This window comes from Artibeus jamaicensis, unplaced genomic scaffold (genome assembly GCF_021234435.1).
Source record: "Artibeus jamaicensis isolate MK-2021 breed Jamaican fruit bat unplaced genomic scaffold, CSHL_Jam_final contig_3214, whole genome shotgun sequence".
Classification (NCBI taxonomy): domain Eukaryota; kingdom Metazoa; phylum Chordata; class Mammalia; order Chiroptera; family Phyllostomidae; genus Artibeus; species Artibeus jamaicensis.
The window spans coordinates 5,790,630-5,862,718 of NW_026521760.1; the positions used below are offsets into that span (position 1 = coordinate 5,790,630).

Below are 72,089 nucleotides of genomic sequence, written 5' to 3' on the forward strand. Positions count from 1 at the left end.
CAGACACTGTTGGTAGTATTTTATATACATTCACTAATTTTATCTTTCCAATAACCCAGAACAATTATACCTTCAATATATGCATACAGATTAGTGCAAGAAGACAAAATTATTTGGAGAAAGAACAATAAACATGCCTCATTGCATAATGTAAATATTTACAGTTTTTTGTAGACATTGTCCTTAACTTCAGTGCCTGCCATGTATCCTAGACACCATGAACTAAATGAGATTGGTAAAAGTCTGAAATCAAAATAGAATCTTTTGTTTTAAATGTCCTACATGCAAAAGATCATGGTTTCTGAAAGGGCAAGGTTCTATCTAGTAATAACTTCATAAAGTGAAAGTATTTTTTATATCTCCTGTTTTTTCCTAATTCTGTAAAATCAACTTCAGGGCTCTGATTTATACCAAACCGAGAAACTTCTGCACAGCAAAAGAAACAATTAATGGAGCGAAAGGCACCAACGGACTGGGAGAAAATATTTGCAAATCATGTATCCAGTATGAGGTTAATCTCCTAATTATATGTGCAACTCCTACAACTCAATAACAATAAGAACAACAACAAAAAGAAATCCTAATGATATGGTTAAAAATAGGCTAAAAATGGAATAGACATTTTTCCAAAGAAGATATACAAATGGCCAACACATATATGAAAAAAAAGCTCATTGTAACTAATCATCAGGGAAATGCCAATTAACACCACAGTGAGATACCACCTTATACCTGTCAGGGTGGCTATGGAAAAGATAAAAGGTAAGCGTTGGTAAGAATGTTGAGAAATTAGAGCCCCGGTACGATGTTGGTCAGAATGCGAAATGGTGCGGCCACAATGAAAAACAGGAGGATGCTCTTCAATTTTTTTAAGTGAATTACCATAGGACATAGCAACCCTACTTCTGGGTATATAAACAAAAGAAATCGGGATCTCAAAGAGATATTAGTACTCCCATGTCTATTACAGCACCAGTTGCAATAGTTAAGATGTGGAAACCACCTAAATAATCACGGACAATGAATGGATAAGAGAGATGTGACATACGCATTAAATGGAATATTATTCAGCCTTTAAAACAAAAAATGTCTGCAGTATGTGGATGGTGTGAGTGGACTTTGAGGACTTTGCGGTGAGATAAGCCAGACACAGAAAGTTGAAAGATTTATGATCCTACTTTTACGAGTTATATAATAGTCAAGTTCATAAAAATCAAAGACTGGAATGGTAGTAGCCAGGCATTGGGGTCAGCAGGAAATGGGGAGTAATTAGTCCATCTCCAAATCAAGCACTTTCATTTGCTATCTCTTCAAAAATTGACCATAATGTTTAGGAAATATCTGTATTGCTTTCACAGGGCACTATTTTCTTTCAAGAGCTCACTCCATAAATGCAGCAATTTCCAAATCAGACTATACATTATAGTAACCTGGCATGCTTTACAAAATATGCCTGAGCCCCAGCCTTAGAGAAGCTCACTTACTTGGTTGGAGTGGTAGCCCTGGTATCAGAAATGTTTTAAAGTCCCCCAGATGATTCTAATATATAGCCAAGATTGAAAGTAGTTTTACAATCAGAAGATTTGATTTACAGAGAACAACTATTCCTGTCAATGGGTTTCAATCTTTTCCTAGTAGCAATACCAGACTGCAGCTGTTCTTACACTGCAGTGAGCTTCCAGGCCACATATTGAACCTGTAAAATCACAGACTGTCCAGCCCAAACTTTTGGATTCCCTAGTTTGGAGTAACACCTGGAAAACATAAGAGCACAGTATTTTAAAGAAAATATTGGTGTGAAAGTACCAGACCTTGGAAAATTCCAGAATTGGAAAATAAATGCTATTCATTGTGAAAACAACAGAACAAAATGAACCAAAGCAAACAAACATATAATTACTACCCACTCCTCATCTCTGTTACTCTCTATCATTTTTTCATTGTTGTTATAAATTTTGGCTACACCCTCGCCCACACGGCAGACAACTTGGCTGAGTTTTTACATTTTAACCATTCAATGAACATTCTCAGGTCTGAGTCGAATCTTAGTTTCAGCTCTAAATTCATTGTGACGGGCTCTGAATGGCCCATCTGGGGTCAGGAGCCCACCTGCTTTGCCAGATGTGGCCTGAAAGTGGAGTCAGACTGCTCGTAGCCACCAAATGTGACAGAAGAGCAGCTCCCGGCAAGGGTATGGAGATGTCCCTGCAGATGTCCCTGCAGTGCTCACACAGGTTTGATAAAAAGACCAATAAACCAGTGACTCACACTAAAGCATAAAATCTAGTTCAAAAAATTTTATAAATAAGCTTTGATACATCCTCAGAAAGAAAAGTATTTTTCCCCTGGTGACAAGTAAAACAGTAATTAAAGCAATTTATTTTGATTCACATTATTTTGGATACTTGATTCCCATCCTTTGCCCTCTGCTGTACTTGTGTTGACTTCATATTGGAAAGAAAACCTTTAAACAAATACAGAACTGGCTTTACATTTATTTCTTCTCTTGTAAGAAAATATATAGTTTCCACATAACAGGATATTCAGTGTATGTTTTAAGAACTGTTTTATTTATCAGTATCCTCTAATGATTCACGTTGAACAAAAATGTTTGTTCACAAAACATAGGAACAGTGCTGACACTAAAGACTGGAGTTCCCAGTTTCTACTTCCCTTAACTTCCTCTACCTAACTTAGTGATGTTTTCTCACTAAGACTCTATAAGACATAGTAGAATTTCATTAATAGTTCTATGAACACTGTAATTTTTCAAAGCCCTTTCTTGAGGTTGAAATGTGCTAAGCCAGGATGTAGGCCAAGTGCAGGGTTAAGTGTCTTCAGTAGCAACATAAGTAAAACAAAACCAAGAAGCATGCCAAGAAATGAGGGACCAGCAGAAGGCAGAGTGCAGACTCAGGAGAGTGATGCTGGGTAAGTATCTGAACTGCATCATGAGCTTGTGGCCTATGATTATTTATCTGATGTGCCAAGTTATATGAGCAGATCACCTGGTTCCATTTAAAGTTTTAGTCTCAGGCTAACTTCTTCTTTCCTCCACCTTTAGGGTTTACACAACAGATTTATAAACACTCTGGGGCATTCCTAAAGTTACAGGGAAGTTGGCATCAGGTTTTATTTTACCCTTTCTACAAAATCAAAATTAGGAGCTTGCAACAGTGTTTGTGAGAGGGAAGTACTTTGATAACCTAACCAGATTCCCCTTCTTGCTACAACAGTGCTGATCGTGGAGGTGATAGCGCTCAGGGAAGCCTGAATCTTATTAGGACTGTGGGAAAAAAAATTACATAAAACATAGATTTAATACAGAATTTTAAAAGAAACATTCTTAACTTGTAAACCAGATTATTTACATATTCGTCTATGATCCTAGTCATCCTTTGAGATGAACTTTATAGGTTTGCTACATAATTTTCAACTTTAAAAATGGGTTTACTTGATAAAATGGAAGAATCTTTATTGCTGCTGATTAATTATGCCAAAGTGGTCTTCAGACCACAATTACAAATTTCATTATGGCTTAAATGATTTCAATAGTATATATAAAAAATTAAATTTTGTTGCATATAGTTAAGTTATATTACTTCCATTTAGAACATGGAAAAAGAGTTAATTTAACTTCTAAAGTTTTTTCTTAATAAAAGAAGATTCAATTAAAAAATCCAAACCCTTAATGGATATTAGAGAGTGAACCCTTATAATGCAATTGTTTTCTCCATTGTAGTACTATTGATTATTAGAAAATATTATGTAAAGGGGTCCCATTTTAAAAATCAGATTTGCATTTAGTCTTGGCTTTCAGTCATATTTTGTATGCTAAAAAAATTGTACAATAGATCTAGACATTCCTTTCTTTGTCTACAAAATTGAAGGTATTAAATTTATTTCTACAGTCCATTATAGCTCTAAGATTCTACAAAATATGGAAATCTACTTAGTGCTGTTTTTTTCTTTCAAATAATAGCAGTTGATTAACCTGAAGAATTTGCATTGTATCTTTTTTTATTATTATTTCCAGGAGACTTTGTGGTACATGAATTAAAAAAACATCATGAGCATTCTCCAAATTATAAATTTCACTTTCTTATTCATTCTATAAATTAAGCAATATTTATTGCTTGCCAACCATGTGAAGGCTTTGCTGTTAAATATCAAGGTCGCTGCAAATTCTTGCCCTTAAAGGGCTTTCTCAGAAGTTTCATAGTGCTGTCCAATGAGTTGTATATCTTACATACATTGATTAGGTCTGCAGTGCTGACTGCATGGTATTTGTGATTTTTACGAGATTTTTGAAAACATTTTATTTGCTCATGGAAGAGTAATTTTACATAAATATATCCATTTTTGGTTTATTTTTTAAGACCAACTTATATCTTTTATTCTTTCATGACAAAACTGACTGAAGATACTAATTTCCACTTTAGATAAGGCCAGTCTCTGGTCAATTATATATGCAATTACCTACCCCTCTGGCCCCATTCAATTTTAATACCTGGTCTGCAAGCACACAAGTGGTTGGGGAAATACATCATGGAGAGAAGACAGGCTGAGCTAATTCAGCTCTAGAAATTGGCTAAGATACTCAACACATGTCCCTAAGAGACAATGTTGTCAAAATGGGTACAAAGAACAGGATAAAGAGAAAGACAGAATACAGTTGTTGAGCCTTGTGAGATTCGAAGATATAAGACAATTTAATAATTTAGGGTATAAGACATTCTACATCTTGTGGATTAATTTTTATGTTAGGTTATTTATCTAGGCATTGAACCTGAGGAAATTCTATGCAGGTATTTTTCAAATATTAATAAAATTGGAGTAAATTCAAGCCTTTTCCTCATCTTTTGATTTTACCAGTGTTTAAATAAGCCTTTACAAAAAGCTTCAAAAATCAACAGGAATCAAGAAGTGTAAAGAGAATAGTGATATTTACCTGAGGGAAAGGAGGAGGATAAAAGAAGAAAATGGTGCATGAAGAGAGGAAAAGAAAAGAAAAATAATGAAAGAGCTATCAAGTTCTCCAATACACCCACAGCTAGCAATAGGTAGCTCTTTGGTTTGCTACCAGCCTGAAAAATGCAGAAAAAGAAAATAATAATTTTAATTTAAAAAGTAGTACCATTCTAAATGAGCATGTAAATACTATTTGGTTGCATCTTTTTGTTTAACTTATGGGTATGCAAACTCCATTTACTGTTCAAAAGACATCAGGAAGTTTGTAAACAGAATCCATTAATGGAAAGTTAATTTAAAATAATGCCTTTATTTATTTATTTATAGACAGAGAGGAAGGGAGGGAGAAAGAGAGGGACACAAACATCAGTGTGTGGTTGCCTCTCCTGTACCCTCACTGGGACCTGGCCCATAACCTAGGCATGTGCCCTGACTAGGAATTGAACCAGTGACACTTTGGTTCACAGGCCTGTGCTCAATCCACTGAGCCAAACCAGCTAGGGCACTAATGCCCTTATTACAGAAAACTTTGCAGTAATAAAACCAGAGCTGAATTTCCTTTCAATTAGTCAAAATGGACATAGTGCTCAAGTCCCACAATATTTTAGGGAACCATGAGAATTTATTAATTTAAATTTTCTCTAAAATCAAATCTGGCAAAAGAAATATAGTAATAATAAATAATAATGAATCCAGCCCAATTTATATTCATTTTATACCAACATCATCACTATAACTTTAATTTTTTTAATGAAGAAGGGAGCCAAAGAAGACAAAAGTGCCTTGGGCTAACAAAAATTATAGAGCAGGCATAAATAAAATAATATAACAAATTTCACAATATATGGAATGATATCCTAAAAATAACAACAAAAATACTGTATATAGTAAAATGTTTTATATAACTTGTGTATGTACTATACAGAAATATATCTGCAAAATACACAAGAAACTGAAAATATTGTTAGGCTTTGAGAAAGGAGCTGTATATCAGTGAGTAGGGACAAAAAGGAGTTTTTCAGTAAATTTGCTTTTGCACATGTTGAATTTTTGAAACATGTGCATTTAATATCAATTAAAAATAGTTTTTTTTAGGGTAAGCTTTCATAATATGGAGGCAATTCATCATTAGGAAGCATTTTTCCTTTTTGTGGCATCAAGTATATCCTTCCAAATTAATGAGCCATTTAAAATACAATGATTACTATCCAGACATGATACGCTCTTTTTAGAATTGAAACACAAGTGCGGTATCTCTAAAAGATTTCATATTTTGAGTAAACACATCATAAGTGTGTCCATATTATTCTGAAAGTCATTAACTTTCTTTTTAAAAAATTAGCAGATAAAAATAGGTTTATGTATATACACATTGATTTTCCATTTGTTTGCTATTCCCTTCTTCCTGTAAATTGAAATTTCCATCTTGTATCATTTTCATTCAGCCTGAAAAATATCCTTTTGTTTTCCCTGGAGTACAGTCTGTTTGAATAAGTTTCCTCAGCTTTCATTTGTCTGAAAATATCTTTATTTTGTCACATTAAAACAATTTTACTGGATAAAGAATTCAAGATTGATGGCTTCTTTATTTCTTGTAGCAGCTTAAAAATAGTACTGTATGGTCTTCTGGTCTCCCTCTTTTCTGATGAAAAATATGCTTTCATTTGTATTATTGTTTTTCTGTATGTAATGTATCCTTTTTTTGTGGTTTCTGTCAAGATTTTGTATTTTGGACTCTGATATTTGTGACCCTTGTATGACTCTAATATGCCTAAATATGGTTTTCTTTGCATTTATCTTACTTACTGCTCACTGATGTTCTTGGAACTATAGGTCAAAGTTTTCCAATTATCATTAAGAAAATATTTCATTGCCATATTATAGTCTGATTTTTCTTTGGGGGGTCCAATCCGTATATATTACATTGTATAATATTGTCTTATAAGTTCATAGGGGTTCTGTTCATTTTCTTTAATATTTTTTTTATTTTTGGTCTTCAGATTGCATAATTTCTTTGTTTCCCAAGCCACTCTAAATTGACAAGATTCAATCTCCTAACTCTGACTCTTCCAAGATTCTGGTTAGAACTTGATTTTAAGTTTTGTTAAAGTGCTACAAGAGTGTGCCTTTCTCTGGGTATGGCCTTTATCATAGAGCAGTGATTCAGCTTGACTCACATGTTGTTGGGAAGTGTTACGGAGGTGTATTCAGTATGTCTGCACATGTTTAACGCCTCTGTTTGGCTCTCACCTCTGAGAATCAGCATGCCTTGCATGGCCATGCCTGTGGTTGCTCGGTTCCAGCTCTCAGGCAAGGACTTGGGGTAACCCCCGACATGAACTTGATGACCTCTAAACACTCCTTGTTTTAATGCCCTGCCACACAGTTTCCAACCACCTCAAAAGTCCAGAAATCTAACCTCTGTCTCTTTATATAAGAGACTTCCATATTCTGACTGAACGCTAAGTCAGTGCACTGCAGCTGGAAATTTTGCCAGAGGCAGAGATCCAGAGAAATGGGGTCTGACTTTCATTCAATAGCCACAGAGCAAGTATGGGTTTTTCTTTTACATATTTAATCCTAACCTTTATTCATGTTCCTGCTTGATTATGCAGTGCCTATCTCAACAACACTGCTCTTTTCTTATTCTTGCTCTTTAGTTGTCTCTTTGACACTCCAATTCTGCCTTCACCTTCTAGCTTTTAGTATTCCTGGCTTCCTGGTTTTGTGATCCAAGGATTAACCTTTGGACCTCAGGGTATAGACTTCCCTACATGGAACTTTCCTGCCACTTGAACTGTAAGAGATTTCTTCTGCCAAATGTGACCGTGATAGTTAAGTCAACCTCCTACCTTGGACAAATAAGGGAATTCTGAAACCAAGAAATACTTATTAAGCCTTGTTTCCCATGAAAATGAAAAGAAAATGAAATGCTTATCAATGCAAATTTTATCTTATTTTAAGGCTACATAAATATAATTTGGCTGGAGAACAAAAATATTCCTCTAAATATAAAAATTCGCAGATTTGTAAGCTAGAGTGGCCATGTGCCATACCTGTCCACCAATGAGATTCACATCAGGGGAATGAGGTGGGGCTTTTAGCTAACCATCGGTTTTCACTATTTGTTTGTTTGTTTAAAAAATGACACACATGACTCCTCACTTCTTTTTATGCTTGACCCCCACTCCCCTTCCACTTACCCACTCTGCACCAGGAAGTTCTTATCTTAGACTTGATGTGCGTGACCCAGATAGAGTTGTGTGACCCCAGAAGAATGAGAGGTACATGGAGTAAACCTGAACTAAACCTGTGGCCTGGAACTAAGTCTATACAGCTTCAGTTCAAATCAGTCAATCCCAACTTGACTAAAGACATCTGAGAAATAAATGCTTATTTGCTATATGACACTGGAATCTTTTGGGTTATTTTTTATACAACATTTTTTCTATCAATAATTGACTGAGACAATAAGCTAGACTCAAATCAAGAAAACCCTTCATTAGGAGAAGAGAAAATGTAGCAAGAACTAGCTCACCTCTGCTCCTAGACCGTCTGATTCACTGTCCAACTCTATTGTTTCTACTCATGTGGATTTTCATGTGTCTCAAATTGATTACCATGTGTCTCACTTCCCTTAACTGTAAAGCAGAAATAATAATGTGGGGCTTCTGTTTGTTTTTGGTGAGGATGAACAATTGTTTACTACTTCATAACACTATATCTAGTACACGATGCTTAATTAATTTTCAAAATTATCATTCAATACCACTGTGGAATTTAGATTTTACTCAGCAGGCCAGTGGCTTTTAGCTATACTTTCATGAAAGACTGGTATGTTTCCTGTTAAATTAGAATAATGGTGGTCTTTTTCCAGTGTGCAAATTAATATAAGTAAATTGATATAAACTATAAGATTAGTTTATATATTATGGTTTATAAAGGAAAAATAAGAATTTTTCTTCCCTATATTTTTACACCTTTAGTGCTTGATACAATGTTTTAAAAGCCAACTGAAAACAAGTAAATACAGAAGTATTATTATTATTAATTGAAAAAATCAGAAACAATTATATTTAGTTTGAAAGCTTGTCTTTAAGTAGACATATGTAGCAAAAATTGTCATTTTATATTACACAAGCAAAATACATTTTCTCCCAGGAAACTTGCTGATATTCCTGTGATGGAATTGAAAATATGTTTCATGATGCTTTACAAATAATATGGTATTCTGAGAAAAGAACAATAATTTGCACCCTGGCCAGTGTGGCTCTATTTGTGGAGCCATAAAGTGAAAGGTTGCAGGTTCGGTGCTTGGTCGGGACACATAACATAGGTTGTTGGTGCAGTTCCTGTTCCAGCGCCTCCTGGAGGCCATCAAGTGATGTTTCTCTCTCACTTAAAGTTTCTCTATCTCCCTCTGTCTCTTAAACCGATGCAAAAATGTCCTTGGGTGAGGATAAAATAATTTGCAGTAGCTTTCCCTGTTTTTGAGGACTTAGAATCTTTGGGAGGAAATCTATTTATTTGTTCTTTGTTATTTTAAGAGAAATTTGAGCTTGAAAGTTTACCCTAATTGTAATGTATAGAGTTTAATTGAAGGTATATAGGGCTAGAAACTAACAGGCTAGTGGATAGCCCTAGACATATAAAAATGATTTCTTTTTGTCAAATGCAGGGAACAGAAAAGAGGTAACTAATAAAAGGACACTAGGGAAGTTAAAAAGATTGACAACAGCTAAATGTAGTTGGTGAGGAAAAGAGAATCTTAAACTGTAGTGCAAATGAAAATTACCCTGAGAGCTTACGAAAAATGCATACATAGTCCATGTTCCCATTCCCCAAAATTCTGACTCAGACCTAGAAACTGTATTTTTAACACATCTCATTTCTGATTTTGGTTCAGGAGGCTGAGAATCATACTTGGAGAAACTTAGAACATGGTATACTCTAATCATTTGAAACCATTAGTTTGACTCTGCTATTTCAGAATTACTTAGCACTTTGCATATTCCAGTTACTGGCAAGGGTTGCTGTAGATGTGAAGCCCACAGGAAAAGGGTGATGTCAAGATTTTAGGCCTGAGAACCTTAGAGAAGAATAATGGTAGTAACCAAGATAAGGAACATAACAGTAAGATGTGATACGGTAAGGAATGAAAGATGATACAATTTTTTGATGTGTTGTAGATTGCACTTTTTTAAAGGGTGGAGGAGAATGGCATAAAATACCAACCCTGGGTCATGTATGGCTCTGAATAAGCCTGTGTATGAGGGAGATGAGAAATCTGAAGAGCCACCTATTATTAATAAATACTAGAAAGCTAAAATTAGGGTGTGTCATCAATGGTCTTCCTCGCACTGGAATCCAGCATTAAGATGACTAGTACCTGCAATTCTGCCACACAGGGGCTACTGTTAATCTGTTACCCCTAAGAAGCTCACGCTACTATTCTGTCCACCCTACCTACAACAGTCCTTTAAAAACAATTTTACTGTAGATCCCACACTTGTTATTTATAACACTCACTTCAGCATTCAGAATGCGTCCAATTGTTTATTTTGTTATCTCTATTTGAACCTAAGTGAAGCAAAGATCATATCTTATTTGTATATTCTCCAATAGTCATAATTTAGCACAGTATTAAGTAAGTAGAAATTCTAAACAATTTGGTAAGTTTTTTTTTTAAAGAACAAATATTAAGTTTGGCCACTGGTCAGGTTTTGTTGTTTGTTAGTAACTGCTCGAGCCAAAATTCCATTTTAGTGATGTCAAAGTTAAGCAGGTGAGAAAGTCATTATTCAAGATTATCATAGGAACAGAAGCCAGAAGTCGGAGCTCCACTACCCAGAAACAAACTCGAAGAGACTTAAAGAGGAAGTAGGGAGCATCATAGGACACTTGTATTTACAAATTGAACATATTAAAAAGAAGAGTTAATTGTTTTCTCTTAGCTGCATGACAGAAGGTAGTTCTACAACTTGGAACAAGGTGCCTCCCACTGAAAGTGGAAATAGGGGTACTATTGCCTTTGTTGATTGAATTTCAAAACGATGGCTCCCTGGTCCTGAAGAGAGTCCTGGATTGTAAAACTGACAAAAACTTTTTAAACGTTTATATCTCAAAAGGGCAGAGCATGAGTTTATGATGATAAGTTTTCTAAAATTAATGATAGCAGGGAAGGAAGGTCAAGCCCTAGAAACCGCGAAGAAACGTCTAACACTCCTAACCTGAGCTGAGAGGAATGTCAAGCGAGCCTTAATCATTGATTGGCTGTGTTTCTGCAGTTCTGCACCAAGGAACTCAAATTATAAGCTTGTGATTTCTCACAGTTTCCTTGTGCAGAGAGTTGCTGAACATTTCACACTACCCTTTTTGTTGTTGTTGTTTACTTTTTTTGCTTTTGACCTACCCATAGTCCTCGACCTCACTCCCGGCTGGGCACGTGCACGGAGGGCACTGCGCCCTGACGTCACTGCACGCGCCTGCCCTGCAAGTTAGCAACCGAAAGCGTCCGTAGTGGCACTGGCTACAGAGATGTACGAACTTCCGGTTTCTCAGCCGCTGCCGCCCGTGCAAACTGCTGTCGTCTCTGCCACCTGCCGCGGCCGGGTTTCTTCCCGGTAGTTGGTCACTTCTTCCTCGTTCCCCATCGCGCCCATGGTCCCTCCTGAAGCCAGGTCGGGGGGCCGGGCGGCTCCAGCGTGGTGAGAGGCTGGCCCAGGGACGATGAAGGGCCTGCATTGCCGCTGCTGCCCCCGCCGCCTTCTGGCCTCCGCCCTCCTGCTGTTGCTGCTCCTACCAGGGCTAAGAGGGCCCTTGGCGGTGTTGCTGCAGGCAGCAGAGGCCGCCGCGGACTCCGGCCCTCGCGACCGTGGACCGCGGACTCTGTCCCCCTTGCCGCCTGGCCCCACTGCTGCCCACTCCCCGGGCGGCGCCCGGGCAGAGGCCGCGGCGCCGCGGAGCGCAGAGGGTGGCAATGGCAGCAGCCCCAGGGCGGCGCCTGCGGCAAATGACCTAGCAGGGAAGGCGGGGGGAGAAGGCTTGGTGGGTGGCGCCGCTTCTGGCTCCGACCCCGAGATGGAGAAGTCCACGACCCAGCGGGCCCTGACCGTGTTGATGGTGGTGAGCGGTGTGGTGCTGGTGTACTTCGTCGTCAGGACTGTCAGGTGAGGCGAAGCCTCGATGGGCCGCCTGGTGACCTTCTAGCGTGGCAGCATACTGGGACCTGGCGTTGACCTCTGCTCCCACTTTCAGAGGTGCCTACCTGAGTGAGAGATGTGACGACGTCTTAAAGGCCCTTGGTGTCTTTGGGAGAATTTAAACCACCAAGTTGCTCCCTTTCATTGATAAATTATAAATTAGTAGCCCCCACCAAATCACTTTACTTTGCCTCAAAGGGCAGACTTCCCTTGAAGAACTAGTAATCTTGTATTCAACTCCAATAGCTTGTAATGCTTCTCTTTTTCTACTCTATATACTTTGTCATTTTGCCTATTAGAATGCAAACTTCGGAAGGGCAGGATTCCTATTTAGTAACATAAGTCCTAGAGTTCTTTGTACAATGTCAATACTTAATTGGAAATTAATATTTAAGTGGATTAATAGTACGTATTGCAGAAGAAGTTTATGGTTATTTTATGTAATGTACTTTGTACAATATCTCCACTTAATAGGAAATCAATACTTATTTGAATCAATACTTATTTGAGTAATATTACAGAAGGATCTTATGGTTACTTTATAAAATATCAAGGAAGAAAATTTCTTCCTTAACCGTGGTTTCTTAGCATTCGCCTTTAATCTACCCTCTAAGTAATTAGATTGTACGTTCCTATGTTCCACCAGTTTTGACCTGGAAAACTGACAATTTTGTATGGTTCAATCTGTGTCATACTCCTTATTAATCAGAAACATTTAGCATTTACCTTTCATGGCACAAAGTATTTCAGTGCATAGTGTTACCAACTGCATGGTAAGATGGAAACCTGATAACCTCTGCAGCAAAGGAAGCAAATGTTATAAATATGAACCAGTTTTAATATTAGAGCAGACGCTTAGTATCCTAACAAAACTATAAGTATTGGTATATTGACTTCAAATTTACAAATATTTTAATTAGTGTATGGATTGATTTGCTATTTCACACAAAACCTTTCTAAAATGAATTCACCTATAAATAATAATTCTGCCATTCAATAATTTATGACATATTTTTATGACGTCATAAGATTATGACATAAACATTTTATTTTTTATTCTAGAGAGAGGAAAGAAGGGAGAGAGAGAGATGTCAATTTGCTCCACTTAATTATGTATTCATTGTTTCATTCTTGCATGTGCACTGATTAGGAATCACAGTTGAAATTTGGCTTATCTGGACAATGTTCTAACCATCTAAACTACCTGGCCTGGGCCAAAATGAACAGTTTATAAAGCCTTACTATAGGATGCTCCATTGTGCAGTTATATAAATTTCAGATTTGGAACACATATCACTTAAATGACACCTTTCCTTTTACCTAAGAGGAATATGATTCAGAAGTACAGTTCACTGTTTACTTTGTTTGATATTTTTCTAATTAAGGTCCCTGTGTCCTGACTAATGATAACCTTCTAATAAGTAAAGCAGATCATTATGTTGTAAGTACTGGGTTAAGAATAAAGGTAAATGATTGCCACTTATTTTTTCTGCTACCCTCGAAGCCTTATCACGTACAAAAGAATTATGTTATCTAATTAGTGGTATTTGTTATTGTTATCAGTAACCTCCACTTGATGCATTTCTTTGTAACTGACATCAGTTTGTTTATGGCATCATTCATGATATTAAATATTCCAATCATGTAATAGGGTTGATTTGGAAAAACCTGTAATAAAGCCCTTTTTAGTGGGTTATTTAGAGACCCCCTCTGAAGAGTTGATATATAAAGCCAAGAAGTCATTGTTAGAAGGAGCCAGCCAATAGGAGAGCTGAAGGAGTTTCCTCCTTTATAAAATGGAGTAGATGGTAGATTTGTGGGAATGTACCCGTTTATTGTTTTGCAAACTTTATATTTTTTCCATAACTACTTACCCTCTATTATTTCATACATTTCTTTAAATGTATTTATTTAAACCAGAGTTTCCTTTAAAAATCTGTTTTATTACTTTGTGAATGGGAAACCAACATCCATTGGCTTAAATAGCTGATTTTAAAAAGTACTGTGTAAGGCACTGGTTCTGGATATGTAATACAAGGAACCCTAGGTGGGCAGGTGGAAGAGGGTTCCTGAGACCTCTTCAGGGAATCTGCAAGTTGAAAACTGTTTGCAGAATAGTACGTTCTTCTACAAGTTGATAGGGTACAAGAAGTTCACTGGTAGTTTCAAATTCCACATTACAACTGACTTTTAAGAAACTTCCTCTTGTTGAGTTTTGCTGTAGTAGCAAAAAAGAATCCACACTAGCATCTGGAAAGGCTATTAAAATTCCCCTTTCTTTTCTAAGTTCGTATCAGTGTGAACCTAGATTTTCTTCATATCCTTCAACCAAACAACACATTGTAAATGATGGAATGCGGAAGCAAATACAAAAATTTAGCTGTTTTCTATTTTTTTATGATTTCCCATTTTCTAATTAGTTCTGTCTGTTTAACATTAAAGAGATTTGAAAAAACCTAAATCAGTGCCCTTCTTTTTACCATTTTGGCTTTCTTTTTGATAACATGTTTTTCATGAGAAAATATGTGACCCTGCAAATGGATATTTTAAATTAAATAATAATTCTTTAAATTTTTAAATAATTAATTAACATATTAAATATATCTATCTATATCCATCTCTCTCTCTCTCTCTGTATATATTCTTTGGGGGTCTTAAGTTTTAAGAGTGTAAAGGAAACCAAAGACCAAGTGTTTGAGACCGACTGGTGTAAACTATTATTTTAGCTACCTACTATTGGTCATGAAAGCCAGTGAATCCAGACTCACTTTCTCTTAAAGGGGACATTTGGAGATGTTTGTGAGGTGGTGAAGTCATATAACCACCAAACTGAGACCTTATTCTTGACATAAAGAAAGATTAGAAGAAAACTGAAGCAAAAATTCTTTTTTTCTCTCTATGATTGTTATTTAATGCCATCTGTATACAGTTGACACTTGAACAACATTGGGTGTTAGGGATGCGGATCCCGTGCAGTAGAAAGTCTGGACATGACTTTTAACTCCCCTGACGACTAATAGCCTCCTGTTTACTGGAAGTCTTACTGATAACATAGTCAATACATATTTTCTATGTTATATGTATTGTACACAATATTCTTACAGTAAAGTAAGCTAGAACAAAAATGTTTAGAAAATTATAATGAAGAGGAAATACATTTACAGTATTTTTTTAAAAATCCGCATGTAAGTAGAATTGCTCAGTTTAGACTGTGTTGTTCAAGGATTAACAGTATAGTTCCTATGAAGATATAGAGTAGTCTGTGTATTATGTTTTTGTAAATTATGGGTCTGTGTTAAATTTTGGGGGTGTATATCTATGGGATAGGCAAAAGTAGGTTTATAGTTTATATAGTTTTACATACTGTAAACCTACTTTTGTCTACCCCTGTGTATATAAGTGTTATTGCCATTGATTTTGTTTTTAAATTATATTTTATTGATTATGCTTTTACAATTGTCCTGATTTTTCCTTCTCTACCTAGCACTCTAAACTCCCTCAGGCAGTCCCCCCACCATTGTTCATGTACATTGGTTATGCAAATAACTTCTTTAGCTACTCCATTTCCTATACTGTACTTTACATCCCCATAGCTACTCTGTTAACTACCTATTTGTACTTCTTAATCCCCTCACCTCTTCACTCATTCCCCTACACCCTCCCATCTGGCAACCATCAAAATGTTCTCTGTCTATGATTCTGTCTCTGTTCTTGTTTGCTTAGTCTGTTTTTTAGATCGAATTATTGATAGATTTGTATTTTTTTGCCATTTTACTGTTCCTACTTTTGATCTTCTTTTTCTTAGATAAGTCCCTTTAACATTTCATATAATAATGGTTTCATGATGTTGAATTCCTTTAACTTTACCTTATCTGGGGAGCACTTTATCTGCCCTTCCATCCCAAATGATAGCTTTGCTGGGTAGAGCACTCTTGGATGTAGGTTCTGACCTTTCATGACTTTGAATACTTCTTTCCAGCCCCTTCTTGCTTATAAGGTTTGTTTGAGATATCAGCTGATATTCTTATGGGAACTCCCCTGTAGGTCACTAACTTCTTTCCTCTTACTGCTTTTAAGATTCTCTCTTTATCTTTAACCTTTAGCATTTTACTTTTGATGTGTCTTGGGGTGGGCCTCTTTGTGTCCATCTTGTTTGGGACTCTCAATGTTTCCTGGACTTGCATATATATTTCCTTCATCACATTAGGGAAGTTTTCTTTCATTTTTTTTCAAATAGGTTTCCAATTTCTTGCTCTTTCTATTCTCCTTCTGTCACCTTATGATGTGAATATTGGACCTCTTGAAGTTGTCCCATAGACTGCTTATACTGTCCTTATTGTTTTGGATTCTTTTTTCTTCTTCTTCTGATGGGTTATTTTTGCTTCCTTGTGATAGGGATATCATTGATTTCATCCTCAGCTTCATGCATTCTACTATTGTTTCCCTATAAATTGTTCTTTATTTCAGTTAGTGTATCCTGTTTCTGACTGGATCTTTTTCTGACTGGTCTTCACTAAGTTCCTTGAGCATCCTTTGTTTTGAACTAACAGTGTTTTGAATAACCTTTGTTTTGAATAACCAGTGTTTTGAATTCTGCATCTGATAGATTGCTTATCTCCATTTCATTTATCACTTTTTCTGGAGTTTTGATCTGTTCTTTCATTTGGGCCATGTTTCTATGTCTTCTTATTTTGGTAGCCTCCTTGTGTTTTTTTCTTTTTTTTTTTTTTCTATGTATTAGGTAACGCTGCTTTGACTCCATGACTTTGTATTGTGGCCTAATACAGCAGGTGTCCTGTAGGGTCCAATGACACAGCCTCCCCTATCACCCAAGCTGGGTCCTCAAGGTGCACCCTTTGTGTTGGCTGAGTACACCCTCCTCTTTACATGCTCCTCTTTTAGTTGGGCTTTGGTTGCTGTTGGCAGATCAATGGGAGGGATTTACCCAGGCCAGTCAGCTGCAAGGACTGGCTGTGACCACCTACCACCAACCTCTGTTTTCTGTGGAGGGGCAGGGTGGTGATACTCTGACATAGTTTGTAGCTGACCACTACATGCACTGCCCCTGGTGTTTCCCAAGTGGTGCAGGTCAAGGTCAGCCCACTCCTATGTTTTTCCTAGGGCCATGCTGCCTGTATTATAAAGCAATCTGAGATGGCTGCTACTTGTGCCAGGCTTGGGACTCACTGAGGCCAGCTGTTGCTCATTTGATAGGATTTAGGAAGTTGTGAAGGGAGCCAAGATCAGCCATTTGTATGGAAATGCAGCTTGGGTGGGCCTATAAATTGAATGGGGCAGAGTCTCTGGGGATCTCCAGGCAAGTCAAACAGCATAAGTGAGGTTGATACAGTCTCATACAAGGCACCAGCTTGTGGGCTGTGTGGAGGGGAGGATTTAGAAAAGGGACAATGGCTTCTGCTTGCCTTGATCCCACACATTTTAGTTTCTCCCTGTTTTCCACTAGTGGTTTTTAATCTGCTACTGCAGTGCTGCAGCTCAGAGGGAGCAGGTCTGAGTAGTTGAATTTGTGTGTGGGTTCTTTAAGAGGAACTTTTTGGGTCTCCTGAAGTATCTTCCAATGACTTAATCCCTGCTGGTTTTTACAGCCAGAAGTTGTGGGGACTCATCTTCCTGGCACTGGAACCCTGGGCTGGAGTTGTGGTATGGGGCTGGGACTCCTCCATCCTGAGATATCCTTCCAGAATTTTTATCCACCACACATGGGTGAGAGACCAGCCCGTTCTACATTTGTGCCCCTCCTACCAGTTCTGGATGGATGTGAATTCTTTAATTTTGTAGTTGTAAGACTTCCACTCAGCTTGATTTCTGATGGTTCCAAGTTTGATGTGGTTGTGCAAAGAGGGGAGCCATGTCTGCCTGTGTCGCCATCTTGACCAGAAGTGGCATTGATTTTCTATCTTTATTGTTGTAAAGCTTATAAGGCTACAGTTGTTTGAGGCCAGTTAGGATGGATGACTCACTAACATGCTGTATGTTAACTGTAAATTCTGAACTATTCCCAAGAAAAACTGCACTCTTTAACCAGCATCTATTTTATTCCTTCAGTGTGAGTCCTACACTTAGTGGCTATGTGACGGCCAAAGCTTGACTGATGCTAACAATGTCTGGACAGTGTTCAGACTCATACCTTCTGCTTCCAGATTGTGGGGTGAAAACTATTCATTTTGGCGAATGCCCATTTTGGCTCCCCCCTTTCACAGTATGCGTAACAGCACACCAGCATGAGTGATATTTGCCAATGGGGAAGAATGCACCAAAATCATAATTTCTTTAACTCATAGGAGGTAATACTGAGAATATGTTACTTGTAAAATACTTAATGTCCATTAAACTCCCATATTGTTTTTTTCATCTAATCCAGTTATAATGAATATGTGACTAGAAATAATGTCAACTTTAAATCTGGAAATACTCTAAAGAACAATTAGCAATTGCAAAATATATACAAGTAACAGTAGGAACAGATCAGTCTTCCTAAAATTAATATATAATCTCTACGAGAAACTCATTGTCTGTCTTATTCCCTGCTAAATCCCCATTCCTGAATATTATGTACAACATTTTGTAGGCTCTGCATAAGTAGTTAGTTAATGAGAGAGTGTTCTTTGTTCATTCTTTATTTTGCTGTATAAGTTAGGTAGTGAAGATTTGGAAATTTAAGGGTAATTGCTACTTATTGATAGGACAAAGAAGTATGAAGATCTCACTTAGTATGTACATTTCCTTCCTCTTTGTAGGACATTTCTCCCACAGTGAAGTCTATAAAGCAAGAAGGGATTATTGTATAGGGACATTATTATTTTTAATCAAAAGCGTAGGTTTAAGGCCAGCCAAATCGCTGAGTTACCATATGGAGGACAGCTGTCCTGGAGGATAGTCCAAGCCTGCAGCTTAATTTTCATAATGGAGAAATAAACTTTTATTGCATTAAGCCACTGAGATTGTTACCTCAGCATAACCTGTATGGACCTGATTAAAATACTTAGCCTCTCATTGGTATCTCAGTATCTTTAAAATTATATCTTTACCTCAGAAGTTTTGCCATTTCAGCATAAGCCCTTCACAGTTGTCACAGTTGGGTAAGAGAGACCAAAGAATGCGGAGGGGCTTTTGGCTGGTTCAGCCTAGAAATGAGTCTGATTGTATACAGAGCTGGGATGAAAGGGGTGGGTGTGTGTGTGTGTGTGTGTGTGTGTGTGAGTGTGTGAGTGTGTGAGACAGATTTGGTGGGCACCAGTAATGTCTGCCATGTGAAGTGATAATACCGAAGGTCGAATAGCTGGAAATTGGCCAGGCTCCTCCAGAACCCAGAGTTTGAATTCTACTTTTGGTGTTCCTTCTGTGTTGCTCAGTGAGTTCTGAAATTATTGATTGATTATATTTTTGTTCTTTTATTGGGATGAATTTGCATTACAAGGAATAGTAAAACAAATTGTTATCAATACTGAAAATAATAAACAATTAAATAATGTTTTAACAGTTCAGTCTGTATTATTCCCCCATGCTGTCTTATAAAGTGTGCACATTATAATGGATGCACAGTGATACTCATTGCAAAACTATCCCAACTCTTGAAAAAGTAGCACTGCTATATAAAATTAACAGAATTTATCCACTCTTTAATTGCCTGTTCTTTTTTCTTCTCACTTGACTGGCTTACTTAATTTATTTTGTATATCTTTTTCTACTTCATAGCTTCTGGCTTCTACTGTTTACTTTCTTATAAATTAGGTCTACTATGACCTAATCTTCTTCTTACTATGCCTTGCAGTATCTCCAAGAGTCCTTTAGTCTGCATTACCTTTTCAAAGTGTTAGTGTTTTACTTTCCAGTGTGCACATGTTTTCTCCCACTTGGACTTCCTAAAGCAGGTAATCTGATTGGCTTACCTCTGTAGGTTAGGCTATGTCATAGGTCACAATCCAGTCTAGAGATTTATAGGCCTTGTTTAGAAAAGGTGCCCACCCCAGGATCATATTGGTTGTAGCTGAGAATAGGGGGGTTTGCATAATAGAAGATAATTAACCCTCCTTCCCATTCAGAAGAGCTTATAGGACTAGGGACAGTGGACATGACAGGTCACATGATAACATGCCTTGTGCCTTCTTCTCGTGTTAGAGATTTCCATCACTCTTAGGGTTAGGGCCTCAGTATGTAAAGTAGCTAAAAGCAACACTATATTGATTGGCAACACTTCCACTAAAGCCTGGGACTCTGAGGAGCCCAGTATAAAAACAGTTGTTTTCATAAATTTGGACTGCTGAAACTCTGAGGAGAGAAAAAGATGAAAAAGATATGATAATATAGATGAAGACGGGACCACTGAGCTAAGCTGAAAAAATCAAGTAGAGTAAAATTATGAGAAGTTAGTGGTTTGTGTATGCGCAGCACTTTGATTTTTGATTGGCAGCTGTTGAGAGAAAAAAACAACATATGATTGATTTATTCAGGGTGGACAGATTGCTAATAGAACCTGCCTGAAGGATTCTTAAAAATTGAGAATCAGAAGGAAATACCTCTCTGGGTGATGGAAGATTGACAACCTAGTTCAGAGAAGCTAAGATGCTAAGTGCCCTTATCAGTTAGGTTTTCACCCACAAGTAATGGCACTCTAAGTAAAAGTGATTTTAATAAAAATATTTATTGTTTCTGTTATTGTCATGAATATGAGCAGGCTCAGGCTTGGTTCAGTGATTTGGTGAGGTTAACAAGAGTCCTGCCATTCCCCATCCTTGTCTTTCCATAGGATGGCTACTTCAGTTTTTAGTATTATGTTCTTACACAGTTAGTGTCTCAACCAGCAAAGAGGGAAGGGACCCTGAACGTGGGCTTTCTCTTCCTATAGTCTTCTGTTTTTGATCAGGGAGAACAATTTTTCCCAGGAACCCGCTACTGGAGGCATTCTCCTCTCTGCCATTTGTCTGAATGGCTTTATCTGTTGAGCCCTAGACAATGATTGGCAAAAGGAAGATGACACTTTCAGGATTAGTTTATACCAATTATTATGATAATTATGTATCTCTTAGGGCTGGGCTCAATTGCTAGCTAAACAAAATTGTGGTCCTGTTAAGGGAGAAGGGGGTTTCCTGTTGGATAAATAAAATGTACTTATTAATGCAAGTAGCTACTAAGTTATTACTTTTTACCACAAAAGGATTAACCGAAAAAAACAGTTCACCAGAACAATATACCTAATCTGGTATAATGTAAGATATTGGGGTTCAGAGGACTGTCTTGGTAGCCACTTTTATGACCTTGATTAAAATTACTTTGATTGCGTAGGAAACAGTATGGTTTAATGTTCAAGAACCCAGGCTTGGGAGTCAGATTGCTTGTATTTGAACCCTAGCTCCACCATAATTTTTTCCAAGCTCTGCCTTTATTTTTAAAATGAGGGTATTTACAGAATTATTATGAGGATTACATCAGGTAATGCTTGTAAGCTCCTTAGCTTAATGTTTGAGATGTATGTACATTCAGTAACTATTTTTAATGATTTGTTTTTTTGTATCTATAGTGGAATTATAATACATTTGGGGGAGGTTACTGTAATATCTTTTCTAATACCTCCCCCATACCATACTATGTATGATATCTGACCTCTGAAACTGTAATGACGAGAGGTCAGATCTAACAAAGTCAGGAGGGGGAAAAGGAGAATGTAAGAGAATTTGCCAGAGGGGTTGGTCAGAAGAATTATCAAGCTGCGTATCCCAAGGCTTGTGGCCTAAAAGAGAACACTAGGAAATCCGTGTACAGACAGAGAGATCACTAGGGCACTCTGTGCCACGTGTACATTTTACATAGGATACTTCATGGCTAAGCTCTATGACAGCTACTTAGGATTCGACTTCACCTGGAGGTTAACACCAGCATAGCATCAAATGGGAGACAAATCTAAGCATAAGAACTAATAGTATGTGCTAAATTAGAAGTAGGTGGGTGAGAAAAGGTTATCAGAGATAGCAAGATTGAAATATTTTAAACATAGACAAACATACATTTGATCTTTCTTAACTTTTGGGTGTTAGCAGGGAGCATTTTACTGAAGATGGCGGGTGTCAGGATACTTTGTGGGAAGAATCTTCTATTTAGTGCTGCACTTGGTCAAGGTTGTGGTAGTGACAGAGCTCACTGAATGATAGGCTGACAGAGGATCCTAGAACAATTACGAAATGAAACTAAAGAAATTTAACATCACCGTAGTTTGAAAACTTTACTGTGGGACCAATAGTTTTGATGCTTTGCATCAAAGTAGAAAAATCATAATGATCCTCAGAGATAAAAAACAGATTAACCCATTTTATCCTGTATAGTAAGGCAGGTATATCGCTAACATTGGATATGGCTTCCATGTAGAGTGCTGAGAATGTTAAAGAGAACAGCACAAACTCAGTTTGGCCTTGGACAGAATAAACTTTAGTGAGTAGATGAAAGATAACTACATGTTACGCTGTAGTAAATTTTCATACCCAAAAGATAAAAATGAAACACCACAGAACAGGGTACAAGTTGAATATTGGGGGTTCTAATTTGGGTAGTATATGATAATCGCCTGGCCTCTACCGAAAATATCCTAAACATGAATCCTAGAGACCGGGAGTGAGTGCCTCTTCCATGTAATCATTCTAGTACAAAAGACCATTATCCATATTATGATTTACAAATTGAACCCTTCCTAGTGTGGCTCAGTGGATTGAGTGTGGACCTACAAACCAAAGAGTTGCTGGTTTGATTCCCAGTCAGAGCACATGCCTGGGTTGCAGGTGAGGTCCCCAGTGGGGAGCACATGCGAGGCAACCACACACTGATGTTTCTCTGCCTCTCTTTCTCCTTCCCTCCCCCTCTCTCTAAAGTAACAAAATCTTATTTAAAATTTAAAAATAAAAATAAAAGTTGACTAGTTCCCCTAAGTTTTGCTATGGTATGTCCCTGGAGATAAATGTTCTTTCAGACTTCTCTTATCCCCAAAGTGATGATTTTCATATGAAATTATAGATATCTTTGTTTTACAGAGGAAATACAAGATATACTTACTGTGAGTCCATATATTTCAGTTAAATGATTTGTTTAACATATTTATTAGGCATCTGTTTTATGCCAGTGCCTGTGTGTTTTGGGTACAATAGTGAACAAAAACAGATCTATTTTCTTCTTCCATGAAACTAGTGGTCTAGCAGGACAGGCAGATATCTACACAAATAAGTATACAAGACATCCTTGGTAAGTACTTTAAAGGAGATGTACATAGTGCTGTGGAAGCCAGTAGGTGTTTATGATGGAGCTGGGTTCATCAGGAGAGGCTGAGGCTGAAAGATGAATAGGCACTAAGATAAGCTGGTGGGTGGGGAAGAGTGTGAGGCCAGTGAGAGAAAGCATGGTCATTCTGAGGGAATGAGAGAAGGCACTGGCTGGAGTGATGAAAGTGAAGTAGAATGTAAAGAGCCGGGTGAGGTGGGAAACCATTGGAGGTTTTAGAGGATGGAGGGGAGGTTAGTGGGTGACCAGAAAGTAGATAGAGGAAGACCATTCGCAGCTATTTTAATAGTCAAGGCAATTGATAGCAGTGGTGAGCACTGTAAATGAACTTCAATGAATCTCAGGAAGTACAATCAATAGGACTTTGTGTTTGCCACTTTATTTTAACTTGACTGACTTTGTGAAGGCCCTATCTTCAAATAAGGTCAGATGCTAAAATTTTAGCAAGCTTACTTTAGTAATGATTTTTCCACTATAGCTTTTACATGTTATTTTAACAGAAATCTTAACAATCTGAGTATAATGAAATATTGAGGAATCTCAATCTCTACATAAGATACATATTTGAATAATAATTTGAATATGTAGAAGAGATCTAATCAAGATCATTCACATGTGCATGCCATGTAATGAGTGAATGTAATTCAATCTAAAGTTAGGATTTCAACATGTGAATTTCAGGGAACACAATTCAAACCATAATATACTTTTACCTGTTATTAGTGTTTACTTATTGAAAAACTTGAAATGAAAACTGGTAGACTGGGTTTGGGTGACAAGAGATGAAGATGAGAGGAATTATTTTTACTATATTTTATATATACAATTGTGTTGTATATTTCATTTCTCAATGAAAGTCATAGACAACTAATAATGTGGCTCACTAATTTTTATTTCCTTAAGTTACAGTGGCAAAATAATTAGTTTCAAAACTATCATTGGTTACTAATTCATTGCTTTGCAAAAAACAGTTGAGAAAAATTTCATTTCAGTAGTTGTACCTTTATTAAGATTTACTCTGCTCTATCATTATATCTAATCACATAGGGGAGTACATGTGTATAAAATATATAATAAAATACACCTCAGTCTAGTTTTGAAAAATGCTATAGAAGAAATTAAGGAATAATATTACTTGTATTACTTCATAGTTAATGATACCTTACAGGCATTCAGTTTAAAAGGAAACAAAAGAATAAAGTTTGATGGGTACAGACAGTTACCTTGGTTGGTGTTCTTACTTTCATAGAGTAGTAAAATGAAATGGAGTTTTATTCTGTTGTGTTTGTTTTGTGTGGCATTATACATTTTAACATAAAATTTTATCAAGCTTACTTTAGTAGTTTATTTTATTTTTCTCCTGTAGTTTTCCGATATTATTTAAATAATCCTTACCAGCCTGATGTAATGGAACAGTGAGGAATCTGCATCTATATAGGATATCTATTTGAATAATATCTTGAATAACTAACTAGAAGAGGTCTGATCAAAATCATTTACCTGTGAGTGAATATAACTCACTATAATAAACCATGTAGCTGATTTCTTTTGCTCTTTTAGGCCTCCATATTTCCCTCTCTGTGCATAAATAAAGTCCCTATTTTTTTGTTAACCAAGAGGCAACAAAATTTGTGTTCAGATTGTGATATGCATTTCCTATGTCAAGTAGAAAAGTGTGCATGTCTATAAATTATGTGTATATAATTATCAACACATCTAGGCAAATTTTAGGTATTGTGAGCTTAATGGAAACCATTATTTGTAGGAAAAGAATCAAGCTGTTAAAATGGAATGAATTTAAAGCCTCCTTTACTTTTTTGATTAAAATAATGACAAATTTAGCAAACAGAACAGAAGCAGACTCAGAGATATAGAGAACAAAGTGCAGGTTGCCAGATGGGAAGGATGTCGGGGGAGCTGGTGAGAATGGTGAAGGGATCCAGAAGTTACAGAACAGTCACAGGAATGTAAATACAGCATAGGAATATAGTCAGTAATATTACAAGAACTGTATGTGGTGCCAGGTGGTTGCTAGACTTATTGGGGCATCATTTCATAACTTATATAGTTGACCATTATGCTGTACACCTGAAACTTACATAAATAATATTGAATGTCAACTGTAATTGAAAAAGAAAAAATAATAGAAAAGTGTATGGCAGAAGTCTGTTTAAGGTTTCTACCTCTCTGCCTAATTTTGGTGTTCCTATTCTTTTCTTGTACACTTTCTTGTGGAAGTAAAACTCTCTGAATATTTGTTTAAAAATAAAAGTAAACTTATTAAAATAACGTATTCTATATATTCAGTATATTTTTATTTGTATTGTATTTTACACATAATGTTTGTTAGTATTTTAGGTAGATGGTTTATTGAATCAGCCCAGTGATTTTAAAGTTTTACGGGTGTTTTTGACCTTCCTTGAAAAAACCCAACATATACAGGGACATATGCATGTTACTACAGTGTATTTGATATTTGCGGGGCTGTGGAGTTGTCAGGACCGTGTTGCCATCACTGTCCATATGTTTGGATTTGGGAAACACATTTTTAGGGAAGCTCGTTTTAAGTTTAAATTGTATTAAACATTATACAGTTTTTTATTTGACCTATTCTTGTATAAATTAGTAACATTTATTAAAATACTAAATTAATTTAAGTTGATCTGCATTCCCTCATTTATTTGGTGTATAATAATGTACTCACTATCTTTGTATTTGAAGTAGTATCTTGATTTTCAAGATCTTGGATGTATGTTTAGAAGATATTTATATACATGATTAAAGGACAGTGCAAGCTAGCATAAACATAAGAGTACTCCCAAAGTCTTGTCAGATGTTTGCACTGTACACAGAGAGAGAAAACCGTTTTATTAGGCAGATATGTTTGGCCACTTATTGAAAGATTGGGGATTTATTCAAGCTGTGATGAACACGTTGACAGTGGAGAAGAGTGGCCACTGAGATACATGTTAAAAGCCCTTAAGCTCTGTGTTCATATTATTCCAAGGTATCTCATGAGTAGCAACGACCAGGTTATTAACGTAATGACTGTTTGATACATAATATCTAATCTGGAAGAATCTGCTTTTGTTAAAAAATAATTTCCCATGACATTAATTTCAGATTTTGTTGACTGAAGATGAATGTTTAGAAAGCCATGTGGTTTAGAAAATTGAACAACTGGCAAAAGGAAAGAGGAGAGATTATAACTCTGAATATCCTTAACTTTTGTTGCCAAGTAGCTTCCTTAACTTTTCAAATCCAAGGAATACGTACAAGTGTTATTAAATCATGTGGTTCAAAAGAACCAATAGTGAACCATAACACCCTTGTCCTTTTTAAAATTTCTAATTCCATAGTCATTATTTTTATCATTTCTGTTCTTAGTTTTTCTGTCAGAATTAGAATTTAGAATTAGATTTAGAATTACTTTCATAAATCTAAATCAGAGGTTGGCAAATGGTGATCCATAGGGTAAATTTAGTCCGCTGAACTTTATTTTAAGGCCTGTGAGCCAGAATTTTTTTTTTACGTTTTAAAAGATTGTTAGAAATCAAAACAACAAATTGGTTAATATGACTGTGTGACAGACACTATGATCTGCAGAGAGTCTAAGATATTTACTATCTGATCCTTTACAGAAAAAAGTTTAAACCTCTGGTTTATATGGCACATGTGTGAGCATGTGTGTGTATGTGCACACACACCCACAGATATAAGCATTCACACACATAAATATACATGCCTGTTAATTAATAATCTAAATGTTGAATTTTTCACCAAATAAGAAAGACCAGCTTATGCTACTATCAATCTACCTTACATTGCTAGTTCTTATATTAGTATTAACTTTTGCTTTGGTTACATTTGTAGCTTTAAATACTGTACTATTTCTTTTAGGATTTTATTTAATTTTAGACAGAGGGGAAGGGAGGGAGAAAGAGAAGGAGAGAAACATCAATGTGTGGTTGCTTTTCCCACGCCCACAAATGGGGGACCTGACCCATAACCCTGACTGGGAATTGAACCAGCGACGCTTTGGTTCACAGGCCAGTACTCAATCCACTGAGCCACACCAGCCAGGGCAAAATACTGTATTATTCTTAAGTCTGTGTTTTCTGTTTCAGTACCTTTGGGTGGGCATAATGATAGATCCAAAGATGGTGATTAGTAGGAATTATCTTGATTTTTATCCAGAAATAGTCATGTTTTTGAAATTTTTATCACTGAGCCCAGGTACTTTACACCCAGAAGCCAGCACAATGCCTGATACTCAGTAACGCTCTAGTATTTCCTGAGTGTGTGTTTGTATGTGTAGGACAGTTCATCTCAGGGTTCCTACTGTTGTGTTTGCAGAGGTTCATTTTGCTTTTTATAGTTGTTGCCATAGTTGTAGAATTTTTTGTCATAAATCCAACTAAGTGAATCAGAATTTAAGTAAACCTATTTGCCATTACTTGCTGAAATACCTTCTATACTGTTTTTAAACTGCGATAGATATTTGTGTGACACACGTTCCTTTGTGTGGAGTTAAGGTTGTTGCATAAAAAATGACTCAGGCATGGCTGGTGTAGCTCAGTGGATTGAGTGCAGGCCTGCGAAGTTGACGATTGCAGTTTGATTCCCAGTCAGGGCACATGCCTGGGTTGCAGGCCAGTTCCCAGCAGGGGCCAGTTCCCAGCAGGGGATGCACCAAAAAAGCAACCATACATTGATGTTCCTCTCCTTCTCTCCTTTCCTTCCCCTCTAAAAATAAATGAATAAAATCTTTAAAAAAAAAAATGACTCAGGCATTGCTCTCACTCAGACACCCAACAAAGACTTGAAGTGTGTGTTAATCAGCCGCACACTGTACTAGACGTATTGCAGTCACACAGTGGTGAGCTAGGCAGTCATGGTCACCGCCCTCAGGGAATGTAGTGGGAAAGACAGGCAAATTAACAGTCATATAGGTAAGCACATATAAATGCAAATTGGTAAAGAATTTAAAGGACAAGAACAAGTTATTTGAGAGAAGCAGAGAATATAGTTTTAAAACATGAGACCTTTTCATATGTATACAGATAACGTTTAGCATCCTAAAATACTTCCATTCCTCTAGGACAGTAGTTCTCAAAATTTGCGTGCATCAAACTCACGTGGAGTGTTTGTTAAAACGGTGTGTTTGGGTTTCCAAGTTCAAAATTTCTTATTTACTAGGTGTGGATGGACATGAGGATTTGAGTTTCTGATAGTTCTAGGTGTTTGTGATTCTGCTGATCCTGGAAACCACACTTCAAGAACCACTGATCCAGGAAGCTGGAATCACTTATAGAACTTGAACAAAATATTAATGTTTAGTTTCTGTTTTTGGAAATTCTGACTTAATTGTGCGGTGGTATGGCCTAAATATGAAGCTTTTAAAAATGCCCCATGTAGTTCTGCTTTACAACCAGGGTTGTAAGCTACTCAGTTGGGAATTGAGTACACTTACACATAACCATTTCTTAGTGGGGCTGAAAGTACGTAATCCTGTATGGTGATAGGAATGCATGGAAAAGGGGGGGAGAAGGTTGGACTAGAGGCTTCAGTAAAAATATGATACCTGAACTCTAAGGCTTAAAGGAGGATCAGTCAACACTGAACTTGACAGAGAGGGATGAGGGGATGTCAGACAGAAGAAATGCTGAGTGGGAGTAGGCTTTGTTTCCTAAATAACCCAGGCTGAATTTCTGAAATGTAAATATTCTCGTATTGGGAGTCTCCTGTGTCAGAAAAAGAGGACATAATTTATTCTTAATTTACAAATAGATATAAGGATCATCTGTACCAGACTCAAATAATTTTTATTCATTCATGTGTGTATTTAATAGGATGCGAAGAAGAAACCGAAAGACTCGGCGATACGGAGTCCTGGACACGAACATAGAAAACATGGAACTGACCCCTTTAGAACAAGACGATGAGGACGATGACACCACGCTGTTCGATGCCAATCATCCTCGAAGGTGAGTGCTGAGCAGGTCAGTTTCCTGAGTCAGGAGGTAAGTCCTTGACCAGTGCATTGAAAAAATAGAGTTTTATTTAATGTTTAGTTTTTATCCTAAAAACTTTCACTCAGTTCTTTTAATGAAGTTCTTTGCAGTCCCCAACCAGTAGTTCACATTCACATTCTTTTACTAAAATAAACATGAACAATAGAACACCATCCTCCAAAGAAATCTGTATTGTACATCTTGCACAGATTTGCTCTTTCAACTGCTGTATCTTGGTAATGTTTATTAACTGTGTGAGTGTGTCCAAGGGGGATAGTAGAGTTGGTTTTATCATTGCATTCTGAAGATGTTTCAGTGTTAGTCTGGGTTAACTCTGCGCTTTTTCCTGGCAAAACTGTGGGACTGATGGTATACGGCCTGGTAGTGTAGCTATGTCTTTTCTCCGATGTAGCCTTACTGAGTGTTAAGATCTTTCCTAAGAAGTTTGGATAAGGGAAATTATATGAATATGGAATTTCTTTCAATACAGACGAATGAAGGAAGGAGGCAATAAAGATTCATTTTAATAGGGAAGGATATTTGGATAGAGAGGTAATTATTCTGATAAAGGAGTTATAATGAGGCACAAATGCAGAGTACAGAAATCCGGGATTTCAGAAAAAGGACTCAACAATAATGTGTCTATTAAAGGATATCTATATGACGTTTTGGTTGCTGGTAGTTCATTTAATAAAAATGCATATTTGAAATGTCAGTTGTACAGTTAGAAGAGTGTCAGAGACTGGATGTGTAAACATTAACAAAGCAGCTACATCTGTCCATTAAACACTCCCTCTCTTAGTGAAAACTAACCTGAATAAAATGCATTACATAAAAATTTAGAATATCTGAATGTACATTCTGAAAAGCCCTTAAACTGCCTGTGAAGTATTATACGATTCCTGTTAAGTCAGATATTGCCAGTGGCTCTCTGCTTCTTCAGTGCGAACCAGAGAAAGTAGCTGGCATGCATTTAAGAACCATTGTGTGTAACAAAGACTCATCTCGATACATTAGAAATCGCGGTAAGAATCATATAAAATACAGCTGGGAGCAGCCTGACAGGAGGAGTGGCACGTCATTTCTGTGATTTCGGGCTCACCCTAGAGAAGGCTCCCATTGAATAAGATGGTGGTGGAGTCTCACATATAATTATTGATTTCTTTTCATTTTTACAGTATTTAAAAAGTATAGTATTTGCAGTCTTCTTAAAAACTAAGTGTATGTGGTTGCCTCTCCTGTACATACACAGAAAGGGAAGAACAAAAAGGAAGTTATTAACTTAGGAAGTCAGGGTAGTTTCCAAAGAGGAACTGAATTTGAACCCCGATTAATGTATTTCAAGTAGGCTTGCCTAAAGACCAAGTTGGTTGTAGGTAGACGCCACTACCTAAAGTTTAGTAGTTGTGGAGGATGGTAGTTCAGGAAGTGCAGCAGAAAATGTCCAGAATATAGCCTGTCGTGTGTGCATGTGTATTTCTACAGGCAGGGTTGGGAGGACCGGTGTCTGTGAAGGACACAGACGCACAAGTCCTTTTGAGGGAAATACGTGGTTTTGTGATCCACCAAGGAACTTGGTGTTACGTTGCTGTCATTGGAGAACTATTGATGCTGTTTGGAGTGTACCTAATCAGATGATCAGGTTTGTGTTGTAGAATAACACATCTTTTTTTTTTAAGTTCTCCCCTGAGGATATATTTTTAATTGATTTTTTAGAGAGAGAAGAAGGAACCAGGGTTGTGGGGAGGGAAACATCCATGCAAGAGGGAAACATTAATCAGTAGCCTCCCACACATGCACCAACCTAGGGATGTACCCCAATTGGTAATGGAATCCACCACCTTCTGTTTGTTATGCAGGAAGATGCTCCAACCAACTGAGCCACCTGACCAGGTCGGAATAATACTTCTTGCAGTAGGGAGGAAGGGGGCCTAGGAGAGATGAAGAGAGGAGAGGCATAAAGAAGGGGTCCGTTGTATTAAGATACAATTACCCATAGCTATCTTTTAGTCTGCATCCTGGCTCATCACTGACCTTCCTCTAATATTTACCCCACTCTTATACCCCACTGTTCATGAATCTTGCATTCTATTAGGGAGCTACACATTAATCAGAGTTACATAAATGGAGAAGGAGTAAGTATAGGGTGGTATAAGAACTTATATCAGGGACATAGAATACTTAACCAAAAGCTAATAGTCCAGAAAGTCCTCTTGGAAGTGATATATAAATTGAGACCTGAAAAAATTAGTAGGAATTAGCAAAATGAAAAGTGGATACTTGGGTGGGAATTGGAAAAAGAACGGGAGGTACAAAGTACCAGAAGCAAAAGAGAGTGTGGAATATTTAAGGGACTAAAAAAAGTTAAATAAATGCTATATTACCATATGTGACAATGAATAAATGAATGAATGATTTTTGAGCTTCGAATACAAAAGAAAGTGATAGGTAATGCAGAACAAAGAATCAAAAGGCAGATCATGATCCATATTAATCAGTTAGAAATTACAAGTTATGAAAGCCACTTGGAAAATTTTAAAACAAGCACAATCAAAGGTGTATAAAAAAAGCTTATTCTGTAGTCATTGCAGAAGAGTTAAGATAAGAAATCAAGTGATGAAGAAAACTGGTTAGATGGTGCAAGTCCATGGGGTGCCCAGTACTAGAGTGAGAGCAGGAGAGGGAGAGGGGGGGTAAATTATTTAAGAGGCTTTGACAGTATTATCAGCAAGATTTAGGTGTTGTGTTTTGAGGGTAAAGGAGGGAGGAATGGTAATAATAATAGAGAAGCAAATTTCAGGGGTAATGATAGTGATCAATGATAATTACCATAAAGTCCTGACTCAATCATCTTGAGTTTTTTAGTAGTATGACTATATTTACTTGAAAAAATCTTAGGAAAAAAACCTTCAATGTACAAATGTCTAGATAAAGTAAAAAGAGCAAATTATTACTGCTTTTCTATTCACTCACTCACTCCATTCATTTATTCATTTATCCAATAAATGAAAGATGTAGCAGCTATTTATATTACAACTATCCAGTGCCAGGTACTGGTCTAAATGTTTGTGACACATTAGAGCAACAAAACAGAAAAAGAAAGAAAGAAATCCTGACTTTGTGGCACTTAGCTGAGGGAAAGGTGAGGTGTGGAGGTTAACAGTTCCTTTTTATTTTCAGTTTTCTTTCTGTATTCTTCTATGTTGTTTGGCTTTTGTTTTTTCAAAGAGCATATATTTGTGCTCTTTAAAAAAACCTTTTGTTTGGGAATAATTTAAAGTCTTCAGAAAAGTTAAAAGAATAAAAGTAGTATAAAGAATACCCCATGATTTTTATGTAGATTCACCTATTAATATTTTATGTAATTGTCTTATATATTCTCTCTCATAATATAGATACAAAAGAATGGATCTCCCTCATTTTATGTTTATCTGGTGTTCTGACGTTTCATCGTAATTAGATTCAGGTCATGCATTCTTAGCCGAAATACTCTACAGATCGCCCTTCCTCCTTCTCAAGATACCATATCTGAAGACACATGATGTTCATTTGTCCTTCATTAGCAGTGGTGATTTTGATGCACCTGTTCTAGGTTTTATCCAGTTTCTCTAGTATGTTACTGCTTTTTTCCCCTTTGCAACTAATAAGGAGATACACTAAATCATGACAATATTCTGCTTCTCATTAGAATTCCCCCCAGGTTTAGCACACATTCATCATTTTTGCCTGTTCTGATCTTCACTATTATAGTTGCAAAGTAATGACTTTCCTACTTCAATATTTGTTCCATATTCACCAATGATCCTCACCCTCTGTAACTTAGATTATTTTCTGTGTGGGGATATACAACCCAAATTCCTTACTTCATTTGAAGCTGATTCAGTGAGTAGCTCTCTCTGATCTGATGTTGACAGTAAAGATTACACATATATTATGACATCAGTTTATTTAACTGTTCAAATTTATCTTATGGGAAAGATGCATATATATCTTAATTGTGACTCACTTCAGTAACACATGATAATCATGTATAATGCTATTTGTTTCTCCCAATAAAGGTAAAAAATCAATACTTACATGGAGACTAGACTAAAGGTTTTGGAGGGTCCTGAAAGAGGACTTTCACCACCAGGGCTTCCCAGAACAGCCATATAAATGGTAGGAGGAACCATGGCATGGATGGTGGTGGTCAAATGCCTTTAGAGGGATAAAGTCAGGGGACCTGTTACTGAGACCAGGGAGAAGCCTGGACAGAGCCCGGTAACAGAACTACCATAGCATGATTTAATAGTCACTTGTTAGTAAATAACTACTTCAGCTCAGGATGTACCAGACATTGTACTAGGTTCCCTACACACACTATGTAAAATCAAGACAGACTTGTGAAGTATTTCCTGTTAAAGACAGGATTTCATTTTAAAGACAGGAAAACTGAGGCTCAGCTAGATTAAATGAGTTAGACTTCTCTTCCTGCACAATCTCATTCCATTTATTAAATACTTATTTAATTTGTATCTATGAAGGAAATAATAAATTCTCTTCATTTTGTTATCTATACCAGTACCCGCTATTACTCATTTTTAAATGAAGACCCTAAAAAGGAGGATTATAAATATTTTGTTTTGCCTACCATGCCAGTTGCAATACAGAATCATATTAGTCCACATTATAACTGCTGGTAATTCTTGTTGCATCATCTCTTATGGATGCTGCCTTCATTGTTTAAGTGCTTTCTAAAATTAGTTCCTCCTCTTTTTCTAAATTCTATCCACAAAATAACAGGAAGCAAGTCATTTCCAGAGACGTAAATGGATTTCCTTGCTTACAATTTTATCACAGTATAAATTTATCCTTTTGTAGTTAGCTCTTTCTGAGAGGGATGTTTTTAACGTGCCTTTTAGTATATCAAAATTCTAATAATGATTGTAATTTGTCATTGGGATTGGAGGGAATTTTTTCACTGTTCCTTTGTATTACGTTGGATAACATGAAACTGCCAATGTATGCTTTAATGTAAATTTCCTAAGGAGAATTTGGTATTTCGTGTAGAAGGGTGTCACAGAGGGGCTGACTCCAGGCGCAGGGTATCAGGGCTCTGGCTCCTTTCCTCCACGAACCCGGTGGTTCTGCCCATTTTCATGTGTTGGCTTCATTTTTAGGCTAATATTAGGATGATGCCAGTAGTTTCTATGATCACACCCAGAATGCTAACTTTCAGTGGAAGTTAGGGACTAGTTCTCTTACATCTCTTTCTTAGAGATGAGAAAAGTTTCCCCAGAAACTATTAATAGATTTGTTTTTTTGGAAATGACTTCCTTCCTGTTATTTGTTTTTATTTTCCATATCATTGGCCATGTGATTTCTAAACTAAACCCTGGGAAGAAAAATCAAAGTACCATCGTTAGCTCAGAATTATCTTTTGGGACTGAGTGGATTTTAAGGAGTTAGCAACCACCATTATCACTATACCTAATAATTTAAGCATTGAGGTTAATACAGTCAAGTTGGAGAAATATGTACATTGGGGGAAAAAATAACTTGAGCACCTTGGTTAATATAACTTACCTTGAATTTATTATTGATATCCTGATTTTTAAGTAAAGGTATTTCTTTTGTTTAGTTATGGAAACATTTTGCATGAAGGAGTTAAAAAACTAAAAAAGAAATGCCGGTTCTTTAACTCTTTTAGCCCTCTCAGACTGAAAATTTGATGAAGAATCCGAGAGTATATACTGACTAAAAATTACCTTCATTTTACTCAGGTGAAACATTTTATATACTTAATACAATTCAAAACTATTGGAAACAAATACTCATAACTAGCCTCTAAAAATGCATTTTTGAAACATTGCTTTAAAAGACAAAAAATGGGAACAATGCTTTCTTGCTGTTTTGTTTGATTTCTACTGAATAGTAAAATAATTAAACTAGTAATATCACTTCAAAACTATTTTAATACTTTTTGCCATGTTTTTAATTTTTAAAGAAAAGCCTAAATTTACACTTTAGCTACTTCTGTTCTGTTTTATTCAGTTTAATATCACATTGTGTGCATTGCATTTGTACTCAATGTTACTTAGCCAGAAGATATTGTATGGGTTTTAATATCAGCATATCAGCATCAGAAAGCAGTTTTAAGTGTTTAACAAAAAAAGCCTATTTAAAAAAAATCTTATTTAAACAATTACCAGTTTGAAAAGTTTTAATTTTTAAAACACCACTTTTAATGTGAAGCATGACATTATCAGAATAAACACTAAGGTTATTCAGATGTGCTTGACACACCTGAAGGGAACAGTGGTGTCGTGGTCATTACTTAGCCAGGTCAGCCTTCATGTGGGATTTTTTGTATGTTTTACTTTTTCTGAAGACATTGAATCTTAGAAGAAAGTTTGTCTTGCTCCATTAATAATTAGACATCGCAGTATGGTTATTGGATAGGAACATGAATCATTTGTATATGATTTTAACAAATGCTATGTAACATCAAATTCTTTTTTTAATATAGCGTGTAGTTTAGAATCATTGTATTTTTTTAAATTTTTATTGAATTTATTGGGGTGACATTGGTTAATAAAATTATATAGATTTCAAGTATACAGTTCTATAATACATCATCTGTATATTGCATTGTGTGTTCCCCACCTCCAGTAAGTCGCCTTCCATTAAATAAGAACTGGTAATACTATTGTCTCATCTCAGTGCATGGCCTGGAGTTGCCCTAAGTTGATAGCCCCTAGCCATATGTGGCCCTTGAAATGTGACTAACGTGATTGAGGAACTGAATTTTTAATTGTATTGAATTTTAATAAATTGAAATTTTAGTTTAAATTCCCAGATGTGGCAAGTGGCTATTGTGTAGAATAGCACAGACCTAGAGCAAAAGTGTGTGATCGATCTGGTTTGAACTAATTGTATTAAATGAAACTCTTACACAATAGTTTAATTATAGGTTTCTGTTTACAAAGCACTTACTTTGTGTAATAAAATGCTTACTTGTTGGGTTCGGGATTTACATTCTACTGTGTTGTTGGGGATTGCCCACTCCCTGAGGAATGTAGTGGGAGAGAGGGACATGGGTGGCAGAGCATAACCACCCTGAAGGCTGACTTACAGGACGGGGGTTAAGACAGTACAGGAACCGGGACCTCGATTTTGTGGGCAGGGAAAGCCCTAAACACAGTTCTTAAGGCATTAACCTTTCCCCGTGCTCTGAGATTGTGTTTATTCTAAAAAATCCACAGGCGTTATACCTACTATAGGAAGACCTGGGAAGAGAAAAAAGTCCAGGAATCTAGTATTTGCAAATTTATTTAAATGAACAAAAAAATAACAGTGCTCTCAACTGCACTAGGATAGTTTTTCCTTTCAAATTTGATTTGATTTTATAACCATTTTGATAGTTTCAGATTTCCAAGTTGGCTTTTAAGTTTTCTTGAAAAGAATATCTTTTTAAAATTATAGTATTATTGTAGAATCTTGAAGCTTGAAAAATACTCAAATTTGGGTTTTCTGTAAAATACGTTAATATTACGCACTTGCTTTACCTCATAGAAAGCATGACATTTGTTTATTGTGGAAAGAATATTTAACATGAAATCAACCCTCTTAATTTTAGGTGCACAGTAAGTATTAGTAACCATAGGCACAAGGTTGTTCAACATATCTCTAGAATGTGTTCACCTTGCATTAACTGGTATTTATAATAGCTGAATAGCAGCTCCCTATTTCCTTCTTCTCTCAGCACCTGTCACCTACCAATCTGTGCTTCTCTAAGTTTGACCAATTTTTACTACTAGCCATAGAGAACCTGGAATTACAAAGACTCAGACATTTTCCCCATGTTCTAAGAAGTCTATAGTAGCTGGCCCCCGGCATCAATTCAATGGCTATTTGATGACCGTGTCTACATCTATACAACTTTCTCAAACATTTCCTCATGTTTTCCTGTCCTGGTTCATACGGCTACTGTAGTTTTCATCCATCACAACCATGTTCCAAGCAACAAGACGGTGGTGGGCAGGGACCATACTACGTCCACCTGTTTATCAGGAAATCACAGTTTCACAGAACTGCCCCCTTCCTCCCACGAGACTTTCATAACCCCCTTCTGCTGCCCTTCACTCACAAAAAAAAGAAAGAAAAATATTTTTCTTAGCCAACTACAAGGAGTGAATAAACATTGAGTAGACAGTCATGGTTATTCAAAGTCTTTTCTGAGGTTAAATTCAGTAACTGGCAAGAGAGGAATGTCTGGATTTGGGTGTTCCTAAACACAGTGAAGGCGTGATGCTGAGGAGTTGTTGTTCATGAGTAGCAGTTTTACAGAGAAGTAAGAGGTGTCCAGGAAAGTAGGATTATGAAGATAGAGCACAGAACATTTGACATTTAGTCTTATCCTTAGGTTATAGCGATTAAACCTCACGATTTGTAAGCCATCAAGGCATTAAGTGTTGAGGTTGTCTGTTTTCCCATGTCACTGTACACTGGAAGTAGTTTTGTTTGTACTGGTTCTGCATGTCACTAACAGCATGTAATTGAGCAAGGATGTAACATTCTAATTTTCTTTGCATCTTAAATTCTAATGGTGAAGAACTTCAGCTTGTCAATTTCAGTAGTTATTTCTAGCTTAAACATCGTCAATTCAAGATTTAAACATCATCAATTAAAGGTTCTCCATGCTTTCCCTTCTTTTACTCCAAGTTGATTTTAAGTTCTCTGGAGATTTGCAACATTAGTCATTTAGTCTAAGACATTAATGCTACATCTGTTGTAGCACTAAGAAAGAAAAAATACTGTCAATTTAATTATGAAACAATATCGTGATATTTTTACTTAATATAGGAATCATGTATGGCAGCCTCTCAATCCAACTAAAGTATTTGTCAGTTTCTTCTGCCATCATGTGCATTTCTTGGTGTGTAATAGTCTCCTTTAGAACAGAAATTAACAAAGCTATGTTTACTGGTAATATCTTCCCATTTAAAATAAATGTTTTTTAGCAAAAATATGGAATTGACCCCACTGTTTTAGTGACAGACATTTGTGTACTGACACCAAATTATAGCATACTATTATCTTTCATAGTTTTCTACATATATAACTTTTGCTTCAGTGATGACTCATGATACTATATTTTGAAGGCATTTGAAACTTTATTGACAACTCATCCCCTATAATAATAATTCAGTGGAAATAACAATACCAAGAGCTTCAGTCAGTTTTCTGCACATATGAGCAATACCTGTGTGACACGATTCTAAGGTACCGTCAATTGGGAGGTGAGTTACAAATTCAGAGATGTTAAAATATGAAATATGTGTTTTAGAATTGTGAGGTACAGTACCATGCACAGGAGAGGGTACACTTGCAGTCCTGCTTGGTTCGGGGGCTTTAGTGGCCATCATTGCTTCTGCCAAAAGCCTCTTATTAACAGGTCCACACAAATTACACTGTGTATTCCTGGTTGCATCTCCAATCTTCTCTGATCTACCAGTCCTATAGACACACACATACATACACACACACATATTTTCAATAAATACATATATTTATTCCAGGCATCGGGAACTCTTGGGTTTCTTACCCTGTCCCATGCTAATAAATGCACCACATTTTTCAAATTGCTGTGAGATATCTGAGAAACTGAGTTAGCGTAGAAATATAGGAGATTTCACTGAGGAAGTGATAATTGGATTGTAGTTATTTTTAAAAATATGTAAGACATTTACAGGTATGGCAGGTATGGCTCAGTGGATTGAATACAGGCCTGTGAACCAAAGGGTCACTGGTTCAATTCCCAGTCAGGGCACATGTGTGGGTTGCAGGCCAATTCCCTGGTGGGGGGCACTTAAGAGGCAACCACACATTGATGTTTCTCTCTTCCTCCCTTCTCCTCTGTCTAAAAATAATCAACAAATATTTGTTTTAAATGCATGAGATTCAAATAAGAGTAATATTTCAAGCAGAGCTGAAAACATGAGTCAGGGAATGTCCTGGCAAGAGTTTGTGCATGTTGTGAGCTGCTATAGAACACATGATATGTGAAAGGATCACAGCACATCAGTCAAATTTTGGGACCAAATCAAGAACATGTTAAAAAGCAACATATTAAGGATTTGGATTTTGCTATTTGTAAAAATGGTCACAAATCATCCACTGCTTTGGAGTGAATGAGTAATAGCATGAAATTTATTTTCTAGGAAAATGATTTTGTTGACCTTGTAAAAATGAATTAGAGTTAGAAATAAACTAAGGTCCAGTCTTTTGAAGTTGTTCAGTTGAGAGATGTCAAAGCAGAAGCAAAGGCTAAAAGGGAAAGGGTTGTATAAAAAGAGGACTACATATTAATTATGTGTTAATAACCTTCAACTTCTTTTTGAAAAAGCTTAAATTACCCCCAAATTAGAATATATAAAGAATCTCATTAGCCTATAACAATCTAGAAATTTATTATAGATTGCTTACTAAAGATTTAAATAAAACAGCAAGTTGGAAGAGGGCATTACTCATTCTCAAACGTATCTCCCATGAATTTGTAAATGTTGGTGATTGTAAGAGATTAGGGTAGTCAAATTAGCATACCTGTGGTTATTCTTTTAGTTTGCCTAAATGCCTTTGGTTGTACTAGCTTTAATTAGCAGAAATTTTTTAGAAGCTATGATTTTAATTAAGTAACACTAAAGCCTGGTGTATAATTAGAATTAAGGTCTTTAAAAATGTATATGATAAAATTAGGAATTCTTTTGACCATAAACTAGTCAATAAAGGAAGAAAATGAGCAAACTTTCTCCATTATATGTTTATGGAAGACCTTATCTTCAGTTTGGATGAATTCTGTTACTGTATTATAAATATTAGAAGCAATTTTTTGTTTAGTAGAGTATATACTTCCAGGCCTGCTGCTTCAATTAATTCTTCTTTCTGAAGATTTAGAAATACAATCAGTTAAGAATTGTATTTACAGAAATTATGGAAACAAATAACTGAATTTTATACTTAAGTCAATTAAAGTCATTTATAAATATTATATGAGATGTAACTTGGTAAAACTATGAACTATTCTTTAATTACCCACACTAGTTACATATAAAATCCCTTTGAAAAAATTAGAATTACAATGTGAACTATAGTATCTGATATAATTAATATAGACATCATCTGTTTTATCAGTGTCATTCATTATAATTCCCTTAGATTAAGTACTTTCATTATCTTCTTTGCCACTTGAAATGTTTGGGAATATTTTAAAATATGATTAAATTTATTACAGGATGAGCATTTAATAGTGTTTTATTTTTCTTGCAGATAAGACTGTGCCTTTTGTGAAGATTTCATCTTTCTACAATGAAGAGCAGAATTTTTATGTTTAAGGAATAAGAAGCCACTTTATCATTGGGGGGGTATTTAAGTCACATATATTATGACAGCTCTTAATTTGTTATTGCCATAATACTATATTGTTTTACTATGTTTGTGTGTGTGTGTGTGTGTATATATATATATATATATATATATATATATATATATATATATATATATAAAAGTGCTCTTAATGGGCTTAGAGTTATTTGGAGTAAACTGTACTATAATAGACATCTGTTTTAGAGCAGGTGTTCTCTGATCAGTTTTTGTTTTCCACTTACTATATTATTGGAAACTGTTTGATAGACTAATGACTTTGTTTGTTTTGATTTTGCTGGTTAATTTTTTTTTTCCTGGAACTATAAATTCCAACAACTACTGTATAAAAAATTAAAAATTTCTTTATCAAGATATATTTCCCATGATTGTAAGGGAAAAAAAGCCAAATTTATTACTTTGCCTTTGGGTCTTTTAAATATTGATAAATATGTGAGTTGTATGGAAAACAATAAATATTATTTAAAATTATTTTAAGTGGTGCAGTGTGTGTTTATAAACTAAACCTGTACTATTGAATTATTATATATTAACATGCATTTTATATGATTTCTAAAAAAATCTGTTAAAGAAGGGTTATTACATTTTAGCAAATTTCTTATTGAATCAGGTTATCTACTTTGATTATATATTTCAGAAATGAATAAATTTCAAAGCCAATATTTTATTAATTGTGCTGAGAAATAAAAATAATGACAAACCTTTTAATCATATTACAGTACAGGAGAGTAAGGCATTAAAGTAGGTGCATAAAGAGCCAGGTAGACCTAGATGCAAAAAGTGATTTTATCATCTCATCTCTGAATGAATTATTGAGCTTCGACCTTATCGAGCTTCAGTTTTTCACATTCTAAAAATCAGAGGAGAACTTACAGCAAAAGCACGGGTCACACACTCAGTTTCTTACAGGGGACAGGGAAGTTATTTAAATGTGTGTCAGGATAGGCTGCGACCTGAAGCCTGTGGGTCACATGCAGCTCAGAACGGCTGTGAATGCAGCCCAACACAAAATTGTAAATGTATTGAAAACATTATGAGATTTTTTCTGTGTGTGCGATTACATGTCCCAGTGTATTTAATGCATGGCCCAGGACAACTCTTCTTTCAGTGTGGCCCAGAGATGCCAAAAGGCTGGACACTCCTGTCTAGAACATGTAGTAGTCTCACCTCCCAGTGGGTTACAACATTGATTTTTTTCTTCCCCTCACTTACACTGCCCATTTGTTATAGACTGTGATTCTGTTCTTTGTTGTCTTTTCTCGAGAGCCAAAGTCAATTCCAAACTCTGCCTGGAATATTGCCTCGTAGCTGATGTCCAGCCATGGTGAAGGGCATGCCAGTTCATAAGTTTCTGCCCTAAACTACATTTTATCTTAAGGCCACATATGAGTTCTACAAGGCAAGGATAGGTAATCAAGCAATGAGATGAGCTGGAGACTTGGCCACCCAAAATGCCTGCTTAGTTTTACCTATATAAAGTAACTGGCATACCATGATGGGTCGAGTCCACCGATGTCAGTGTGTTTGTGTATATTGTGTAAGCAGGGATTAAAGCAAAAATATGCCTCTTAAAGGGATCAGCTTCTGTTCAGTTCTCACCGGTGGTTATTAAGAGAGAATACTTGCCTAGTGCTGCTAAATCTTTTAGTTTTAATTTTCAAGAGAAGTTAGACTCCATTATTTCCTACATGAAGTTTCCTTATTTTAAAATATTATTAGAACATATTTTTGAATTACATGTAGCCCCATACCTGCCACTTTGTTATATTTGAAAAGCATATACTATAGTATCTTAGAAAGTATTTATTAATATCATTCATTTAATAATAGTTGTTATTTATAAACTAACTTTTATATTAAAAGTAAGTGTAGGTAAGAATTAAATCTGTTAGAGAATAAAAATCCTAATTATTTAGATAAAGTAATAATTATTTTCATAAGTGATTTTTAAGTTGGGTTTAAAGAGGATGTTACCAAAGTGTTTTAAGCAGTGGGGGTACTTTATTAGAAATACAATTTCTCTTGGTGACTACTTCAACTGAACGTGGAAATTCTGGCATGTTTGTGGAAAATGCTTTTATTTCATTACTTTTATATAGTCATTCTTGAACTGCAAATCTACTATTATAATCATCATAATAAGCCATACTTTGATTAAAGTGCTAAACAGTATGCCAGATTTTAGCTTCATTAGATATAGTAGGATTTCACCTACAAAGCTATATGTACATTATGAAATAGACAGTGTTATCTTAGATGTTGTGAAAATGTGTTCCTATTCTTCCTTCCCATTTTGTACTTCCTTATGGCTATTTTATTGGCAAGAACCTAACCTAGAGATTAGAGGTCAGTGGACACTAGTGTAATTGTGTTCTAGCCCAGGAGACAAGTAATGGAGAAAAAGGGTAGTTGTTAAGTAATTTGTAGATTTTCTACACTTGAACTGGAGGTTTCTGACCAACCACTGTGTGGGGCTAGTAAAGCAAATTGCTCCTTTCAGCCTAATTTCTCTTGATTATTAGGTAGGTAACCACTATGATGAAAATTAAACCCTTGAGCTGGGTGGGTGCTCAACTTCCACCTTGCCAACTTCCAGCTGGTTTGGGGGTTTAGTTACCTTACCAAGGATGTAATCTGTTACCTTTTGTCACTTACCCTCTCTTTATTTAATTTTATTCTGCTACTTTAATTTTAATTTTATTCATTTTCACTTATTCAGTATAGCTTTACCTAATTTACTTTTTTAGGGGAGCAATATAGGAAAGGGAGTTATTTTCTCTCATGTTAGGAGTTAAAAAGATGGAAAGAATGAGTGTAGTGAAATAATCCATTCCATAAACATGCAATTGGCATAGTTATTTCCCTGAATACTCCTCTAGCTACCCCATCACTTTCAAGGGTGGCTTTCATAAACAGCTTTACTTCAGTGCCTTAGAAGAATCAAGCAGAAATTATTATCAATACAGATGCTGTGCTTGTTTTACTAAGATGTGTTTTCATTTTCCCTCTCATTTCACAGTATCAGTCCTTATATCAGACATTGAATGTTGTAAAGCTACAGTTTTCAATATGTCTTGCCTGCCCATGACAACATCATGTTACAGGAAAAGAATAAAGGTAGAAGGGAAGAAATGAGGGGAGGAGCGCTCCCCAAAACTTCCATGTCTGGCTGGCTGAGAAAGTAATAATGTTGCATGTTCCATGAAAAGATCTTATTAGCACAGAGCCACAGTGTCGGATCTCTAGCCAGGTTTCTGGCTCTATTTTTGCTTCTGACTTTAAATATCTGTTTTTATTTGGGTTCTCTGTATTCTTATAATACAGGCTCCTTCAGTACCCATGCCGAATCACCAGAAATAAGGGAAAACTACTCAGATACCTTTCTCAAATAGGCATTTGAACCACATTAAACTGAACATCTCTGATAATTATTTCTCTTAATCTGCTGTGCTCACCCTCTTGCCTGAAGAAAGTTCTTGACAGGAGTGCAACTCAGGCTGTTTTATTTTTAACTCCCTCCCCCCCCTTCTCTTTCTCTCTCTCTTTCCCCACCCCCCTCTCGTTCTTTGCCTTTGAAACAGAAAGGATGGCCATCTTTAAGCTTCAGGTTTTTCAGACTTTAGCTCTTTTCCTTTTGTTTTATCCATTTTTCCCCACTGAATCTATTATTACTATTCATCCATGCAGGGTCTAACCTCCTTTCCTAAAAGAGACCATACACCCTCCCTCTTTTTTTTTTCTTTGCAGCTGGATCAATTGTACCTCCTACCAGCCTCCTAAAAATATGTCTATGAAACTTCTCCTAACTAGACCCTCAGACAAATTTTCCAACTATATTTTACCCAGTAAGTTTCTCATGGACCCATAGCTTTTTCTGGATAAATCAGCTAAATTTTAGGAAGACGCACCAGTGTGGTTAGAGAAGCCTAGGAAACCTACAGATTTCTAAAGCAACAGACATGTGACCTTTAATTAGTTACCCTTGGGTTGTCATATTTACAGTATACCGTCGGGCTAGGAATTTAACAAATCCTAAGATATAAAGTAAAATCAATAGGTACAATCTTTCAGAAATGACCAACTCTGGACAGTTCTGCTGGCAATAGTTTTTTCTGGAAATATGGCAAAGCAGGTTCCCAAATTAGTCATCCCAAATCTTTATTTTGTCCTTTCTAATAGATTTTAATTTCTGTTTTCAACATATGTCAATGTTATTTCACGATATTCCATAGGTTTTTGTTTTGCCTTCTCTGACTCTGTGGTATAATAAACTTTAACAGATAAGAGTGGATTAATCAAGCTTATTTCTCATGTCCACAGCATTCTGCTGCTTATTGCTTCTGAATTAGTTGCTTCTCATGGTACTTACTATTCCTAGCAAAAGTACCTTCTCTGGATATTTATGTGCAGTTTTGTTTTAACTTCCTTATGAGGTACATGATTAAAAAAAACTATTTATATCTAGGGGCTTGACACCCAAAACTGTTAGCAGGACCAAAGAGACTCTTGTTAAGCATATCGAGGAGCAAAGATTTCCTTTTTTTGCAGGGAATTTAGCGGTTCTTAGTCTATGGGAAAATTTTAAAAATATGCATGTGCTTACCCCACACTCAAGAGTTCATATTATTTTGGCATAGGAGTGGCCTAAGTATCTGTATTAGACAGCTCCACAGTGATTCTGTCATGAGCTCAGAATGAGGTCCTCTGCCAGTCTGAAGATTAACCCCATCAAGAGTAAGAGCAGAGTTTCAGAGACTAACAAACCTTGTACTGATTCTGGCTCCATCATTTTCCTCTACTTAAGTATCTTCAATATTTCTTTTTTTCCAAGCATATTCTCCATGTGTGACTCATCATCCAGTCTAATCAAACAGTAATGTATTAAAAGCTTTAGATTTGTTCATTTGTTCAATCCTTACACTAGCTCTTTGAAGGAGAGATTATTCTCGATTTGCAGATACCGGCACACTGAGGCTGAAAAAGATTAAGGAACTTGCCCCAAATGAAACAGCTAGTAGTAGCAGAATGGTCTATTGAATATGAGCTCACAAAATTTATTTTTACTAATGTACATTTTAGTTTGTCTCCAAAGAAAGGATAAGGTTGTTTATAGATGTGCATATATGAAAAGATAAAATCAAGTGGAGGAGGTGAAGGCATTGAGGCTCAGGGAAACAAAAGGTAGGAAACTAAGGTCATACTGTGATTTTATTGTTTCACATTTGTACTATGAAATCCCTCACACTTGCTGTAAATGTGCCATGAATGTCACTCAAGAGAGAAGTGAAGTTGTTCTGTTATTGCTAGTGCAGGGACTACAGGGATATTTCTTTTACCAGGTTTTCAGAGAGTAATGAAATTGAGATCCTCTGGTATAACAATAGTGAACACTTTTTTTAACATGTTTACATTAAACCTGCAAAGTATATTGTGCACATCTTTCTTATAATGTCTTTTAATATAGACTAGTATCATCATACTACAATATAATTCAGTAAAATTAATTTTACAGCAAAAAAGTTCTGTTTGTATACACCATCTACTGATTCATATTATTCACTAAAGGGTAAATTTTAATAGCATCTAAGGCAGTATTTCCCCATATAGTCTATAAAACAACTTATAAAAAAGAATCGCTGTTTCTCCCTGGCTTCCCTGATATCCTTTGTTTGTTTTTCCTCTTCTCTCTTATTGGTTGTAGCTCTGTTTTTTGGTTTTGCCTCTTCACACTCTGATCTCTCCCTAGGCACACTACTCATGATTTCAATTATATATATATATATATATATATATATATATATATATATAGTATCAAATGAAAACTTGTACTAGATAAAGTAAAACAGGCAAGGAAGATTTTACTGAAGGCTGCTGCATTCATAGAAATAGGCCAGAACTAAATTTACACTCAGTTCCACTGAAACAAAAAGCAAAAGGGTTTCTGAGCACTGCGGGGAGCTGGTTGGACATGGAAAGTACTGGCTTGGATTGGAGGTTGTTGGGGAAGTCATGTCATCTGTTTTCTAACTGGCTTTATCCAAAGAAAAATTAAACCCACGTCTTCATGATAGGAGATAGTTTTGCAATGTGGCTCCTTTAAAGTTAGGCTCTTATTCTCCCATTAAAACTGGGAGAAATAGGTACAGTCTCCCTTGAAATTTATTTATGCTTCCAACAGTTGGCATTCAGGTCCCCAAGAAAGACATTCCTGGATTGTAAAACTGTGGAGAGTTGTTTTGAAAAAATTTACATCTCAAAGGAACAAGGAGAATCTACAAATACAAGTTTTCTAAAGTAAATGCTTTAAAAAATAGATGGATAAGGAATCTTAAAGTAGGAAATAAGCCAAAGGGAATGGTATGGGAAGGCCATTTTGCTCAGCAGATTACTCATGTGTGTATTTCCTTACATTTTCTCTGACAAGACCTATATTATCAAATTGCCATGTATACTTCCTATATATGCTTCTCACACCCACATGGAGAGTCCATTGACCCCTCAAGTTAAAGATCATTTTCACACAAAGTAGGCCTCGTTTGTTCTATGTTCCCAATCTTAGTGATGGGTGTCAATAGGCATTGAAGTATACAAGCCTGAAGTCATGAATCTTCCTTAGTATCTTCTTCACCTCACATATCCAAATCAACACCATGTTCATATATACACACAGTCAAAGAGGGCATTTGGAATGTTTTCCAAGTTAAAATTACTAGATGTATACTCTGGGCTAAACCATTAGCATCTCTGATTTTATAAAATGAACATAAAAGTTCTGTTAGAAAATCTTTACTTTGTTACTTGGCTACTATCTCAGCCAATCTCCAGATTAAATTAGAGTTCTCCATCCAGGCAATATTCTAATTAGGCTTTCCTGGTTCCATAAAAGGATGCTAACCATGTTTTTAACAGCATTTAAGGCCATCTTTAATTAAATGCAATATTTACACTACTGGGTTTTATCTGATTTATCAAAAGCTTACTAGCTATTGCGATGCCTTTAAAAAGATTGGTAGTAGCAATCATTGGCCACCAATTCCTCTGCATTCTGTATTTTATTCTTTGATTAATTCAGACTACCAACAGCTGTAAAACAGATTCATGGTTTTTGATTTTGTGAAATTGCTTTGGACTATCTGGCATATGCCTTTGCTGACAAGATGCTATAAAATATGTAACTGTGAACAATAAGTTTATATTTGTTAACAGTGGGTAAATGATACTGCATCATACTTTATCTTTTTAAATACATATCTATGAAGTATGTGTTTACTTCAGTTTGGTATAAGAAATATTTGTCTTCCCATCGAACAGCTAATATGATTGTTATTTTATATACCCTGACAATTTTATAATTGTATGACTAATTTTTTTTCTTTTTCCACAAAACTTGAAGCTGAACCAGCATCTTCTGTTTACTGAAGTACACACGTTATGGTATTATTTTGTACATTTCCCTCATCCCTGCAGTATCTGGTTACATGGCTGTGTGTGACCAGGAACAAAAATAGGATATTATATTTTCTAATATCTTGAAGTTAGCAAGTTTGCGATTGCTAGCTTCTTTGGTAGTTTAAGGAATTCAGGGTCAAAGTCCCCAAAAATGTCTTGATAATTTCCTTCAAGATCTCAAGATGATTGTTCCAGCTATAGGCCTCATGCCTTTGTTTGAAAAAGAAGGAAAGGACCAGAAGAAAAATATTTCTGAACACACGTGTTCTTGCCATCTATTTATTTATATCAAAACTCCTCAAAATTTCGTCGCTTAGAACACTTCACTATCATCACATAATGGTCATGTATTGACTGACTAGGCTCAGCTGGCTGTCCTTACTGGGGATCTCGTGTGATTGCAGTCAGACTGTGTCAGGGCTGGAGGCTTCTGCAGGTCTGACTGGGCTCAGAGTCCAAGGTGACTCACTCTGTGGCTGAGTGGATGCTGGCTGTTGCCTGGGAACTGAGATGAAATGCCTGCCTGCGGCTTTGGCTTCTCATACATTCTGCCTGGGAAATCCGTAACCTGGTACATCAGTTCATTAGAACCAGTTTCTATTTCCTACGTTACTCCAGTTTGTCATCACTGAATGTTCTGCCACTAAGAGATTTCACATGACCCAGTGGCAGCTGGGTTCTGAGAGGGAGCGCCCCAAGAGTCAGTGCTAAAAATGAAAGCAGGAAGGCTTTTCATGACCTGGTCTTAGATATTTGAGAATATTGCTCCTCACATTCCAGCGGTCAAGAAAATAACTAAAGTGTACTCAGACTGAAGGGAAGGACATTAGAGCCCACTGTGTCATGTGATAAGCAAGGAATCAATACTGGCCATTCTGGGAGACTACCACAGTCTGCTGCTCTCTGGCTACCAATATGCCTGCCCCTTCCCCATGGAAAATAGACTAACCTCTTTGCAATATACGTCAAATTGTATTTCATTATAGCTGTGGTTTAAAGTCTAGGATTCATCATTTAAATCAGGTTCAAGGGAAGATGAGGATCCACCTTTTTAGGTGCAGTTTCTCAAGCATGGATTTCTCTCTAATGGAAGATTTTTGACCCAAGAGAAAATGTACCTGCTCAATAAACTTCATAAACAATCAAGATTATAGTGGTGATATAAGAGTATAAGATTTGCAAACAAAAAACAAAAAACCACCTCCAATGTAAAAGGGGTTGTGTTTCAGAGGAAGCACATCATGATCACTCATCCACAGGAGGTCTGAGGTCCAGCTGAGCACATGTCACCAGTTTCTGACTAGAGCTGAGTTCTGCCCCCTACGAATAATTTTCTGTGCCACTTTCCTCTGCCCCCTAGTTTCTCACTCTGTGTTCTAAAACTTCTTTTCATTTAAAAATGGCCTGTATTTGCTGCTGTGTAGCTTCTCAGCCTACTCTCTGCCTTCAGAAGCTTGGAGTTGTCCAGGATTCTTTTTTATTTCGAACTGTCTCTGTCCCTTTTAGTCCAGTCTTACTGGGTGGGTTTCACTTCATTAGATAAAAGCCACCCCACAATTTTTTTTCCCGTCAGAGAGGTTCCTCTCTACTTTGGGCTGAGAGTCTTGATGATGTGGGATTACATCCTTAAGGTTCTTTGGAGCCCTGTTTGCTAGTTATGTTTGTGTGTCACTCTGCATGTCACTCTGACGTTTGCAGAAACCTTTGTTGTCTGGTTGAAACCCAGCTGTCACTGTTTCTGAGGTGTGAGAAAGGGTCACCATAGAACTTTACGCTCCTGTTGCATGTTACTGGGAATACTCTGGGTAAGTTTTGTCCTCAGGCCATTTCTTGTTTTGAGAAACCTGTTGCTGCCTGGGAAGACCAAAGATGATAAATAGTTCTGTTTTTGAATCCAGTAAGTCTTAACTCTTCTTTTTCTTCTAAATTCTTCTGTAAAACTGATTTTTTTTTTAAAAAAGCTCCTTCTTTCTCTATTTGTATCTTATCCTATACATCTAACAGAAAACAATAGACACTTTCAACATTCTGCCTGGGAAATCCGTAACCTGGTATATCAGTTCATTAGGACCAGTTTCTATTTCCTACATTACTCCAGTTTGTCATCACTGAATGTTCTGCCACTAAGAGATTTCACATGACCCAGTTTGAAAAATTCTGATGTGTCACTTCTGCTCTATCCTATCTGTCAAACCAGTCACTAAGGCCATCCCATGAGAAGAAGAATGAGACTTCTCTTCCTGATTTATGAAAGAACATGCTTATAAAGAAAAGGGAGGAATCTATGATGGCCATCTTTGAAGATATCTACCACATAAGAACAGTAAAATTTTCCAGAAATCCTGAGCACACTTTAACTTTTCTCATTTGCCAGAGGTGTTTCAGAATGTATTAAAGGAAAAGCACATTGACTAGACAATACGGTGCTTTTATTTTTTTCTGGGTTCATTGCCAACTCACAAAAAAAGTAGGTGTTCCCTTAGTGAGGAAGAAGAAAATGGTTATTTGGTGGAAAACTAACATTTTCTGTAGTCTGTATCTTGCTTGGCTACTTAATATTTTTACATGCTATTCTTCCAAACAGTAGAATGTAACTGCTGCTTTTCCTATGGAGACATTCTCAAATTCTCTTGTAGTTACTGCAGCCAACTCAGAGTTCAAGGTGTGTAATCTTCATGACAGGTAATCTCAACAATGGGCCCACCCGTAGTTCCTGATCCTCTGGCAGTTTGTTAACTAAAAGACAAATTATCTGTCTCAAAACAAAATCTCACCCAGTGTTGGAGAAGACAGATTAACTGTTATGAAAACTTCCAGTTGGGAAAAGAGAGGATTAAGAAAATAAAGACAAGTAACATCCATAGCAATTTTCAAATCCTGCCGATCGGGAATCCCTGAACTGGTAGCAGAGTAAGCTCTGGGTCAGCTGGTGTTTGACTCTGTCATTCCATTTTAGTGGTCCCTGGCTCTGCCCTCCTAGATTCTCCATAGATCTGTTTTCAAAAGCAATTGTCTGTGGTTGTGTGTTGAGGGATCCTAGGAGTTATTCCACAACTTTCATGGTGGGGCAATAGCAATCACACGATTGTGCGATCCAGAGTGGGTGTTTGGCCACCGTGAGGTTCTGCCAGCGCGTCAGTGCGTTACGTGCATCCAGTCAGAGTCCTACGCTGGCTGTTACATTCTATCTCCCTCCCTTAACTGAATGGCCATTGCCTTAGGGTGACTTAAAGTAATATAGTTGGGGGAAGGCCAAACCTTCATCTTATTTTTGCCTTCAGACAGGCTGCATTTGTCTGGCTTACTTTAGCAACAGTTTGCCTCTTGCTAAGGTTGCTGCTTTTGCTACCCTTCCCATGGCTTCTATTTAGAGTAAGAAATATGTTTTTATTATCTAACTTTTTAAGTCTCTGAATTTTAGCATTCTATGACAATATAGACTCAGACTGCAGGGAGAGAGTACTTCTCTCACCAAAGTGGCATTTCCTTCCATTTGTACTTTTCACCTGGGTTCCTCTAGCTCTTGTAGAATTTTCCTAAAAGTGATACTAGAGCCAGCACTAGCCAACATCCTGGTCGCTATGCCCCTTTCCAGTGGTACAGCCTCTGTCAGTGTAAAGTTTGTTTCATGAAGTTCATTAGGTGATGATTTGACCAAAATATTTCATTGTATATAGAGATATGGCCAGTTTTCCAGCGTCAGTATCTCAGGCTGAATTTTCATCTCTCCACTTGTTCCATTAAGTCAACCCCACATTTTAGTTTCTGTTACTTATTGCAACCTATTTCTAGTAACAGGTATTGAATCCACTGTGGCACAAGAACAACCCATTTCTTACTAATTTAAGTAGCAACCGTTTGTAAAATCTACAGAAGAGCCAGAGAAAAACACTGTTCAAAGGAAACATGAATGATGCCATTCTTGTCACCTAACACTTATGATTCTAGGAACCAGATAACAGAAACTACGACTTGCCCCAGAAAAACAGACCTCCGTGAGTATGTATGCCAGAAAATCAGATCTCCTTGCCAAAGGCTGACTCATTTTTCATTTCATTGACAGACCTCTGCTTCATATTTCAATGCAGTCTGGGCGTTACAGTTTTTAACTTTACGACTCTATTTTACAGAAAGGCAAGCTCAAAAAGATGCAAGAATAGGCATCGGGTAAGTGAATATCTAGAGTCTGCCACACATAACTTTTATTCTATTGTCCTTCCTGCCGAGAAACCACATAGCATAGTGGCAAACACAACACGCAGCACTCAGACTCAGTAGCATCCACACCATGTTCGCTGTGTGGCCTTGGATACTACTTACCTAATTTTTCTAACCCTCGGGATCCCCATTTCGAGAAATTAGGATGATACCATAACATAGGCTTACTGTGATAAAAATAATGGGATAGTCCAAACTGGTATTTCCACAGTATCTACATGAAGGCAACTCTTAAGAAGCAATAGTTATTGCTATTATGTATGTTATCTTCACTTTGAAGGGGTCTGTGTTAGCTTTTGTCTCAATTTGAAATTTACATTCTATTTATTTTGAAAAGGTAATTCATGGTTTTGAAGTTTCTCTTTGGATTAAGACATGGCTTGAGTATAAATAATTTTGAATATTAAAATATTAAAAGGTTTGCATGAAAATTTAAGACACAAATTAGAAAGTGTCTCAGGCCTTCTGTATAATTGTTTATGGCCTCACATTCCTCTTTGGATTATGGGTGATGTTATTGAGTCTTAATATTTAGTCACTAATTCCAAAAAAATTTGCTAATTACCTATCATGTGTTAGTGTCTGCCCATCAAAGTGAGAAAACCTGACCAAAGCTCCCCTGACACAGAGTATATTTAAAATGAAAGATAGTGAGTCAGTGCACAAACATGGGGGGAAATGATTACTCATTGTAATAAGTAATCTGAAGTAAATACCTAGTTGCTATGCTGGCCAAGTATTGGTAGAGGCATGGCAAATTACCTAACAGATTTCAAGAAGTGTTTCTCAAAAAGGGTAGATTTAAAATGAGACCTAGAGTAATGAAAAGAGACAGATGTGTGAAAAATTGGTAGGAAACCATTCCTGGGAATTAGAATCTCAAAGTTCCCTAAATGGAAACTAATTTGAACAATTAGAGAAACTGAGAAAACACCATGGTGCCCAGGGTTTAGTGAGCCAGTGGAAAAGACAAGTGCGAAGTTAGAAAGCCAACATGGGCCAGATTGTGCAGAGCTAGAAAGACCTGGCAAGAAGTTTGGGGTTTAATGTAACTGAAATGTGATTGGAAAACTATGGAAAGGTTTAAAACAGGGAAGGAGTCTCATTTAAATTTTAAAAGATCCCTCTGGCTATCATATAGAGAATAGACTGGAGAGAGTTAATAGAAAAATTAGAGCAACCAGTTAGGACGCATATGAAATGTGACATATGGGGGTAAGGTGGTGGCAGATGAAATGGATCTAAATGGGTGATACCTGACAAAATTTACACTCGCAGTCAATCAACTGGACCTACTGATAGATCAGAAGAGGGAGATGAAGAAAAGGAAGGAGTCAAAACGTGTCCCAGTTTCCTGACTTCAGTAATTGGGTCAGTTGTACTACTTTGAGATAGAGAAGGTTAACAAAAGGTTAGCTTTGAAAGTATCTTTTGGGGATAACCAACAAATTAACATTCTGTTTTACTCGTGTTTAATTAAGATTTCAGTGAGATGAACAAGCTGCGATATCAAAGAGACCAGTACGTATGGGTCAAGAACAGAGGGGGTAAGCTGTGCATTTAAATTTATGACATTTATTTAGATATTAAAAAAATCTGTGCATTATCAACAAAAATTAGTATTTATCACAGAGTAAAAAAAAATGACCTAGTGAGATTGTATAGATTTAGAAAACTCACTATCTGAGGAAGCCTAATGTATAGAGTTTGTAAAAAATTATGAGTGTTCTTGGCTTATTATATTACAGATCACAGAAAAAGTATATATGTGTCTGTGTGAGTGATATTTGATTCTGAAAAAATATCATGGAATGGATGAGGTCACTGGTCACTTAGAGGCAGTATATTGATTGATTTAGGAGGCCCCAGATTGAACTCTGAGAAACTTGAACTTGTAAAAGTTTAGTGAAGAAGGATACACAAAAGAATTTTTAAAAGCATAAGAAGGAGAGAGAGAGGAAGAGGAAGAAAAGGAAAGCAATAAACTGAAATAGAATAACCATGGCCAAGAGAGGAAAATATTGTATGAAGGATGGAGTGAGTAATCCACTGTATCAGATGCTGTTGTAAGTTTTAATAACTGCATAAAAGCATATATTAAGTTTGGGAACATGAAATTTATTGGTGGCCTTATAAGATTAATATGAATTAAAGATGTTGGAGATTTAAGCCAGAAAAAGTAAGTTCAAGACTGAACTTGAGATGAAGTAGGAGCAATATAGAAAACACTTAATTTTCTTATTCAATGAACATGAGTGAAGAAATGGGGTCCAGACCCTGCTCCCCATGCCCAGTGTGGAGCCAACGTAGAGAGACATAGAGGTGGGCCACATGGCGGACACACGCTTTTCTGGAGCTGATATGTTCTCCCTCTTGGCATGTTCTCCACTGGCATGTGAGCATGGCTGGGCCAGGGAGGAAGGAAAGGAGTCAGCAGGGACTGAGAAGTGGCTGCAGTCCGAGGTTGCATCCAGAACCTGGAGTTGAAGGGGCTGAAGTATTAGGGCGAGAATGATCATTTGACCTGAAGAAGCTCAGACCTCAGGCTCATGGAGATGACCCAGAGAGTAGACAATGTCCAGTTCCTGCCCTTTTTCACCCGGGATGTCAACAACCTGAGCTGGCTGAGTTACCGGACCTCAAAGGGAGCTGGGGCCCTGATCATCTGCAACATTATGGGCACTGTGCTTCAGACCACAGTGTCTTGGTGTGCCTGTACTACTGCCTTCTTCAGAGGGCTGCACTCCTACAGGCTACAAGCCCTGCTGGGGGGTCCTTCCCCTGGGTTCTGGCTACTTTTTGCTCCTGATGTCTAACATTGAGTCCAGGCTTCAGCAGCTGGGCCTCTTCTGCAGTATTTCCACCATTAGTATGTACCTCTCACCATTGGTTGACTTGGCCCAAGTTATTCAGACTAAATCGACCTAGCATCTGTTTCTCACTGATTGTTGCCACCCTCTAAACCTCTTCCTCCTGGACTCTATGTGGATTTCCACTCAGAGATCCCTGTATCATGGTGGCCAACATTCCAGAAATCCTCATCAGCTTCATTTAGCCTCTAGCTTTTCTGAAAGTGCCATCAGGAGCAAGATAGGAACTTTCAGCTCCTACAAACTGGAAGCAGTTCATGTGGCCATGGGATGGACACCTTAATGCCAATGTGTTACCAAAAAGGTTCAAACCATCAGTTCAAACCAGCCTATTTCATCTGTTCCTGCTGACCAGCTACACGGATGCCATGGATTGTGGAAAAGAAAAAGAGAAAACTTTGAGAATCTGAGGACCAAATAAACAAATTCAGTTGGAAGATTGGATGCAACTTGGAAAATGAAGCACTTATTTTTTAGAGATTATATATATTTTTTAATTTTGGAGGTTGGGGTGAAATCTTTAGAATGTAGCTTAAAATAACCTGATCCCCACCCCTGTCCTTCAAGGCTCATTCCCTATCCAGTGATTCTCAACCTTCCTGGTTTGATGAAGGGTAGATGCATACTGCCTGATCTAGAGTTATTCTTGGACTGGTAAGGCTGGCTCAGAAAAGTATCTAAAAGAATCAAAGCAATCTAGGAAAGACCTCCAAAGGCCTTTAAAAGAACAGAACTTGGATGTTATAAAGAAGAATGTAAGTTAGGCTTCAAGAAGTAATTCCTGACAAGGTTAAAAGGATTAGAAAAATAAAACATTTCTGTCCTGGTATATATATATATATATATATATATATAAAATAAAATATATATATATATTTTTTTAATTGATGTTCAAGTACAGTTTTCTGTTTTTCACTCCCACCCCAGCCCCCAGTGCTCCCCACCTCCCTCCCATTTTCACCCCCCTTAGTTGTTGTCTATGTGTCCTTTATACTACTCCCTGTAAATCCTTCCCCTTTTCCCCTGAAATTCTCTCTGTCCTGGTAGATCTTGAAAATGGGTCTTTGCCTCTTCTGGAGCGAAAAGGAGGAATACCATCAGGATGCAAAGACAAAGGCTCAGGTAACCTTAGGAAGGTGGCCTGTCTGCTTCTCACTTCTTGACAGTTGGTACAGACACAATCTCCAATTCCCGTTTGCCATTAAAAGAGGAAAAGAAAGGAGGAGGAGGAGGAGAAAAGAAAAAGAACCCAGAGAAGCAATCAAAGTTCTTTAGAAAACAAAAATGATGGAGATCTATAATTCAAGAGGAGGGTTTGGTATTTTGTAGGAGCACAAAGTTTTCTTCAGGTATAACTATAGGAAAGGAGAAGTTACATGCAGACAACTGATAGGACTGAAAAATTAGTAATAGGAAAATGAGGATTTCACATCTGGTTTTGATAAAGTTATCAGTAAGAGTGAAGCTAAGAAAATTACAAGGAACTCTTTTTTTTAAAAAGTGGCATAAAATCACAATTTGAGTCACTAGAGAAAAAAATTAGAAGGAAAGATAGGGAATTACTCAGTGCCCTGGAGTACAAAGAGGTTATTCAAAGTTATTGTTCATAATTTGTAAGGAAAATGAGGTACATAATTACTTGCTAGTTAGTTTCTCAGGTTCCTCAGAATACTTTGGGTCACGAGTAAGACAAAGTGCAAAATCAACCAATAAGGGAGATTTATTTTCTCAAGGTAAAAATTTTAAAAAATCCTAGCATAGCATCATTCCAGAGTTGGTTGAGTCGATGGTTCACAGTAATCCAAGTTCATGAAACTGTCTCTTGGCTATTCTTGAAGTTAGGAGTAACTCTCCTAATTGATGCAAAATAGCCACTATAGTTTTAGTAGCAGGTGTAGACATCTAGCCAAAGACAATAGACCGTAACACCATTATCTCTTTGTAAGTGTGAAGAAACTTATTCTAGAAGCCACTTCCCAGAAAATGGAATGGCAAAGCATGGTGGGCTTAGTGTAAGCAGAATCTACATCTGGGGTTGAGTCAGCCTCCCCTGTATTGCCTGGCATGGCTATAAGGAAATAAATAAATAATAATAATAATAATAATAATAATAATAGAATTTTGTCTGAAAGGAAATGGGGAGTGACTTTTGTGTAGACATTAAACTATTTATGTTACAGTTGACTGGAACTGGATTTAAGTTTTGCCAAATGAGTGCAAAAGAAAGAATAGAAGACAAGACATTTAGGAGTGTTTTCAAATGAAATCATAATCATAATAATATATAATTTAACAATGGAATTTAAGAGAAATGAAAGCATAATAATCTTGATGGATTGTGAGAAGATGAAAAGATCAATGGGTTGATCATCTTCAATAAATCAAAGTATCACAGAATTAATGGGGATATTATTAAAAATAATCTTTCCGGATGGAAAATGGTTTGGAGTTGTGAGGTATTTGAAATTGTGATTGTGAAGATAGTCCACTTTGTGGTATTAATTCTGGTTAATTTTTAATATTCCTCTTATTATGATGAGATGTGGTTTTTAAAAATTGGTCATAGGGCCCAAGACCATTTTTTCAATAGGCTACCAAAATTGGTCTTGAAGACACCTTTCAACTCTTACAGAGTAGAGATCATTTTCAAAATGCAGTTAAGATTTTTCAGGTGTCTCAGTTAATAATAGTGGGAAAAATACATATTTTATGAGAATTCTAAAAAGGATATAAGATACTTAATATATAGAATATATGAAAAATGTTTACCTATGTAGACATAAAAGTATAGTGTATAAATAAATCACCATGGACTTAATGGACCCATTGTAGTTTGTCACCAATACAATCCCTTTAAAATATAGACAGTAGGTAGAAAATGGGGGCAGGGCAAGAATAGTATGGGAAATATAGAATCCAAAGAACTTGTGACACATGGACATGAACTAAAGGGGGGGTGGGGGAGGGGGTGTGCAGGGTGGAGGGGAATGAAGGAGGGGAAATAGACAACTGTAATGGAATAATCAATAAAACATATTTTTAAGTGATTTTAAAAACATAGAAGTAATTATACAAAATTTGTTATTAATTAAAGAGAATTAGAAATAGTGAGGATATTTGATGCGTTAGTTACCAGGAGGAGACCTCCAATGAACTGCATTTCTTAGTGGAGATCCACATTTTGTTTTCTATCCACTTCTTTTGTCTTTGTAGCCCAGTCGCCTTTGGCCCTCAGCATGCTTCCCTGCAGAGTGAAGGCGGCCAGAATCCACAGTACAGCTATGTCTGACCATCAAAGCTGAGGGACTCATGTGCTTTAAGTTCATCTTTCCATGGTTAACAGGCCCCGTTTTATGAAAAAATATCTGTTGGCTGAGCATGTTCGTAAACATAGTTGCCCCCTACTTGGAGGTTTGCTTTTCTTCATCCTCATCATCTAAAAAGCTTTAAAAAACTATTACTGTCTCTAAAGCTTAGGGAAAAGGCAGCCTCATTGGGTAGGCCATCTTGTGTATGTTGGTTAAATTATATACCAAGATACATTAATTATTTATGAACTTTGGATTTTTAAAATGCTTCACTTTGAACAAAAATATTCATTTCTACTCCCACTGTCCGTAGACTTAAAAAGGAAAAGAGTGAGTAAATGGCATAGGAAAATTAAAGCAAGGATAGATCTAAAACACAAGAAAATTTTAATGGGTAGTTTCATAACAAAATAATAAATAAAGAATAAAGTATTTATATAAAGTAAAGGATAGGTTTTCTGAAATTAACCTTGTCATTTTTTATACTTACATAATTGATTTTATTACTTTTACTTTAGGAAATTTCAAAAATTCAATTCATTAGTGATTAAATGATCACTTATTACATGAAGAACAGAAAGATGATGCATTGGGAAATAAAAACAATGTTATTTTTTTAGCCCTCAAAGAGCTTAGATTACATACAGTGTTCTAAAAGCAATGGTGTCCAGTAAGTTTTTAGTTGCATAAATCCTGTAGGTTTTGTTGCAAAGTATCTTTTTAATACATAGTTCACAACAGCAATTTCTAAATTATTTTTTTCTAAACATACACAATCAAAAAGCCATTATCAAAGATTCAAACTCAGAAAAACTAGCCAAAATGTACAAGACTAACACCAGATGCCATCTTTGTATTTGGGTTTAGAATCCATTTTGGTGGTGGCAAGACAACTAAATTTGGCACAATATACATGAAGAAAAATGAACCTAAACAGACTTGCAAGACACGGCCTGTATGAGAAGACAACTTCAAGAAAATAGGCATGCAGGAATAGCATGAGGTAGTCAGGGGGACTGCAAAGGCTAGGTTTGGAACTGGCAAAAGTGAGCTGGAGATTAGACAACAGAAGGAGTAAAGATTCTCCAGTAACTCTATCTGTGGTGGTTGTGCAGATGTTCAGGAAAGGATTAATAAACTAGAAACTTTATGCAAAACATATTAAAATTAAATTAAAAATAAAAACTCTGATACCATTTCTAGGGGGATCTTAGCCAACTGCAGCTGGTATTTCCCAGGGAAGACACAGTTCCTACTTCACATTTTTCTGGGGACTCCAGTTACACAGGCACACGCCGTCAGCTAACACGGAGGCACCTGGATGACAGCTCTTTTCAATCCCTTCCTTATCTGACACCTGGAGAAGGCCTCCCTCCTTGCTGCCTCCTTTATCAGCACCTGTCTAAGGTGGGCCCACCTGCTAAGGAAGGGAGGGCAGCCTGGGGCAGAAACAGCTCCATTCACTTTTATAGTGGCCGCCTGTGTGACAGGTGCTACTGCGTTCCCAGTTACGGTGATGACATACAGTTCCTTTTAAAAATATATTTATTTATTTATTATTTAAAAATTTTTTCATCACCGTTTATCCCCCATACCCTTCTGCACCACAACCCACACTCTCTGCCCCCTGCAGTCATCACACTGTTGTCTGTGTTCATGAGTCACAAATAAAAATATTTAAATAAATAGACCAAAGTAAAAAGGCGAAAATAAAAACAATGCAAACTCATTCTTTTTTGGTTCTACACTCCATTGCTCTCATTTACCTCATATTTCTCTTAGACTTTTTTTAAAGAATATACATGTCATTGGCATATTTCTACTGATTTTTTAATCAATTTATTTCTTTTATATTCATTGGTGTTTTCATATCACCACCAAGTTAGTACCCTTTACACATTTCATTAATGTGCTGATCTGTCAGGTCATTAATGGAACCATAAAGATGTTAACAAATAATTTACTGCTTTGCTTGAAAGAGCCCAAGTTATTTGGCCCTGGGGGCATGATGGAAACTCCATCTGCCGGTTAAACAGTCGCCAGATGAAGCAGTGTGCTCAAGATCCAGAGTCCAGCCTCGGCATCTCATAAAAAAGCAAAGGCATTATCTTTATGCCAGAAGCAACAGAGTGGACAGGCCAAACGATGTCTTAATTATATGTTTTTAGGTACTTTGCCAGTTAACACTGGCTCTGTTTTTGACTGTGAAAGTCAAATATTACCATTAAAATGTCAACTTTTTATCTTGTATTCTGAAATAAACATGTTTTTATCACACTTTATAAAATATAAATTTACAGTAAAAAATTAAAATAACCTGATTTTCTATCACTGTAACATGTTGTATAGAGATATGTACTCATATATGTTAATGTATTACTATACATATATAAAATGTAGTATAAACAGCTATTTAAAATTTTAAATCAATATATGTTGTTTTGTCAAAGTCCTCAACACAATTATTTTTACTGACTACATACACCCTATTTTGTGAAATAGTGTAATTTATTTAATGGAACCTTATTGTCAGTCATTCATTTATGGTTTTTTATAAAGAATACTAAAATAAATCTACTTGTATATATAATCTTTGGATAGACTTCACTGTTCAGAAAAATTATATCAGTTATGACATTGATTAAATACACTAGAGTAACTGTTCTTCTACACATACATGGAAGTTGTCCATGAAGTGACATAATGCTAAAAAAAATACATGAACAGCCCTTGCTTGTGTGGTTCAGTGGATTGAGCACCAGCCTGTGAACCAAAGGGTCACCGGTTCGATTACCATTCAGGAACATTTCTGGTTTGCAGAACAGGTCCCCAGTAGGGGCTGCACGAGGGGCAAACACACATTGATGTTTCTCTTCCTCTCTTTCTTCCTCCCTTCCCCTTCATCTAAAGATAAAGAAATAAAATCTTAAAAACAATACATGAACAACAAAAGTTGGGAAAATCACAAAAATAAAGCCCTATGGCTCAAGTGATGCTGGGCTCAGAAGCAGGAGTTGAGTCTAAAATCTCGACCCTTGCATTTGAACAGAGACAGTATATCTACATGTTGGTACTACAGTTGGTGAAGTGTTCCTACTTGTAGGAGAAACATATTGCTTGTATGTGGTAGAAGAAATGGCAGCACAACTTGGACCCTGGCCAAGCCACATGCTAGTTTCAAGACAGGGATGCTGTACTGTCATCTAGTGTTCTGAACACTTATGGATGACCTATCTCCGAGCTACGGGTCCCTGCGCTGTGCTGAGATAACCTCAGAAAACACTGCACAGAAAGGGGTGATATGGTAGAAATGAGAAACAAAGCAGGATTAGCTTCCCAACTAAAATTTGCTGACATAAAGTACAAGAACTTTTCTTTTTCGCATAACAGAACAGGGGTGGGAATTTTAGTTTGATGCTGGCTTTCAAACTTACAGTTGTTCAGTGACCTGGACCTGTACGTCTTCAGCTCTTGGCTTCAAAAATTGCTCTCATCAACATTTTAAAGGCCATGGGAAAGTGAAAAGAGTTTAAGAAAGTATGGGTGATATCTAAGATTAGCAGACTCAAGTGCATTATAGAATAAAAGCATGCAATTGTTAATAAATAACAGGGTAATATAAAATTAAGCAAATATTGGAATTAAAATGTAACAGTTGATACAGTAAATTTTTAACAGAAAAGCTCTACAGTAGATTGGGCATATGCAAACACATAATTAATGTAAAACTGATATAATCACTCAGAATTTTAGAAAAGAAGTAGAAGAATATTCAACAAGTGTGTAATTGAATAATTGAATTTCTAGGGGCAGTACAGAGAGGTAATTGGAAAGAAATACAAGTTAAAGTTATAATGGCTAAAACTTTTGCGAATTGAAGAAAGTTGAGAGTACTAAATTAAATAATAAATCAAAGCATGCAGAATAAAACATAAAATGTACATTTCATATATTTTAATAAAGCTACTTAGTGTCGAGGACAAATAGAAAAATGCATAACTATGAAAGAAAAAAGAATGATTACTAAAAACTGAACACTGAATCATAGAAGGCCTCATATATAATGAAAATGTCTGAAAATAATAGAATTGTATTTTATAACTGCTGAGGGGAAATTGTTATGAAACAAATTCTTTTTCCAGCTAATTTTTTGCTCAAAAGTGAAAGTAAAGTATGTATTCATATATAAGCAAAATAGCAAAATATGGTAGGAGTTTAAAGGCTTTGGAAAGTCTAAGAGGAAACTGTTAAAAAATGCACTTCAACAATAACAACAAAAAAGTGATACCAGGAGAGAGGAGTAGAAAGCAAACAAAAATGGTGAAAAAATTAACTGGTAAACTCAGTTGTTAAATACAAATAAGTTTAAATGTAGAAGGAGAAGATGGAAGAACGAGGTGTATGGGGAAGAGGTAAAATATATTTATGTGCTGGCTTTGAAGGTTGTCAGAAAACATTTAACATTAATAAGTTCATTCAATATACAAAGCTAATCACTGAAGTTAAAATAGAATTTATAACTTAATAATCAATAATGGAGAGGAAGGAGGAACTTCAGAATTTTAAAAAATATGAAAGTAAAATAAATACACGATAGTATGTATAAAAGATTGCAAAAGTAAGACCAAAGATATATTAGTATTATGTTTAACAATAAAAAATAGATGGAATAAATGTATTGTTTATGAGGCCCTGACCAGGTTCCATATCGGGACAGCATTGTCCCAATATGTCAAGGTTGTTTAATACCCAGTTAGGGCACATAGAAGAACCAACCAGTGAGTGTGTAAATAAGTGGAACAACAAATTGATCTTTCTTTCACCTCTCCACTACCCCTCTAATCAACCAATAAGATAAATAAACTTATTGTTTATGAGATTAAAAGATTAAAATTATATAAATACAACTATCTCCTCTTCTACATTAAAACAATAGAAAGAGGGTCAAAATAAAAAGTTAGAAAAGGATTCAGTAAACAAGCACTAACAGAGAGAGGTAGCAGAAAATGAAAAATAGGATTTAAGACTAATTAATTGGAATATAAATGTAAGGGATTACTTGAAATTAAAGGAAGATATTAATCATAAACTTGCAGGTACTTAAAACATAACCCAGAAAAGTACAAGGTAAAAATCTGAGAGAATTACAGAAGGAAAAAACAAAACCATATCAGGTTTTCTATAGGGTGAGGCAAAAATAGGTCCATAGTTTTGAGTATGTGAAACAGTTTATTCATGAATGATTATTTATTAATTAGTGTACTATTTTTTCATACAAATAACTATAAGCCTACTTTTGTTCCACCCTGTATATTTGTTTCTAATATCTAAATAAGAGGTAACATTTTTTTCTTATTTGGCCAGTATTACAGTAAATTGGTGGTGTGAAAAACCCTATAACTTCAAAACAACTACATCATAGATGTGACACACTCTTGGAGACACTGTTGGTCTCCTAGGAGGCCATCATTACTCCAAGTCAGTATCTCCAAAGATGACCCCTCCCAACAAGTGAGCAAACAAGACAGGAACTGGTGTCAGTGACGCAGGCAGCAGGCAGTGTCACAATAGGTAGCAGTAGCTTAAAAGCTGTGTGAATACGGAGCTGTCGGCCAGAACTGAGGAAAAGAAGGGAGGCTGGTACTTTTTGGTAAAACTGCTCACGTGAAAATGGCTAGAGTGCCACCCATGGGGAGCGTGCGTCCCAGCTACCCAAAGAAGCAGAAGCAGATCCTAACTTGAGGAAGGCTTTTCCAATTTAGGCACAGGACTCCCACAGGTTATAGGGAATCAGTGAGCCATAATTGAGATATCAAAATACAGGAATTCTCAAGGCCACATGTGTAAGAGTCAGTAAAGATAAAACGCTGCATTTAGACTACTAAGGGTTTACCCAAAGGTAGTTTAAAGGACTTAGGGGGCTTTGTATAAAATGGCAAAAAGAAAAAAGGGACAATTAATCACAAAGATTAATCAGATTATTTGACTTCAAGTGGTGGGCACACAATGCAATATATAGATCATGTGCCATAGAAATGTACTCTTGAAACCTTTATAGTCTTATTAAACAATGCTACCTCAACAAATATTTCAATAAAATAGTGGTTTAATCCAATTTGAATTGTTCTATCCCTAATTTTTTGAAATCCCTTATTTTACCGTTGTGTTAGTTGCCTTCTCTTGTATTGCTCTCATCAATAAGTCACAAATTCCTAATCAGAAGAAAAAAGCAAAATAGTGGAACACAAAATAAAAATGAGCCAGAAAAAATTATTTATAGAAATATATGGGCATATTTGAAAAAAAATGAAACTGATAAAAAATATTTAGGACTAGAAAAATCAATATATTAAGCAGCAAAATACACACAGCTAAAATATATTTCAAATACATTTGAAAAAATTGCCTGGTTTTGAATTTCTGGACAGTTTTTGAAGTATAGCTAAGAGAATTTTTCCATGATTTGGATACAGTTTATGTAAAAAAGAGAGAGGTCAGGAATAACAAACAAGTTGTTTTGCTTTGGCAAATGGAAGAATGGAAATTATGTTTAACTTAGAGTTGAAGGAAGACTACCAGTATTTCAATTCAAAATGTAAGTTTGATATGTCTTTTGGACATTGCTATTATTAAGTATGCAGTCAGGGAATGTCTGAAGATCAGCAAAAGGTCCAGACTATGGAGATGCAGTTAGGAGTTCTCAACCAAAAGGAGATGTTTAACATATATGATGAAACATGAAGACAAAGGGTGGAGAAGAGAGAAGTTTCAAAGATCAAGTCCTGGAGCATTCTAACGCTGATAGGTAAGAGAGCAGAGAAAGGAAAAGGACTCTGGAACTTTTGCAGAGGATGTAATTATATCTGAATGTGCTAAGAAGAGTAACATAGAAATGCTGAGTTTGATTTTAGGCTTTATTCTAACAGGATGGTTGGCCTTGGGCAAGTTAATCATTCTAAGAAATTCTTTCCTAGTTCTTCACATAGCTTGTCAGATGCAGCCATATTTAGGTCCAATTTCGGTGCCACTTCCCTCCCAAAGTCTCTCCCTTGTGCATTTCCACCCATCATTCAGCCCTGTAGTTACTCCGTATTAATGTCTTATTTCATTTGCTTAATCCAAGCCTAAAATTACCTTATGTATTTACTTATTATATTAATTATATATCTCCTTCTCAATCACCAGCAATACAGAAATACAGTGAAAAAAGTAGGCTTATGGTGCATATGTAATAATAAATAACATTACGAGTTGCATGCACTCACAACTACCAGCCTATTTTGCCCATTGCTGTGTACATTGCACATCATTTTTTATTTGGTTTTTTTTTTTTTGCCTCGTTTATTATTTTGCACTCGAATCCTAGCATGGTATCTAGCATATATAACAGGATTCACAAATAGCATGAAGTAAGTAAATAGATTTCCCAAAAATAAGAAACACTGAATTTAAAACTTGTTTGTACCTTAATGGATAGTTTACTAGCTAAGCAAACTACTTAGATTCTTAGGCAGAATTGAACATTTGTATGCTGGTTAAACATGCTCCTCAATAGTCTGAAAGAAAATAATTTAATCTTTTTAGAAGTACCTTTTTTGTGAATTAGTTGTGTATTCCTTATCATTTCTAACCATATCTACTTGTGCCCATGAAGTTCATGTAGTTTAAAACATTGAGCAGAAATTTGTGTGCCATCTGTATAGGAGAAACAACAGCTCTAGAGAGATTATTGGATATTAATTATCTATCCCACAAGCATGCTCTCATGCACATACACACAGGCACTCATATGTGTGCATACATTATGCTTTTCCCTTTGTATTTTGAAACATGCTACAGTCATAGGGTCAGATGAGTCACTTCTACATACCTTTAGAATTGAAATGTTATTACATGTACCATGTCTAAATATCTAAGAAAAATTATTTGAATTGCTCTTAGCCCCCTTTGGCCACATATACTCAGAATTACTGAAACTTTGTGCTTATTTATAATATAACCATAACAAGGAATCCCTGTGATCTCTCCCATTTTTGCTGATCTGTCTCTGTAAAGACATGAGAAAGAAAGAGTAACAACTTCTGAGGAATGGGATTTCCTGAAATTACAGATGTAAACATGTACATTTTATTTTTATAAGAACTCAGAGAAATAAGAATTTTATCAAGCTATGATAATCAGAAAACTTTTAAAATTATTTAAATTTAAAAAATAAATAAAACACAAACAAAAGAGAAAAAAGCGAGACAATTCTCACAGGAAATCAAAACATTCTCATGAGGAAACCATGCACTTTCTTAGCAAAGATTGTAAACGACATAGTTGCAGCTAAGCGACCACCCAGTAACAGAGACTCCGTCTTGGCTTTCAGAGCTAAATAAACTATGGGAACACTAGTACTCTCTTTCATGTCCTTGCCATGGATTTATGATCTCTTCATGCCAGAATAAAAAAGCTTTTTAATTTGCCAGTTAATTTAACAGGCTCTGATTCTATTGTTTATTAGAAATGGACAAATTCAGTATGAAGGACAAGTCTTTTAGAATTCTCTTCTGTAATCTACTTTGAACATATACACAGTACATTAATTTTAAAAAATGTATCCTTGGCATAATACAAATATCAATTTTTCTTATTTTTATATTAAATTGTTTATTAAAGTAGCTGTAATTATTATAAGTGACTTTATTTTTAAGACACTATAATTTTACTATAGAGTTTATAATTTTATTAGGTTTTATTTATTTATTTTTAGAAAGATGGGAGGGAGGGGGAGAAAGAGAGAGAGAAACGTCAATGTGTAAGAGATGTGTTGACCACTCGCCTCGTGCACACCCCCAACTGGGGATGTAGCCCACACCCCAGGAATCGAACCAGAGGTCTTCTGGCCCACAGGTCAGTGCTCAGTCCATTAAGCCACACCTACCAGGACAAGAGTTTATAATTTTTTAAATATTCCAATAAATCATATAAATTTAATTCATCTTCTTTCATAGTAAATTTTAAATGAACCAGTATTTATACCAGTAGAAAATAAATAAATTTTAATTTACTCTATGTATACATGTTAAACTTTGTACAACTTAGGTAGCAAAGTGTATAACCTTTTATTTTGGTGAATTAAAAATGTTAACAGGTAACATCCCTTGAATGTATCAGAAAACTGATTTGTACATTTCAGAAACCACTTCTTTCCTGAACATAGTCAATAGGATGATTACATATTTATTCAATATTTATATAGTAATATAATATTTTGTCATATATTCTGTTAGATACATGTACATTTTATCTTTCCATATTTTAGTGTCGCCATGAATTCATAGATTTTTATTTATTCAATGCTTTACCTTTAAATTCAGTCACTCGGGTTGCTTTATTAACCAGTGGGAACCTTTCAAGCTGACTTTTGTATCCTTTGACAACCTTTCTTGTTAAGCTGCCTTGTTTTCTTGCAAAACAGAAGTCCCAGGCTCCTGTGTTTTCTCTGCTCTAATCCTGGAATGTGTCCAAGAGCCCTTTTATTTCAACTGGGTGTTTTCGGATTTCAGGGATACTGATACTGCTGGAGTTTCTAGACCGTTCAGGAGATTAAAAATCATAAGATCATGTTGACATTTCTAACTTAAATTCATTATGGCAGAATTTTTCTTAACATCTTTGATTTTATGATTTCACCTCTTTTTTCTTGTGTGAAAATCTCAGTCACTTATATCAATAATGCACTTGTTTTCTTTAGCCTGCAATTTGAATATAACGTACAAAATTACAATACCACTATATATGATTTTTACTAACCAATATTTTTACTAACAATAAAGCTGCTGAGAAAGGCTTAAGATTTCTTTGCAACTCTTTTTATCCTTAAGAACGTTTTCACTGAAAATATACAGTCTGAGTTGTGCTCAAATGCTACATGACATTTTTCCCTTTGGTTATAGTAATAATTTGGTATACAGTTAAGTTTTATTCAAGTCATCCCAAGTCTGCTTTCCCTACTTCCCAAGTTAGTGTTCCTCCTCCAGGCTCACCTTGCTAATACCTAGCTCAAGTAATCTTTTTAAAATTATTTTTACTTGCTTTTATTTTTAGAGAGGGGAAGGGAGGGAGAAAGAAAGGGAGAGAAACATCAATGTGTGGTTGCCTCTCTTGAGCCCCCAGCTGAGGACCTGGCCCACAACCCAGGCAATGTGCCCTGACTGGGAATCGAACCTGTGACCCTTTGGTTCACAGGCCAGTACTCAATCCACTGAGTCACACCAGCCAGGGCTAGCTTAAGTAATCTCGATTATTTGCTTTCTCTTCTCCTTCTATGACATTGCTGAGTGTTATTAAAAGTTTATTGTAACTATCCTTGTTAAATTCGATATGTATATTGATGTTTTCACCTGAAATACACCCTTACTTATGTTTTATAATTATTTTTATTCACCTGTGGTTGACTTCTGATTATAATTCCTAACATTCCCCCCTAAATTTTTCTCTTTATGGCTCCACTGAACTTCTGTACAGCAATCACCTTAGTTTATTTTATCAAGATAAAGTCAAGGAGGTCTTGAGGGAATCATTAACATACAATCTTGTTAACAAAAAGATTCAAGGTTGGAATCTCTCTACAGATAGATCCTTCCCAAGTTTCAGAGTCTCACCGATTCAATGTAAAGGCTCTAATTTTAGCTTAGGAGACTTGCTGATGATGTGGATTACACCTTCCTTTTAATTCTGTTACTGTAACAATTTATTCTGTGCTTTATTTTCTGCCCAATCTTCCTCCCTACTTCAGATTATAGGAGTCTCTTTATAGGCCTTCTGGCTTTCACACCATGGCTTAAGTTGCCTATTTGCTGTATTGAGTTTACCACTTTATTCTTTCATTCGCCATTCAATTCTGAAGTCTTTTAAGTTATTATTACCATAATTTCTCCCCAATACTAGAGATATGGCATAAACCAGTGTTTTGCCTATTAACTGTATCACATCTAGTTTACCACAGCAATAATGAAACTCATCATGCCAGGTCTATCAACAGTCAGTTCACAATCAGTTGTGGGGTTCTTGTTGCCCTGTGACTGGTGTGTATTCCAATTTCATACTTTCATCCTGAGAGTCTGATTATTAAGACAGTTTCTGGTACCAGGTATCTTAGAATGGGTCTCCTCAGAAGCTGATTCTAACACAGGAATTTGAGTCTAATAGCTTGTTTGGGAAGTTCAGCAGCCACTGGTAGGGACTGAGAAAGCAATTTAAAGAAGGAAAAGGAGATAAAATGCATTCAAAGTGAGACTACTTAAGCTTAGCCCCACATTAAAATTGTGGGGGAAAAACAAACAAACAAGATGAGCAGTTCTTAGGCTCTCCTACAAATAAAATTTAGTACCCTCATCAATTTCACAGTAATACTCAGATATAATATAGTTGGAAGACAGGAGCCCAGTCACAATATTAATTACTGGTAGTGTGTTTGCATGCTTTTACTTACTGTTACCTAAAGAGAAAAGTGGCATTCCACTGTAATTTTTCATCATATTAATAAAACCATGTATTAATACATGGAATTGTTTGTTTTATGAGGAAATTATTGGTAAATTTACTTTCAGAATGCTTTACATTGTGTTGAAAAAGTACTCATGATCAATAATTATGGTAACCTTCCTTACATGAATTTAACTTAATCATTGATTATTAGTCATTTACAAATGCTTAATGTTTGCATACTCAACACTGTGTGGGTTTGTAGTCAACTAAAATCTGTGTTAAAATAAAAGTCAGAAAATGTGTGTCTGTGTGGGTATGTGTACTTTATCTAAAATATAAAGTTGCTTACTTCATAAATATCTTTTACTTTAATCTTCTCACTATTCATAAAACACGACAGGTTGATGAAATTGAATTATGTGGGATAAAGGACTCAAAGGATAATATTGCATAGATATGCTGATATCTTACCATATTTGGCAGCATGTTTTAACAAAAGAGCTTTTTAAGCCAGTCAATTATTGTTTTAAATCCCAGTGATATTAAACTCTTCACCTCCTGAAAGCTGAAAAATTGAAAAGCTTTTGGCTACACTTCTAGGTTGTTGAGGATAAAATGAGATTATACATCATTTTATATTTAACTAAATATTTACTTACCTCCAGTTCCTTTCCATGTGTGCTCTTGAGACACTTTCTTTTGCTGAGTGAGCAAATTCTGAGTGAATTAATGAATGAGTGAATGAGTGAGTGAACGAATGAACAAAGGGGAAAACAAACTATGAATCATTTAACAGGAAACTCTCAGATGATATCAAAAGACAACAAACTTGGATAAAACCTTGGAATCCATGTGACAATATAAGAATTACTTTTCTTAGTGCTTAGTTTTCAAAATGCTTGTATGAATTGAAAGCATAAATATTTGAGAAAATGAGGAAGGATGTAAAAAGATAGTTAAAGAAAAGAAAATCCATTTTATCAATGAACATATGAAAATGTATTGAATATCTCTAAAGAGAAATTTAAATAAAAACTTCTAGGTGCTTCTCAAATACTGTTTAATAGCCCTCCTAAACACTTCTGAACTTGGACCCATTAGTTCTCCCACTGTCAGTAGCTGCATTCAGTCCACCTTTTTCTCTTTGCTGGGTTACGGTAATCAGTGGTCCCCAAATGTTTTGGCACCGGTTTTGTGGAAAACAATATTTCCACGGATCAGGGTGGGGTGGGGGAGACATGGGGTGGAACTCAGGCAGTAATGTTAGTGGCCTCCTTGAACCAGGAGGAGAAAGGCTGGGGTCTTCTGAAATAATAACTTCCTAATGGTATTTCTTTTTCTAGTCTGCTGATTTGCAACCGAAGCTATTTTCCTATAAAATTTTATCATTTTACCAACCTAATTTTTTTCAAGATTTTGTTTGTTTGTTTGTTTGTTTATTTATAGAGGGAGGGGAAGGGAAGGAGAAAGTGAGGGAGAGAAACATCAATGTGAGCGAGAAACATCCATCAGTTGCATCTCGTATGCACTTTGGGACCAACTGGAGACCAAAGCCAAAAAGGAAACCCAGGGATGTGCTCTGACCTGGAATTGAATGTGTGACCTTTTGCTAGTAAAGATTTAATTCTAATCATTGAATGGATAACAAATTAATGACTGTAATATATAAAATATCTTAGGAGTAATTAAACATTTTAATCAATAGATATAAAATACTTTGTTTAGTGCCCAAAGAATATTTATATAAATTAGTTATATATTAAGTCAAAAAAGGGAAGTTTAGTATATTCCACTAGGAAAATATTATATGGGCTATATTTCATTACCAAAATGCCATAAAACTATGAACAGGAATAATCTAATCTTCTAAAATGTTAAAAT

At 36.1% G+C, this 72,089-nt stretch overlaps 1 protein-coding gene and 1 pseudogene across 2 annotated transcripts; both read left to right on the plus strand.

Moving 5' to 3' along the window:
* Nucleotides 1–11,483: 11,483 nt before the first annotated feature.
* FAM174A (family with sequence similarity 174 member A) lies at nucleotides 11,484–41,342 on the plus strand. Of its 2 annotated transcripts, none has more exons than XM_037153836.2 (3): nucleotides 11,484–12,140; nucleotides 29,306–29,455; nucleotides 40,775–41,342. In XM_037153836.2, exons 1-2 carry the CDS (start codon nucleotides 11,701–11,703, stop codon nucleotides 29,442–29,444), a joined length of 579 nt encoding a protein of 192 aa, XP_037009731.1. In that variant the 5' UTR covers nucleotides 11,484–11,700; the 3' UTR covers nucleotides 29,445–29,455; nucleotides 40,775–41,342. The 2 variants fall into 2 exon arrangements, with proteins under 2 accessions (XP_037009731.1, XP_037009730.1); XM_037153835.2 differs by having other exon boundaries at nucleotides 11,485–12,140; nucleotides 29,306–29,440; nucleotides 40,775–41,338.
* Nucleotides 41,343–55,104: 13,762 nt separating this feature from the next.
* LOC119055593 (sugar transporter SWEET1-like) lies at nucleotides 55,105–55,776 on the plus strand (annotated as a pseudogene).
* The last annotated feature ends 16,313 nt before the right edge of the window (nucleotides 55,777–72,089 follow it).

Bases quoted from the DNA above. Each gene is read 5' to 3' on its own strand.
- FAM174A (XM_037153836.2), top strand. From the start codon at position 11,701: ATGAAGGGCCTGCATTGCCGCTGCTGCCCCCGCCGCCTTCTGGCCTCC. The intron at 12,141-29,305 runs GTGAGGCGAAGC...TGTATTTAATAG, and splicing joins TTCGTCGTCAGGACTGTCAG to GATGCGAAGAAGAAACCGAA.